The sequence below is a fragment of the Ammospiza caudacuta genome, chromosome 18 (genome assembly GCF_027887145.1).
Source record: "Ammospiza caudacuta isolate bAmmCau1 chromosome 18, bAmmCau1.pri, whole genome shotgun sequence".
Taxonomy (NCBI): domain Eukaryota; kingdom Metazoa; phylum Chordata; class Aves; order Passeriformes; family Passerellidae; genus Ammospiza; species Ammospiza caudacuta.
Genome location: NC_080610.1, coordinates 6376264 through 6446593, shown reverse-complemented (window position 1 = coordinate 6446593; position 70330 = coordinate 6376264). Strand labels below are relative to the sequence as shown.

Below are 70330 nucleotides of genomic sequence, written 5' to 3'. Positions count from 1 at the left end.
TGGGGAGCTCTGGAAGTGTGGGATGTGCTGCTGGCCCTGAGGACAGATGTGCAATGAGGACAGCATGCACTAGGGACTGCACAGACACCACTGATCCATCTGGGACCCTGCTGGCTGGGATGAGCAGCAGCTCCTGCACCCAGGGCTTCCCAAACTGTCTGAAATGTGGGAATTTGCATCCCACACCAAATTCTTTTGATGTTTTCTCACAGCTGTGTTGTGACACGTGCAGAGAACTGATATGTTCAGGTCTGAAGTGAAGCCATGGATGAAAATTTGGGGCAGGATTATCCTGGCTGGATCATCCTTAGGGTGAGGTCTTGGCCCCGCAGTTGTGGGGTTGTCCATGGGGAGATCTGTCCGTCCTGTCCTTCCTGTCCATCCTGTCCATCCCTGTGACCTCGGGCTCTGTTCTGGCTGAACTGAGGAGCCTCTCTGGCCACAGGAGGTGCCCACAGGCAGCTGGGGCAGCAGCTGAGCTCTGGGATCCAATTTCCACTGGGAGCTGGTGGCAGGAAAGCTTTGCCAGAGGGAGGGCTGTGGGCAGCACGGTGTTTGAGCATCCCCGCCTGTGCAGCAGTGACATCCAGGGCTGCTCCAGCAGCTGCAGCTTCACAGTCCTGCCTGGCCCCAGATCTGCTCTGGGTGGGCGTCCCCACTCTGAATTCCTCCTCAGACTGAGCTTGGCATTGATGGGAGCCTTGCTGCTCCCTTCTCATGCCAGGAGGAGCACCAGCAGATCCAACAGACCCAGCTCTCACTGGGCATTCCCAATCAGCCTCTCTCATCCTGTAACTGCAGAAAACACAGGAAAAAGATTTAATGCCAGCTCAGCTGGTAAAGCTGGAAAGCCAAGTGTTGTGGAGAGTGTGTTGGCATCTATTTTTTTTTAATAGGAGGATTTCATTTCTACGTATTTGGAACAACAGGTTAAAAGCACATGTCAGTGTTAAGTTAAATCTTGCACACAAGAATAAAAATAGCCCATGCTGGGCTTGGTGGAGAGAAGGGGAGCTTGTACCACTTGCATTAAAAATGACATTTAAGTGGAAGGTGAGCTTGAAACTTTGACAGGACCATGTCCGTCCCCTTTGGAGCCTGCTCCTGCAGAGCCAGGGTAGAACAGCTTTCCCTGCTGATGATCCTTCACTGATTTTTGTGTCCTTTTTGAGTGTGAGGAAAGTCCACTGAAAAGAAAAATAACTGGATTTTTTTTCTGAAATTCCCCTATCAAAATTAGCTCCTACAGACAAACAACTCTCTTTCTGGAGACCTCGTTTAGGAATAATTTATGTGATCCTCCTTCCTCCTTTCTGTGATGGAAAAGGGTATTAAAGGGTGTGCTCAGGTGCCATTCTGAGTCTGAAGATGACATGGGGTATTTGGGCTTTAATAAAGCATTTTTCAGCACCTGCTGAGCCTCATGGCCAGGTCTGGAGACGTTGTGTGGGATGTGAGTCCCAAGTGCCCAGGGTGGCACTGAGATCTGGCTTTTCGCACGGGACTGGGCCTTGCCCACTCTATGGAAATCAGACCCTAAAAATCCTGGAAAGGGAAAAGGCATGAAAAGAGAAAAACAAAGAAACAAAAAACCCCAAAATGACTGAAAACCCCTGTAAGCCCTTCCCCTTCTCCATGGTTTGGAGTGGATGCTTTGGGGGATCTGTTTTCACTCAGGCGCGGGGCCACCCTGCCATGGTGGGCTCCATCCCCACGGGCCCTGCTCCCCTCTGGGCTGAGGTGGCTCCAATCACAACCCCGGGGCTGGGCTGGGCTGGGCAGAGCCCTGGGCAGGCTCCAATAACCCTGGGTAAGGTTCACCCTGCCCTGGCCAGGGCCGGCCCCGCCGAGCTCCAGCCCCAGCAGTTGTAGGGGTCAAGCCAATGCTGACACTGGGGCCTTTGATTGTGTTTGATTCATGTCCCAACACCACTGGTAGGTCAGATGGGCTGTTAATCCAGATTCCCTTCCCCCTTCCACGGAGGGGAAAAAAAAAAGGAAAATGAGAAATAAGTTTAGTGGGCGACTAAATAAGCGACTTCCCAGCGCGCTACAAGGCTTGTGGTGCCAACTGGCTGCAAGCTCTGGGTGTGCAGAAATGCATTTCCTCCTCTTCAGTTGGGTTTTTTGGAGGTTTTTGTGGTTGTTTTTTGTTTGGTTGATTGGTTTGTTTTTGGTTTTTTCCTCTTCTTTTTTTTTTTTTTTTAGCAGCCTGCTGACTAAAATGTACTGGAAGGAAAAAAATCTCAGCTGATGTGTGGAGCAGAGTCTGGTGGTGAGGTGGCTGTAATAACCTGTTTCAGGGGGACCTGGGCTGCCTGGGAAGTTGGGGTGTAAATGTGGTCTCTCTCTGCTTTGCCGTTTGTATTTAATCCCGGGGATTCCACTTCCATCTCATTTTGGCAGCTGGAGGCTGGAGGAGGAAGCTTTGGAGCAGAACTCAGCATCACCCCCGTTTTCTGTCTGCACAGAGCTTTTGCCTCCTTGAATGTGCCTTTACATGTGATAGGGATGTTTTTTTTCCCAGCTGATAAAACGTATTTGTGTGATAACATGCATTTGATATCTCTAAAAGGCCGGATAATCAGATTGTGGGTGTGCTGAGCGGGACACAGAGGGTGGTCAGAGGCACAGCCACCCTGGCGAGGTGATGCCGTGTGGGAGAATCACTCTGTGATTCCTGAATGCGGGAATTCCGCGGCTCCCCCATCCCGTGCGGGTGGCTGGGAGCGAGCAGGAGCTGCCGATTGGATTTGGGAAGGGAAGATTTGGGGAGCAGCAGCATCCCGGGGGGTACCTGTGGCTCCACACCCCCGCAGGAGGCTGAAAATAGCGTCAGGCGGGCCCTGCGCTGGGGCAGGCTGCTGCGGCCAAATGACCAATTAGGGAATCTTTGTCAGATTCGGGAAAGCCGAGATAAGTCCCTTTTATCAGCCTATAAAAATACCACTTTCACTTATCTGGAGCTACCTACGCCGCCCAGCTGCGGGAGCCGGGAGGGGGAGCGGAGCCGCTCCGCAGACAGAGGAGGAGTTTCGGATGGGCTTGACAGCCAGGGGGGTTTGGAAAAACCTCTTCTGCCGCAGAACGAGCCCTCTCCCCTCGCCTCTCCTCCCCCCCGGAGCCCACCAGCTCTCCCAGCCGCGGTCTGCTGGGTGGGGAATCCAAAATTTCCCTTTTCCTCTTATTTTCACCCTTTTTTCCCGGTGTGATGCTGCTGGGGGGGCTCGGCCAGGTGGCAGAGGAGCCGAGGAGATTTAGGGGGAGTTCCGAGTGCGGAAGGGGCACCCAAGGGCACGGAGGAAGGCACGGGATGCTGGGTGGGTGGCAGCTGGATCCAGTCCCCCTTATGCACTCAAATTCCCGAATTTACATGGAAATGATCAAATCCGAGGCCCTGCTGGGGTGGGTGTTTTTTGGACACCCCAAAAATCTCTCCCTGCATCTGTGCCTGTGCATCTGAAGGCATCTCCGCCCGCATCCCCACACGCAAAGGGAGGATCAAGACGTGGAGAGAGTGCTAACATGAATTATTATTCACCTTTCCTCTTATTTTCACCCTTTTTTCCCGGTGTGATGCTGTTGGGAGGGCCCGGGCAGGTGGCAGAGGAGCCGAGGAGGTTTTGGGGCAATTCCGAGTGGGGAAGGGGCAGCCTCGGGATGCTGGGTGGGTGTGAGCTGGCTCCACTCCCCCTTGTGCACTGAAATTCCCGAATTTACATGGAAATCCTCAGATCCATCCTCCCCCCGAGGCCGTGCTGGGGCTGGGGTTTTTTTGGACACCCCAAAAATCTCTCCCTGCATCTGTGCCTGTGCATCTGAAGGCATCTCCGCCCGCATCCCCACACGCAAAGGGAGGATCAAGACGTGGAGAGAGTGCTAACATGAATTCCTACTGTGGGAAAACATGCTGCACTTTGATTATTTTTTCTGTGGTTTCCAGGCTGTTTGGGCTGTAGGAAAACGAGCAGATAGAGCGTGGAGGGGGAAAAGAAACCCATCAACTCGCAGCGCTGCTTTCTAGGTTTTTTTCAGAGGCTGTTGGGGAAGAGAAAAATGCGGGGGAAATATGGTTTTCGTTAAAAAAAATCTCCAAGCGGTTTTGCTGGGTTGGAAAGAGGGCAGAGAGGCAGCTGTTCCCCGCTCGCCCTTCATCCCCCCGGATTCGGGCCCGCAGCTCTCCCTCTGTTATTTTTGGTTTTTAGCAAATCTGGCTGGCACCGAGCGAGAGCCTTGGCTGGCGTGGGGTGAAATCGCCTCTCTTGGTGTTTGGGCAGGCGAAACTTTGCGCTGGGGTTTTTGTGGAGTCGTTTCTCTTTCGAGGAACGAACACGGGGATGGAGAGGGTGCCACGGGGCGTGGGGCGACCCTCGGGGGGCTCGGGGAAGGGGCCCGGTGCCTTTCGCACACATTTGCTGGGAGGGTTTCCAAATTCTTTTCCAAATATAGCCCTGGCTCCTGCGGGTGCCCTTCAGGCAGCCCGGGGGGACAAGCGCGACCCCGGCAGGGGACAGGGATGGGGTGACCCCATGGAAACACGCGTGGAAGCTGCAGGGCCCATCCTCACCGCTCTCCCTTTTCCCTGCACTCCGAACAAGCTTATTTTTGGGTTTTTTAGTCCTTTCTGCCCTGCTGTCACCTCCGGTCCTTCCCGAGGGTGGCACCGTCCCCCATGCCCTGTCCCGGGCCAGCAAGGAGAGACGAGGATTTATTTTCCTATTCTAACCAAAATCTGGGAATTCCCACCCCAAAACGCCCTGGCAGGAAGGGCTGAGTGGGCAGAACTTCGGGGTGTCCACAAGCGCCTTCAGCTTTGGGGGGACACCAAACCAGACCCCCATTTCCCTCAGAATTCCCGTCCTGGAGGGAAATCCAGGCTAGGGGAAGGAGGCAGAGCCTGGGGGGATCTAGAGTGAGGGGACCCCTCCCCGCAGGCCTGGGAGCCTTCAAAGATCATTTCCCCCGCGATAAATGGGATTTACACCCGCACCCCCCGTCCCACAGCCCCCGGTTCCATTATAAAAGGATCCGCTTTGGGATATTCCTCCCCCATCACGATTTTTATAGCGAGATCAAGGACAAACTTGTTGCGGGTCTTTGGGAATTTTTTTCTGTAGTTTTTAAATTTTTTTTAAATTTTTTTTTAATTTTTTTTTTCCAAGTTCTTTTCGGGGGAAAGCTCGGAGAAATTTGCGGTTCTCCCGCCGCAATTAAGAGGCAGAGGGAGCGCGATCTTGATTGCTCCTGCTCGTTGTGCTCGCTTCGGAGGTGGGGAAGGGGAGGGGGAGACGGGACGACGGGAGGGAATTGATTTTAGATTTCTCTTTTATGTCGGGTCTGGTTTCTGGTGATTAAATTTCTCTCTTCTGCGGACTGAACCTCGGGATAACTGATTAATAACATGCCACTTGGCGCCAACACGGGGTCTCGAGGCCTTTAATCGGCAAGATGCACAAGAGAACAGAGAGAAACACAGAGCAGGACAGAACTCCACCGACTATTCCAGCCTGCTGCTCTCTGCCTCGGCGGATTTTTTTTCTTCCCTCCCCCTCATCTTTTCAGTATTTCCTGCTAAACTCGTAAACTTTATTTGATTTACAGCTATTTCATGAACCTGCTTAAACTAACATGTGTTCCGTCTTGTCCGACTGAATCATAAAAACAATCTTGGATCCAAACGAGATTTTTTTTTTTTTTTTAAGGAAGAAACGAGTTATTAATGACAGAAAATAGACATTGTCTTGCACGGCGGCCCCCGGATTGGGAAGGCTGGTGGCTCCTGTGCCCGCAGCCTGTGGGGGGACACGGGCTCGGCTCCTTTTTTTTGGGAGATTTTTTTGTGCACAGATTCGAGCGCTCCTTTCCCCCTCTAAAGGATATTTCGTTGGAAATGAACGATTTTCAAGGCAAAATGAGCTGGTAAAAGCATCAACCCGCGGCCCCTGTGGTGGCAGCCTGGCAGACACACACGGGGCAGGTAAACACGCCTGGCTGCACCCCAAAAATCCCAGGCGGGAACCAAACGAGCTCCTGAAATTTTCTCCAGTGGGGTGAAAGCAGAATTTATTTTGTGCCCAAAACCACAGGACAGAGAAACACGTATCAACAGGAGCTGTTGATATCCGTGGAACAGGTATAAATCCATAGGGTTGTATAAATGGAAGCACACCCGGGCTTATGAAAAAATCAGATTTACCGCACCGAGTACCACCCAAATATTCAATCCCGATTGCCACCTCTGTTTGTGTGGAAAAGCTCTCCAGGGAAGATACCTGCTAGGCTCAGAATTAACTCCTTGTCACTTCGGGAAGCGGGATAGGGCATCCCACTGCTCCCAGATATCGCCGATAACCCGCGGGGCTCTGCCCCTCCAAAAGCGATTTCTCTTCTGCACTCGGGTACCTCAGGGCCCTGAAGTTGCAATTTGGGTTTAAATCCTCACCCAGCCCTGGAACAAGAGGGGAAATGCTCTTTTTTTTTTTCTTTTCTATTGCTCCTGTGATAATTTTTTGATATTTAACATTTTCTGAACACACACACACACAAAAGAAATCTCAAGAACTCTTTGGGTAATTGATGTACTCTGTATTTTTCCCGCGGAGATAATAATGGATTTTAGGATGTCCGTGATACCGGTCCAAGGCCGAGCCCACAGCCACCTCCCCCCCTCCCTGGGAGCGTCTCCCGCTCCCAAAATTCGCGGATAGCCGGGAATACAAAGGAAAATCTGGGAATCCCAGAGCGGCCGCGCTGCGCTGTCAGCCGGCGTTATTCAGGGCAGGGGGCGAGAAAAGGGGGGAGAAACGGAAAACGGGGAAGAAAAGAGGCGAGAGGGCTTGGAAAAGAGGAAAGAGAGAAAGAAAAATGAGTTGGAGAGAAAGGGAGGAAGAAATTGGGCCGGGATGAGGGAACTGGGGATGCCCTTGGGGTCCCCCCTGCCCAGGGCTCCTCTGCTCGGGAGGGCGAGGGAAGGGAAAACATCCCCAGGTGATGCTGTGAGGCTTTTTATCGGTGTCTGCTTCAAACCCTGCGGATCGGGCTCCTTTTGCCACCCCCTCAAGGTCACGGCAGGGGAGAGGCACAGGGAGCTGAGGATTTCCCCATTTTTGCCCTCATTTCGTTTCTTCCCAGGGAGAGAAGAGAGCGAAGGCCTTATCAGCTTTTATTTTCTCCTCGGGGCCGAGATAAGGCCCTGATTGACGCTCTGGTTGGAGCGGGGATCCCACGGGCACCCCTTGCCAAAAATTCACCCACGATAATGGGCGCAAAGAGAAATTCAGCCCAATTCCCTCTGTTCCTGGGCAACATTGGGGAAAAACTGGGGAGGGGGTGGTGGGGTCCTGTGTGCCCGGACTCCCCTCCCTGAGAGATTTTTCTCCCTTTTAGAGGAAACAGATCCCTCTTGCTCCAGTAGGGATGGATTTGGGGATCCAGGAGGAAAAGGGAATTTCACCCCACGCGTGGGAGGGCAGCGCCGTGCCCGCGCCTCGCCAAGCCAAGCCCTGCCTCTGCCCCGCTCCTTCTTTTTCATTTTCGTCACTGTTTTAAAGGCTGCAGCTCGCCTGGGAAATTAATGGGCTCAGGGAGGGGAAAAGTGTTTTAATTGCAAACTTTTTTTTTTTTTTTTTCTTTTTTTTTAAGGTAGCCAGAAGGGCGGGAAAAAAGAAACCCCAACAAACCAACAAAAAACAAATCCAAAACAGCCGAAACCACAAACTTTAAAAGAAAAACGCTATTCACCTGTAATTAAAAAAAAAATAATAAATTAAAAAATAAAAAAGCTCGAGCCAGGTATCTACCCCCGAAGGCTCGTCTAAAGCAATTCTCCAGCACTAAATGCAGGATTTTGTAATGGAAATAATGACACGACAGAACTGTATTGGCGGGACTTTCATACAAATGTTTTGTTGATAGCAACTCTCAGATCAATGCAGTCAGTCCCTGCCCCCATGGCTGAGGGGAAAGAAAATAGGAAACAATTGAGACAAAAAATCCAACACATATTAAAAAAATAAACCCAAATAAGTGAATGGACAAAAATGCTTCCAGAGAGGAGGATTATTTTAAACACTTGTTTGCTCCCAGGTGCGTATTTCGCCAAAGCGAAAAGCGGCCAACAAAAGGGAAATAAAAGCAAAGAGAGAACTGGTCCGAGAGGAGAAGCAAATTATCTAAAAATGGGAAGGAAAAATAATAATCCCTGCTAGGAGGAAGCTGATTTTCTCTGAAAATACAGCAAGGAGAAAAAAAAAATTAGCGTTGGGAAGCCACAAGTGCTGATGTCTCTGTGTTTTACCAGCCGGGCGTCCCTGGGCAGGGCGGCCGCCGAGGAGCCGCGAGAGAAACGCACAAACCTCCTCGGTTTGGTTCAGCCGACCCAAAAAGTGATTTTAAAGGGGTGTGGAGGGCGGGCGGGGGGAGAGCGAGTTCACGCTCGGCACTATTTCTTACTGCTGACACCTCGACCCCACTGCGAGCCGGCACCCCGGCCATCCATCCCCTTCCTGCGGCAAATCCCGCACCGAGAGAGCTGCGGGGACAGCCGGGACACCGTGCCTGGAGCTCCGGGGACAGCCGGGACACCGTGCCCGGGGCTGCGGGGACAGCCGGGACACCGTGCCCGGGGCTGCGGGGACAGCCGGGGACACCGTGCCCGGGGCTGCGGGGACACCGTGCCCGGGGCTGCGGGGACAGCCCGGACACGCTGCCTGGGGCTGCGGGGACACCGTGCCCGGGGCTGCGGGGACAGCCGGGGACACCGTGCCCGGGGCTGCGGGGACACCGTGCCCGGGGCTCCGGCCATGCGGGGCTCCAGAGCCGGGGCTCGCCGGGGCCGGGCAGTGCGGCCGGGGAGCTGAAAAACCGGGATCGAGCCCGGCAGGGCTGCACGGAACCCGGGGGGGAACAGCCACAAACCCATCATCCCCACCCAGGTAAGTGTTGCACGGTGTTTGGGGCCGTGGCTGCCGGAAAATGCGGGAGATTTGTATTTCTAGATAATATATAAATATATATTTCTATATATCTGGTGCAGAGGCGGTGCGTGCACGCCGATCCGCTCGCCCGCCTTTTGCTGGCGCGCAGATTTGCGCCCACTCCCACTGAGCTGTGAGGAGGGTGGGGGCACATTAAGGCTTGTGTGCACCCAAAAATCCCTCTTTAAACCCCGGGTAAAATGGAAATATCCATATAAAACCAAACAGCGGATGGGGCAGGGATGGCTCGAGCTGTTGGGCAAGTGTTTGTGAGGATCTCATCACCTGCACATCCACACAGGCGATTTTTGTGCTGTGCCTGGGGGTGTTTCCGTGCACAAACAGCCGCGTTTATCCACGAGGAACTCTTGGATCTCAGCACTCGTGCCGTCACACTGCACGCTTAGCCTAAAGATACCAAATAAATAATATATGGAATAATGGGATATAAAATCGCTTAAAGGCTTGAGCGAAGAGGCATCGTGTGCGGGGGCGTGTTTGCAAATGGGGTGTCCGCACTCATGTGTGCACATCTGAACCTAAATACTGTATTTGCCTTAAATACCTGTATTTCCCTTAAAAACCTGTATTTGCCTTAAATACCTGCATTTTCGGGTGGTTTTATCTGCATTCCTGCGTGTGCCCGTTCTGTGGCCCCTCATCCTCGCCGCTCTCATTCCCCGGCAGCAGCAGCAGCAGCAGGATCCGCTCTCGGAGCAGGGACAGCGATTCCCATCCCTCAGGGTTGGGGGGACCTCAGGGGACACCAGGAGGTGATGCCGGCTGCGGGGGAGAATATTTGAGTTCTCATTTTGCCTGGGGTCCTATCCTTGGGGCGCTCGGTGCCAGCTGGAGAACCATCCTCGGTGGGTTTTTCCCTTTTCTCAGGGTTCTTTTCCCTCCATCCCGGACGTTTGGCACGGCCAGATCCAACAAATGTGGCGCACCAGGGTTAAAGGGGCCTTTCCCTCCCTAACCCCCTTAATTTTAATTTTTTCCCTCCATCCTCGCTGGTGCTTTTCCAGCAGGCCTGGTTCATCCAGATCCCTCAAAGCTGGGCCCGGGGGGCTCAGGGCAGGGCTGGGGGTGCTGCCCCAGCCCCTCGGGCCGGGCAGGGCTGCGATGCCCGCTGGGAACTCACCTTGGCTCCCGCACGGCTCCTCGCTCTCCTTGGCTGCTGCTCTTTAATTCCTCGCTCCCTGTTTCTCCTCCTCTCTTTTTCTGTCGGAGGAAAAAACGCTTTAGTACCTTTTTCTCTATATACGTGTGTGTATTTTATTTCCTGTTATTTTTCCTTTTATTTTTTTTTCGTTTTATTTTTCCTTTCATTTTTTCCTTTTATTTTTTATTTTTTGTTTTTAAAATTTGAGTGAAATCTTCCTGCTACCACCGCGTGTGCATCCTAAAATTCCTCCAGATGAAGGGAGAGCTGGGACACGGGGCAGCGCCAGCGGCATCTCTGGCTGCACTTGGAGTGATCTGGAGGGTTTTGATTTTTTTTTTTTTTCCCCCTTGTCAATCTCATTTGGCAAATAATCGCCTGGACTTACTACTTTTTTTTTTTTTTTCCCTTTTTTTCCCTTATATTTTTTTATTTAATCAGAGCAAATAATTGGTTCCCGAAGCACACTTGAATCCGTGCAAATAACCAGGTTATCATTTGCTATATATAGCCCAGCGTGCTTGCTTCCAGAGGCGCCTGAGCGTTCATTGGACAAGTTTTCTGCTCACTCTCACTGAATTATTTGTTTAGAAAAAGAAATTCAGCTGAATAATGCCGATCCCGTTGGATTATTTAAGTTGTGGTGAAGAGGGAGTTTTGTTTCTGTTTTCCTCTTTTTCTGCTCGAGGATGAGGGGGTTTCCCTGACATTTCCAGAGGCTCAGTTCCTGCTCGGATATGCTATAAAACCCCTCACACTCGCATGTCTAAGTCTGCCTCGTGAATATTTATATACATAAACATACATCATATAGAGGTCGCACACACCCAGCCACGGTTATTCTGCATTTCACCGAATGGATTTCTTTTTGGGAAAAAAAAAAAAAAAAAAAAAAAGGCACAGGAATTTCCCTAATAGAGCTTTAAAAAGAGGAGAATAATACAAATTAACCTTCCATTACTGCTGCAGTCAACCATGACAGAATAGGCCAGTTGCGTGGTTGGTGACGTCTCCGTGTCCTATAGGAGCAAAGCTCGTGAGATAGCAGCTATCGCCTTGAACTCTCTTTATTTTATCGGAGTATGGCCGGTAATAAACAGTAATATTTAATTTGTCTGAGACCACAAACCGGCTTCGAGCTGGAAGGCTCCTCGCCTTGCCCTTCCAGTCCTGGGGGAGCCTGAATTTGCCGTTCTTTTTTTCCCCAGCCGCTTTCTTTTTATTTTTTATTTTCTTTTTTTTTTTCTTTCCCTCCTTGTCCACTCCTCCCCCCCCAACCTGCAGACGGAAATAAATTCGATTTATTTGCATCGTTTTCAACTTGTCTTCAAGGTGTTTGAGAGCTAGTTTGGCACTGGAGAGGTGAGTGCTTTTCTAGGCAGCGGCCGTGCTCGGGTTCGCCTCTTCCGAACTTCAGCATTTTCACTTCTCCCTTCCTTTCCGCCCAGGGGAGGGAAGCTATTTTTCTCTGCCAGAGACCTTTCTCCTCGTTGCTTTTGCTTGGTTTTTTTTTAAGGAAACCCCGCTGTCCTTTCGGGGATGCTGGCGGCACACGAGCGGTGCGGGCCGGCCGCGCTCCCCGCGTGTTTCCGCGGCTTTCCCGCACCTCCTGCCCGCCTTTCCCGCTGCCTTTCCCCGCTTTTCCCTCGGGTTTGCACCTCTCGGAGCAGAGCCCAGGCCAGGGAAAGGCTCCTCGGAGCCCTCGCTCGCCCCAGGCCGGGGCTCCCTCGCCGCTTTCCCCGCAGGGCAATGAGCGCCCGCTTTGCTGCCTGGTTTATTTGTGTTTGGAAGCGCTGCACGGCTCCTTTCCCCTCGAAAAAATAATGAAATATGGGACAAGCTTGGCTCTGTTTGTTTAAGTAGCATTCTCTGGCTTATTCTCTGCGGCTACAAGTGCAGTTATTTTATTATTCTTATTTGCGAGCGTTTACTGTTGGCTGTTTCTTCTCAAGTAGCTGCTGGGACTGGCGTGCACATGGGAAGGGTTTGGGAGATGCCAAACTTCACCCGCAGCCGCGCCCCCCTCCCCGAGAGCCGCTCAGAGCCCCCAGACCTTCCCCTTCCTCACCTCAAACTTTCAGAGGGCTCCGGTGTTATCGCGCCCTGCGAGGGTGGATTTGCTGAAAATTTCCTCGAAACGCCAAAAAAACAACAAACAACAAAAAGAGAAATTGTCTGAGAGGCAGAAAAGAGTGAGGGATTTTTTTTTTTTTGGATGGGACAGAGCGGCGAGCAGAGGGTGGGGGCAGCAGCAGGAGGAGGAGGAGGAGGAGGGTGGGCAGAGCAGATCTGAACCATGCCATTTATTCCGAGTCTTATCAAAAATCCGCCTCGCCAATCTGGTTCTCTTCAGCCTGCAGAATGCGACAGGGAGGCTGTTTACCCTGCGCTGACCTATTCAACTTTACCCTCCCAATAATACATTAAAAAAAAAAAAAAAAAAAAGAAAGAGAGAGAGCGAAGGAAGATGCAGATAAACCCGCAGCCCCTCTCCACGCTGACGGCTTGATTATTTGAGCTCCGGGGGGCTGCGGCCCTCGGCCGTGGCAGCGCGGCCAGGGGTGAGGAAGAGGATGGCAAAGGGCAGGGGAAGGAGCCTGGATGCGGCCACAAGCGGGGACAAGGGACACAGCCCCGCGTACACAGCCCGGGGCCATCGGTGCCGCCGCGCCGCTGTTTTTTGGGGATTGCACTCATTAGGAAAATCTATTTTAGGGGAACACCCCGCACCCCCAATAAAAGGCCTCTGTGAGCAGCAGCAAATTCCGAGCCGGGTTTAAATCCACACCTCCGGGCTGCCTGTGAGGGCGGGAGGGGGAACTGGGGGTGGTGCGAGGTTAGCGCAGCCAGCGGTTTATTTAGGGCTGGGGGGGCAGGATATTCCCAGCCGCTGAATTTTCTCTTTGGTTGGGAGAGATGGATGGAGGAGGGAGGGAGGGAAGAAGGGAGGGAGCGGGGAAGGAGGTAAAGGAGAGGGGGAGGGTTGCCGGGGAGTTTGATGATTGTCTTTGTGCCTTGTTCTTGTTTGCCGGCCAGAAAAATAGGCTGGAAAAGGAGGTTTGGGGGGGAGGGGGCGGGAGGGAGGGCTGTGGGAGAGGGAGTCTCTCCGGAGCAGGATCCCAGCTGGTTGGGCAGCGGGTCCCGGCACTTGGCGAGCGGAGCTGGACGAGCCCACGTCACCTCCGCGCTGCGCTCGGCTCCTCCGCGCCCGCGCCCGGCTCCGCGCACGGCGGCAGCGCCGCGAACCTGCCCGGAGGAGCGGGGCTCGCCCGCCGCCAGAAACTTTTTTCTTCTTTTTATCCGAGAGGGTGCTGCTTTCTTTTTCCGCTCTTTCGCCCTCTCGCGCTCTCTTTTTTTTTTTTTTTTTTTTTTTTTTTTTTTTTTTTGATTTTTTAAATGACTATTTTTAATTTTTAAATTATTTTTAGCTGGGCAGCAGCGAGAGTGGGCTGGGGGAGAACTGCATCAGATCAGGCTGAGAAAAGGGTGGGGGTGGGGGCATTATCTTGGTCTCAGGATCCTTTCTAGCGCGTCTGACAACCTGGAAGTGTTTGGAGAGAGCAGGAGAGAGAGAGAGAGAGAAGCAGGCTTGCATTGGATAGATTTTTTTCTTCCAGGCTGTGTTTTCACATGCTGATCCGCAAATATAAATAAATAAAAGGAAATATGCACACGAGAAGCCTGATCCCATTGTAATTTCCATTGCAAACGGGGGAAATAGAGCCACACATTATATATGTGGAGATGCATTGATTGCATGGAACTCAACGAGCAAGGTAACGGCTCTTGCATTGCCATGTCTGTCCGTCGGGCTCGGTCTGTCCGTCCGTGTGTGCGGGTGCGTGAGCGAGGCACAGCGAGAGCGGGGGCACCGCGAGGCCTCGGCAGCGGCGGGGAAAGCAGCGGGGGCTGCTCTGCCCAGCGCTCCTCGGGCTCGGGGAGTGCCAGGAACAAAAGCAGAGGGTGGTGATTTCATTTATTTCATTTTATTTTATAAAATTTCCCCCCTCCTTGTGCTTTTTTCCGCCCGCAAACCCCACTCGGCGCTACTTTAGCAAAGGGAGATGCATTTTTCATCCAGCCACCGCGGCCTGGTTCTGTCAAGCTCCATTTCTTCTCAGAAGCTCTTTTAAGGGGAAAAAAAAAATACGAAAAAAGAAATTAGAAGCCACGGATCGCCAAATGCTCTTACTTGTGGGGTTATTTTTTGTCGTCACACCTTCTGTTTTTAAAATTATGAATATTTTTATATCTGCTTAATTATGTCTGGGCGCGGAGAGCATCGAGGAGGCTTCGCTGGGCTGGGCTGCGCTGCCATGGCTGGGTCCCTCTTTGTTTTAATAAACACGCTTTAGGGTTTTTTATTATTATTTTCCCTCGCTCTACCCCCTAACCTCGCCAGCTCTGAGGGAACCATAGCTCCAAGCTGGAGGGAAATCGATTTAAAAATGCATAAGCGGCGCTTCCCAAAGCAAGGGGAAAAAAAACCAAACAAACAAGACACCACAACAGTCCAGGAGGAGAAAAAAAAAAAAAAAAAAAAAAAAAAAAGGAGGAGGAGGAGGGGAAGAGAAAAGCCTTAAATGGTCCCTGGAGCTGCGGCTCTGCTCCCACGGGCTGGGCCCGGGCCCGGCTCCCGCAGCGCCCCGCGCACTTTCCGCGCTCTCGCTTCGCCCTCGGCTCCGGGGCCGGGCAAAACCTTTGGGAAGAGAGGGAAGGAGGGAGGGACGGGCACGGGCCGTGCCTGCAGGAGCTGCAGCTCCAGGGGTGCGGACCTGCAGTCCCCTCGCTTTTTGGCCTTTAAATTATAAATCCGTCCGTGGGTGCGTTCCCCACCACTAGCGGGGAAGATAATTTTCTCCCCCCTCCCTTCCACTCCCAATTTTCCTTCGCTTTTAAAGGAGAATTGCCTTTTTCTCGCTCTCTCTGCTTGATTTTGAACAGCTTTCAAATATCGTTGCAGGGCGAAGAACTCATTTAAAAACATTCTCATGTATTTAAACCCAATATTGCCTCCATATGGTTGGCCTTTCAAAACTGAATCCCCTTCTTTGAAACATGCAAGAAATATTTTTTTAAAGCAGCTAAAACTCCCAACTCCTTAAAAACAATAAAAACCTAACAGATAATTCAATGGCTTTTATCTTTTTTGGTGGGGTTTTTTTTTGTGTTGCTATGAAACTTTTACCATTCCTGATAGAGCCTTTAAAACTAAGTCAAAATACAGCTTTAAAACTCACTGCGGTTACTCACATCAGATATAAACCTTGTAATTTTTAAGCTCGTTTTCTCTGCTGGTGCAGTTTTATCCTAAATGTTCTGGCTTAGTTGAGTCCAGCCCCGATTCCATCCCCCGTTCACCAGCCCGAGTTACCTCGCACAGCGTTTGTCCAATTGATTTATTTGCATTTTTATATTGTGATTTTCTCGTTTCTTGTAACTGCCGGGGCTAAGAGAAGAACAGGCTTTTAAAATTATTCCTGTTTCATGAGAGGTGCAAAAAGTTGAATTTTCCTTGGGAATTGGGTGCTAGAAGTGGCCTCGTGTGTCAGCGGTGTTCTCCTGCTCCAAACCGGAGCGGGGTGAACGCTTTCCCTTCCCTGGGAGCAAAGTTGGGACTTTCAACCCCCCGGGCCGCAGCGATTCGGGAGGAATTGGAGGTGGCCAAGCCTCTGGAGGTTGTGGGGTTCGAGGTGGGGGCTCCAGAGCCGTTTGTGCCACTCGCTGCTCGTTCCGCAGCCCCTCGGGTGCTGCCAGGCAGCCCTAAAAACGCGCTGTTTACCTTTTCCAAAAAGATGCATTCAATAATACCGCCTCCCCCTTCCCCTCCCTCCCCACACCCCCCCCGAGCCCCCCCCAAATCCTATCATCCCTTGCGGGCTGCGATAATAAATAAAAGTCTTTATTTCTCCCTCTCCCAAAGTTAAAGGGCCTTGTGAGTGTTAAAGTGAGTGTTGGGATGGTCGGGGCAGCCCCGGCCGGCGCTGCTCTCGCTCGGAGCCACCCCGCCCGATCAAAATCTATCCTTTATTAAACGTCAGCATTGACTTGTGCGTCTCTTATCTCTGCTCTCTCCCGACGTGTGCCTGCAGTGGGGGATTCGGCGAAGGAAGCTCGTAACATGGCGGATAGCGAGGAAGGCTTCGGGCTGCCCAGCACGCCGGCCGATGCGGAGGCCAAGGAGCTGCAGGCCGAGGGCAAGCAGGACACGCAGCTGGGCAACAGCAGCAAGTCACCCACCTCACCCCAGGCAGCCTTCACCCAGCAGGTAAGCGCCCATGCTGCTCCCCTTGCACCCCATCCCTGTTCTATTCGCTCATTGCCCCCTCTCCACCCCATCCCTGTTCCGTTCGGTCATTGCCCCTTTTCCACCCCGTCCCCGTTCCATTCGCTCATTGCCGCTTTTCCACCCCATCCCTGTATCATTCGCTGGTTTCCCCCTTTTCCACCCCATCACTGTTCTATTCGCTCTTTTCCCCCTTTTCCCCCATCCCTGTTCCATTCTCTCATTGCCCCTTTCCCCCCCATCCCTGTTCCATTCTCTCATTGCCCCTTTTCCCCCCATCCCTGTTCCATTCACTGTTTGCCCCCTTTTCCACCCCATTCCTGTTCCATTCGCTCATTGCCCCTTTTCCCCCCATCCCTGTTCCATTCCCCCTTTTCCCCGCCGTTTGCCTCCTTCCCAGCCGGGGGTTGGGGGAATTTAGGCCCCACGCGTGGGTAAAGCCTCGCCTGGCCGTGGGCTCACCCTCCTGCCGAGTTGTTTGAGGTCGTTCTCCAGCTCCAAAGCTGCGGGGATGCACCCGGGAGAATTTTGGGAGTGTGGAGAAGCAGGAGGGGAGCAGGACCCCAAAACACAGCGAGGGGAGCCCGGCCTGCAGCGGCACCCCTACACCCACCAGTGTCCGTGCCCGGGTGGGCAAATGCACGGGCGAGCACACACAGGGCGGAGATACCTTTATATTTATATATAAATGTGTATATTTTGTACATACCCACATCTGCGCCCCTCGGACTCCCTGGCGGGCACAGCGGGCACTCAGCGCAGGCTGAGCCACGCGTGGGCACCCCCAGAGCGACACTTGGGGGGTCCCTGGTGCCCTCCCTCAGCCCTGGCCCCCCTGGCGCTGTGGGGGCTCCGTGCTCCGAGCCAGCCCTCGGCTTCTCCCCGCAATGGGAGCTCTCGGTGCTGGGATGAGAGGGGAGAAATGCGGGGAAAGGAGATTTTCACCGCGGTCCCTGCTGTGGGGTTCCCCGGCAGCACCCCCGATGGACCCCGCTGCCCACGGGTGCACAGAAGGCTCGGCAGGGCCAGGGTGGGCACCGGGGGTGTTTGGAAAGAGATCCCCGAGGTCTGAGGGGCTTTTTTAGTGATGGGGATGGGGAGCAGTCCTTGGTTCGGCCGCGGGTGTCCCCTGTGCCTCCCAACCCGGCTGCAGGGATGTGCTGTCCCCATGATGGCATCGAGACAATCAGGGCCCGAGAGGAGCAGGGCGACAGCCACGCCGCTCTGGCCTGTAAATCACTCGTGGGACGGTGTCAGTCTCCTCCGCTTGGCTCTGGGAGCAGCCGGGCGAGGATTTCTCCGGGAGGATGCGGTGGGAGCCGGCTAAGGGGCGCTCTGCCCGCAGGACCCCGCTCCAGGCCTGCCCTGAGCGGCATCCCGGGGATCCGGCCTGCAAATCCCTCCGGCCCGCAAACCCTCCGTCTTTCAAACCCCTCCGGCCCGCAAACCCTCCGTCTTTCAAACCCCTCCGGCCTGCAAACCCTGCGGCCGGCTCTGGGCAGGGTTAGCCCGGGAGTGCCCCGAGCTCGGCCCGCAGAGCCCGGCCCTTCCCTGCCAGCTCCCGGCTGGGCCGTGCGGGGCCGTGCAGAGCCCGGCTGCCCTCGGGGCTGTCCCTGCTCCCCTCGGGGTTGTCCCCGCTTCTCTCGGGGCTGTGCCCGCTGCTCTCCGAGCTGTCTCCGCTGCCCTCAGGGCTGTCCCGGCTCCCCTCGGGTTTGTCCCCATGGCTCTCGGGGTTGTCCCTGCTCCACTCGGGGCTGTCCCTGCTCCCCTCGGGGCTGTCCCCGCTGCCCTCGGGCTGACGCTCTGTGCCTCCCCGCTCCGCAGGGCATGGAGGGCATCAAGGTGTTTTTGCACGAACGCGAGTTGTGGCTGAAGTTCCACGAGGTGGGCACGGAGATGATCATAACCAAGGCCGGCAGGTAAGAGCAGGGGGACTCCGCGGTGCCCTCGGTGTTTGCGGGGACGGGCAGGGGGACAACCCCGCCTGGAAGGGGACACCGGGCACCTCCCTGGCCCGGGGACAGTCACACCTCTGGTGTCCGCGTGTGTGTGTGTGCCACTGGCCGGCCGTGCAGAGCCCTCCCTGCCTGCAGAGAGGCGGCAGAAATTGTTTCTTCTGGCTTCTTTCTCAACCAGAACAGTTGGGTCATTAATTCCGACTTCAGGCCTTTGGAAACTTTCCAGGCGAACGCGAGTTGCAACCACTTGGCCAAAAACAAACTTTGTTTAGAGCAGCTCGCTGGGCCATTATTATTACTATTACTATTGGTGCAATTTGGCTCTTCTGCTTGCCCCCCCAAAGTTTCATGCCGTTTTACGGAGTTTTTTATTTATTTCTGCTCACTCTGGAGCGAATATTCCCATCTCAGCCACTTCACCCCTTTTAAAAGTCGAGGCGGTCTTAAGCTACTGTTTATAGAGACATAAAAAAGCTGTTTAGATGCAGAGATAGATGCGTCCGCAAATAAATATCATGTGGGTGTGTTTCTGTGCGGGTGTTTATCTGCGTGGGTGTGCGGCAAAATATGCAGCCTTGCAAATCCAACTTTATTGGGGTTTAATCGATTCCATGACCGGCCCTGTAAACCTGATCCGCAGATATTTATATGCGGACGAGGGTATTTTTGAGGGGATTTAACATTATCCTGGATATTAACGTGGTGGAGGGTTGTTAAATTGAAGAGTGGCCAGCGAGACGCAGTAAAAAAGTCTCTCCAGTCCTATCAACAAATTGGGGGCAGCCCGAGGGAGGATTTTTCGTTGTGATTTTCAATTAGAATTCTTGGAGGTAAAGGGAAAAAGGCTCCACGTGTAGGAATAGTTTCAGATTGTACGGACGCAATCAACAGGGCAGAATCAAACTTTCGTTTTGCTCTGTCAGCTGGTATTTGTTGTATTTGCCTGAAGAGGGAGGGGGAAAATAAATATCGAGCTGGTTGGATAAAGTTTTAGCGAATAGATCTCGCCTTCCCCTTGAACCTCGCTGCTGCGAAAATGGATTTGAGAGGGGTTTGTGGCCAAGGGGACATGGGATGGAGTCGGTGCTGGGATGTCCCGATAAAAACCCCGGTTCACAGGGACAAAAAAAAATAAAAAATTCCAACTCCGAAGGGAGACAGAAACCACCTTGCAGAAATTTCAAACAAAAATCTCTGTGGACAGAGATCTCATCTGGAGGGCAATAAAAGAGACATTTACAGGCAGGGCTCGAGGGGAGATGCGGGCTCGGTTTCCTTATTTACATCCTTGCCCGTGGTTCTCGTTCAAGTCCCTGCTCCCGCTGCTCAGGTGTTTTCCATGGAGTTACAGATTAATCTCCAGCTGGAATTTGGTTTCTCCTCCCTTAAAAAGTTTAAGTTCAACACTCGCTTCCTTCGTTGGGCGCTTTTCGCCCTCCCTACAACTTTTTAGAGCCGAATTAAAGCCCAGCCCAGGTGCCCCACAGCAGCGATACGATCCGAGCCTGGAGAAGAGCGAGGTATTTTTAGAGGTGTGGGACTTTTCTCTTTTTTTTGTTGTTTATGCGTGTTTTAAGTCCAGGGCTCCATTTTCATCTGCTTTATTTTTAAATATTTGGAAAGCTCGAACTAAAATAACAGCAGTGGTTTAAGTGCCTGCCTTGCAGTAATGGAAAATATTTCGAAAAGCCCCTGCCTTGTGTGTATCCGAGGGTTTCCAAGGATTTGTCAGGTGTGTTTGCTGCTGTCTCGGGGTGATCGCAGTGCTGTTCACGGATTTTCTCTTCCACCTGAGTGCGTGCAGGTTTTTTGCTCGTTATCTGTCCCTAGAACCTCGAGGTGTTCATATTAATGTATTTTAAAATATTTATATTTCTATATATGTAATATATGAGAACATATTTCTATAAACATATACATTTATAGAAAGATATATAAATATAATTTTTATAGGAGTATCTATATTGTAACTTTTATTTTAAAACTTTTTTTTGGCAAATTTCCTCTCCTGTTCCAGCGGTTTATGGAGGGAGGGAAGTAACTTGCTTCCAAAAGTTCTCACGCTCAGATTTGTTAAAAAAACCCCAGAGATTCAAAACTTTAGTGAAAGAAATAATTAGTAAAAATACGAATAGATTAACAGATACACGAGGAGGTGAATAAACAAACACGCCAGCCTCGAAATTCCGATTTTGGTTTGATAAATCACCCGGTTTGCCTGGATGGGACCCAGCACCACCCAAACCTGTCCCAAATGCCTTCCCAGGGGAAGATCCATCTGGGAACGGGGTTTAACCCTTTTGTTAAATGGTAAATGTTCCCTCCAATGTCTCCTCCTCGCACACACACGAAACCACCCTGGCAAACTTTGTTTTTTTACTTATATTTATTTATTTATTTCTTCAACAGGCGAATGTTCCCCAGCTACAAAGTGAAGGTCACTGGACTCAATCCAAAGACCAAGTACATCCTGCTGATGGATATTGTACCGGCGGATGACCACAGATACAAATTCGCGGATAACAAATGGTAGGCACGCCTGGGGGGACAGGGACGAGATCTCTGGGGCTGCCCGAGGTGGGAGAAATCCTTCAATCAGCGGCTCGTCCTCCTTTTTCCGTGCAAAATGTTGGGCTGCAGGATCCTCACTTGGGCATAGTAGGGTGTTACCACAGCCCCTGGGACAAAAATGCATCCAAAAAAAGGGGAAAACAGCAGGAATTCTGTCGCAGTTAACGAATCCTGTTTGACGATGAAATTATTTGCTATTGTGGAGCTGATGGTTTAATTATATGAAGGAAGGGAATATCGCCGGGCAGGAAAACCTTTAAGGATTGATTCTTTGCTCCTGGCCGTAATTAGGGAAAGGGGGAAGGATGGGGTTAAACGGGCGAGCGGCGAGAGCCATCTCCGACGGGAAAGGTGCCAAAGAGCTCAGTAATTCCCCGAGCCAGCCGTGCTGGAAATGCCTTTTCTCCTTCTCCCCGGCACGGGGTACCTGGGGGCGAGGGGACCGAGGGGCAGCAGCAACCCACGGGAGGAACCCCAGGAAGGGATGGATGGGGGAACAGGAACCCACGGGAGGGCATGGACGGGAGCAGGACCCCCAAAAGGGGATGGCCGGGAGTAGGAACCCCAAGAGGGGACTGAAGGGAGCAGGAGCCCCAGGAAGGGACAGATGGGGAGTAGGAGCCCCAAGAGAGGATGGCCGGGGAGCAGGAGCCCCAGGAAGGGAAACAGGGGGAGCAGGAACTCCAGAAAGGGAGAGAGGGGGAGCAGGAGCCCCCAGGAGGGGACGGATGGGGAGCAAGAGCCCCAAGAGGGGACAGATGGGGAGCAGGAGCCCACGGGAGGGGATGGATGGGAATAGGAACCCCAAGAGGGGACGGACGGGGAGCAGGAGCCCCAAAAGGGGATGCAGAGGAGCAGGAGCCCACGGGAGGGGATGGATGGGAATAGGAACCACAAGAAGGGACGGACGGGGAGCAGGAGCCCCAGGAGAGGATGGCCGGGAGCCGGAGCCCTAGGAAGGGACAGACGCCCCAAGAGGGGATGGATGGGGGAGCAGGAACGCCAGGAAGGGACGGACGGGCAGCAGGAGCCCTAAGAGGGGACGGACGGGGAGCAGGAGCCCACGGGAGGGGATGGATGGGAATAGGAACCCCAAGAGGGGACGGACGGGGAGCAGGAGCCCCAGGAGGGGATGGCCGCGAACAGGAGCCCCAAAAGGGGACTGAAGGGAGCAGGAGCCCACGGGAGGGGACAGACGGGAGTAGGAGCCCCAGGAAAGGATGGCCGGGGAGCAGGAGCCCACGGGAGGGGACAGACGGGAACAGGAAGGTACTGAAGGGGGCAGGAGCCCACGGGCCGTCCCCAGGAGGCCGCAGCCCAGCCCCGTGTCCCCCGCAGGTCGGTGACAGGCAAGGCAGAGCCGGCCATGCCCGGCAGGCTGTACGTGCACCCCGACTCCCCCGCCACCGGAGCGCACTGGATGAGGCAGCTGGTTTCCTTCCAGAAGCTCAAACTCACCAACAACCACCTGGATCCCTTCGGACATGTAAGTGCCGGGGCTGGGACAAGGGCACCGTGCTGTCCCGTGCCAGTGTCACCCACCCTCAAACCCAGGCTGCTGGGGGGTTATTCACCCCTGGGAGAGCGGGGTGAACCCCCCTGAGGACCCCCCCAGAAATAAACCTCAAATTTCGTGGGAATTGATGGCAGACCCCCGGGGCCTGGAGTTGGCGAGTGGGTGAAACTCTCCCGGCTTCACTGAGAATTTGGTCACTCGGATTTTAATCGCATGGGGAGTCCCCAATCGTTAAAATCCGCCCGGGAATTTGCCTAACAGGTAAAATCAATCAGGCATAATTAGCGGAGGAAATAGGACCTAAAACGATGTGGATCCTCGATCAGGAAGTAAAAAAAAAAAAAAAAAAAAAAAAAAAAGAAAGGAAAAAGGAAAAGTAACAATAATTAAGGACAGTTAGAGAAATTGAAGTCCCGCTAGAACTTCTTGGGCATTAAAAAAGTCTTTGTGAGACTCGTGGGGCCGTGAAAATTTGTGTGAATTCTGCAGCCAGGAACAGCCCTCCTTCGAAGGTCTCCAAAGATGCGAGTTCCTCTGAGCAAATATATATGAATAAAATATATATATATATGTGTATATATATATAAAATATATAATTGAACGAATATGTGACTCCAGACCCCGCCAGCCCTTTCCAAGAGCAGATTTTTCTCCAGTCTCGTTTCAACACTTCAGTTTCATTTTTTCCAAGCTGTTTTTTTTTTTTTCTTCTTCTTCGCTTTTTAATGATAAATTTTGTGCTATTAAATCCTCGCCCACGTGGTCGCCAAGAAGTGAGAGGGCTTTAGGGGAGAGAGGAGCCAGCAGAGTCCCGAGCCCACCCCAAAGCTGAGCATCATTTACAAGCGCTACTTTGCACCTCCATTTGCGGGGCTTGATTTCCTTGTTCTTTTTATAATTCGAATTTTTCTTTTTATAATTCAAATTTCATTTTCATTCTAATGGAGCTGCTGCAGAAGGGGTTTGCAGGGGCTGCTGCCCAGGGATCAGGAATTTTCCTGCGGGAACAGGGAGGGAAGCAGCGCAGCCAGGGGAACCCATCCCAGCCCCGGGGTGCTTTTGGGGATCCGGGGGGGGATCCGGCCCCGGGGGGAAGGGGCCAGGCATCCCCGCTGGGAACAGGCGGCTCTGGGGAAAAAGTCCCTCCAAACAAACCCAAGACGCTGAAGGGACAATAAGGGACTTCAGAGGAGGAGCTGCGCCAGGAGCCTCTCAATTAGAGTCGCTGTAATGAAATTAAAAACCATTAGATCGTTCACCGTTGATGTCTACGACTTTCCTGGATGTCAAAGCAATTTGCTTAAACCCCCGGGACGGGGGAGGCGGCGGCGGGACGCGCTGCGTCTCGCTGTCGCCAGGGTCCGGCAGTCATTATCGGGCCCGAGCGGCCCCCCGCCGGCCCCCATCCTCCCCCGGGATTAACCCGGTACCGAGCAGGGCCCGCTCTTTATCTGGAACTCCCCGCAGCCCCTCCCGGCCCCGCCACCGTCCTGTGCGGGAGAGATGGCCCTAAATCCCCAAATCCCCCCAGCTCTCCTCCTTCGCCCTTTCTGCGCTCTTTACCCTCCCTGAGATGGGATGGGGGTGCTGAGATGCCCGCATTGCCCCCAGTGCGTGTTGGGGGAGCAGCTTTGGTCCCTCAGGGGTTTGTGTGGGGGCAGCAGGTGAGGAAGCACCTTTGACAGCACCTCCCGGCCCTACTGGGCTCCCGGGCGTGCCTACCATTTATTACTCGCGAATTTTCTCCTCGAGAAAATCTCCCGAGTTTCTGGGGAGATCCGTGCCCCTACCCAGCACCTCCATCTGCCCTTCGAAGGGGCTCCTGAAAAGGGCCAACATTTTGGGGAAGGGGCTCCTGAAAAGAGCAAACATTCTGGGGAAGGGGCTGTGGGTTCCTGTTGGTGTGTGTCCTTCTCCTCCTGCCCTGCGCCGTGCTGTGCCCCCTCCATTCCCACGGGATGTCCTCTCCTTCTCCCCCTGCCCAGATCATCCTGAACTCCATGCACAAGTACCAGCCCCGGCTCCACATCGTGAAAGCGGACGAGAACAACGGCTTCGGCTCCAAGAACACCGCCTTCTGCACCCACGTCTTCCCGGAGACCGCCTTCATCGCCGTCACCTCCTACCAAAACCACAAGGTGAGGGGCTGGGCCGGCCCCCGCCCCGCAAACCGCATCCCGCTCTTCCCTCTTCCCGAGACACTCAGCCCCTCTTCCCTCCCTGCTTCTTCTTTCACCCCTTCTTTTTCATTCTCCTTTTTCTTTTCTTCCTTCCTTCTCTTTTTTCTTTCCTTTCCTCTCCTTTCCCCCTCCTTTCCCCTCTCCTTTCCCCTTCTCCACTTCCTTTCCCCCTTCCTTTTCTTCTCCTTGTCCCCTTGTCCTTTCTTTTCCTACTCTCTCCTCCCTGTCCTTTTCCTTTCCTTCTTTCTTTCTTTTCCCCTTTCTTTCCTCTCCTTGTCTCCTTGTCCTTTCTCCTTTTCCTGTCCTTCTTTTTCCTCTCCTTATCCCCTTCTTTTCCCTCTCCTTTCCCCTTCTCCACTTCCTTTCCCCCTTCCTTTTCTTCTCCTTGTCCCCTTGTCCTTTCTTTTCCTACTCTCTCCTCCCTGTCCTTTTCCTTTCCTTCTTTCTTTCTTTCTCTTCCCCTTTCTTTCCTCTCCTTGTCTCCTTGTCCTTTCTCCTTTTCCTGTCCTCCTTTTTCCTCTCCTTTTCTCCTTGTCTTTTCTCCTTTTCCTTTCCTTCTTTTTCCTCTCCTTGTCCCCTTCTTTTTCCTCTCCTTGTCCCCTTGTCCTTTCTCCTTTTCCTTTCCTTCCTTCTTCTTTCCCTTTCTCTCCTTGTCCCCTTCTTTTTCCTCTCCTTGTCCCCTTGTCTTTTCTCCTTTTCCTTTCCTTCTTTTTCCTCTCTTTCTCCCCTTGTCCTTTCTCCTTTTCCTTTCCTTCCTCCTTTCTCTTCCCCTTTCTTTCCTCTCCTTGTCTCCTTCTTCTGCCCCCCATGCCTTTCCTCCTTTTCCTTTCCTTTCTTGTTTCTTTCCCTTTCTTTCCTTGTCCCCTTTTTTTCCCTCTCCTCTCCTTGTCCTTTCCTCTCCCTCTCCCATTTTCCTCCTCCCTTCCTCTTTCCCCTCTCCCATCCCATCCCATCCCCTCTGTTATTCCTGGCCGCGCAAAGCATCCAAAGCCAGGCTCGGGGCGAGCCGGGGAGGGGGGAATGAGCTCACCAGGATGCTTTGCTCACACGGAGACATCCAACCGAGGAAGTTTGGTTTATCTTCCCCCCTCGCCGTGGGTCAAAGGCTCCTAATCTGGAGGAGGGAGCCGGGCGCTGATAACCCGGCTGCCCACGGGGGCTGCGGGCTCGGCAGCCGGGAGGCCCGGCCAGGAAAGGGAGGCTCAGCCCCGGGATCAGCAAACAAAGCACGAGAATAACGGGATGGGTTCGTCTTGTGCTGGCTTGGGTGGAATAAGGGTTTTCTTGGTGCTGTCGCTGCCCCTCTGTGAGGAGCCCGCTGCTTCCCCACCCAGCAGGGAGGAGGAGGAGGAAGAAGGCTGAGTGAAGGCAGGGTGGTTCTCCACAGATGAATCTTTCACCAACTGTCCCTTGCCACAGCCCCATGAAAACTCAATTTCTCTCAGCAAAACAGCAAATTCCTCTCCCAATCACATGAAAAGCATTTACTACAAACTTGTATTACAGGCAGGTAGAATGGCTCTTTTGTACCCCATAGAATAATTGTTTCTCAAACAGAGAAAAGTCATTTAGCACCCCAAAGAAATCCTGGATGCTTTCCTGGAAATGCAGGTTCCTAAAGCTGTGTGAAATGATTGCATTTCCTCCATTCATCAGCTGACCAGCAAGCTGGGCTGGAGAAGAAAGTGTGTTCCACCATAACCAGGGAGAAAGGAAAATACTTCCCTGCCCTTTAAAATAAGAGCTGCTGGCACGGCTGGGACAAGCAAACCCAATCCAAATTGAGTCTTTGCCAAATTATGCCTTAAATTATAACTCCACTGTGGATGCTATAAAATCAAGTTTAACTTCTGCTTGATGGATTTGCAGAAAGAATATAATATTAATAGAAGTGGGAGTTAATAAAACAGGACACACTGCCTGCTTTAAAGGCATTTCCCGAGCAGAAAACAGACGTGAATGGAGCTCCTCTCCTTTGAAGAAAAACGGGGCTGGTTTATAGGAAAAGAAATGATCATGCAAATAAAACTAAAGCAAAGCAGGAACATGTAAGTACAGTAGTTTGGGAAAACTGCCATACTAGGAGGAGCAGGAATATTTGATTGTAAATCAGCAACATCTGTTTGATAAGAAATGGCATCTGTGTATCTGACACAGGCAGGAATCCCCACAGACACACCAGGACACATTTTACACACCCCTGACACGTTTTACAGGCTCTGACATCCCTCTGCCCCCTGACACACACATTCCTCCCTGTGCTGCATGGAATCGGGGGGTGAACAGGGGAAGAGGGGCTGGAGCCCCAAGATAAAATCCCAATTGGGAAAGATAGAGCCATAAAAATAAACCAGGGGATGATCTTCCCTAAATGGCATCTCCCTGCAGGGAAGGGAATAAAAGCTGGAGCTCACCCCAGTGCAGACAGGGAATGATATTGGGGGTGATGCAAATGCCAAGGAGAAACATCTCCCAGCTGAGGTGGGTGAATTGGGGTTTCTTCCCCCAGCTGAAACCTGAGCTCAGCTTTCACAGCTGAGAGGTTGCTTGGAAAACCAGATTTTGCTCTTGTAACACAGGCTGCATTCCTCCTGCCATAAAGGATGGCAGTCCCCAACGTGTGGGGCATCTCCAGCTCTTGCTGATTTTTTTCCCACTTTTCTCTCTCACCTGTAGCTCATCCCTCATGCAATCTTTCCCATCCATCCCACCCAGGCTCTGACATATTTTAAACACCCATGTATTTTACACACACACATTCATCCCTCCATGGGGTTTAGGTTTCAAGAGCTCTGTTAGAGCTGAATTCTATTACAGAATGAATTGTGTGACTCACCCCAAAATGCATGTGAGTCCATGCTTACACAGCTTATAGAAATACCTGCCTGCTTCCAGATAGGTCAATTTATTTCAAGAACACAGCTGCAATCCCAATGTAGGGCTTGTGCTTATTTCCCCTGATATTTTAGACAGCCTGCAAAGATATTTAAGCACCCTGGGATCTCCCTCTCCTCAGCCCTACTCCCCAAAAAGAGGCTTAAGCTATGAAGAGAGTTTTGGTGAAGTTTTCAGGGTGGTTGTCAGCAGCTCCATTGGTCACCTCCCCCCTCTCTGCTACCCTTGAAAACACCCCAGAAATACTGAGGTGTTAAAAAAGGTCACATGCACATTTCATTTCCTTGCCATTTACACAATGGCTGCTTGCAATCAGGTTGATTCCCAAATATTAACTTTCCCTGCAGTTAAGCACCATTTTGCTGTAGCTTAAATCATTGTGTTACTGGCTCATATTTATTAGGTATGAGCTCTCTGCTTAGGACCAGGAAATGAACCTAATAGACAGAAATAATTAAGGTTCTCCCCTCACGAGGGTTCTTTCAAAAGCAAGAATTCACAACAATTATTCTCATTAATTTTTACAACCTACTTTCCCCCTTAGCTGGGCTTGGGCTTTATATTGGTTCCCCCCCTCAGGATATCCGGTTTTATGCTGATTTTTTTTTCCCCACCCTAAGTTATTTAACATTCTTGGTAGCCAAAATTCTTTTAAGGAAATGTTAGCCCTGGGTGGGATGTTCCAGGCCCCCAGAAATGCTGGGAGGAGCAGGGCAGGGCATGGCCAAAGACTGGATTCACTGCCAGGTATCTGGTGGGATTTCTGAATACAGAGGTTCATCCTTCCCTTAAAAAGGGGAGGAAAAAGGAGAAGGGAGGAAAGAAAAAGACCCAGTGCTAAAATCATGCTGGTGAGTCAGCTGGTGCCCCGCTCTGGGGTTCTGGAGAGCTGGTGTCCCCTCTGAGCATGTGGCTTCTTGTCACTGTCCTTGAGGGCTGGAGGTGAGCAGGTCCTTGGGTGTGCATGTTTCCTCCTGAGAGCTCCATTTTCCCTCTCTCAGGTTGCAGGTGCCACCTCCACCCCTTCTGCAGAGGCCACCAGTGTGGTGGCCAGGCTGGCATCTCATGGGGCTCCCCCGTGCAGCCCCCAGGCTCTCCCTGCCCTGCCTGGGGTCACTGTCCCTGTGCTTCTCCATCTGGCTGGCAAGAGGGGACAGCTCCTCTCCTTACCCAGGGCAGACTCCTCTCCAAAGAGGGGTCCCCCAAGTGCTGGGAGAGACAGAGCTCCCTGGGGCTAAGCAAGGTGACACCAAGGAGCTCCTCTTCATCACCAGCCCTGGTGGCTTCTGTGCAGCCCTGGGGCACCTGAGGATGGCAGGGAGCTGCTGCTCTCCCTGACCCTCTGTGGGGCTCTTCATGATCCTTACTGCTGTTCCAGGCCTTGGTGGGACAGTGCTTCCTTCCAGGGGTCTCATGTCCTTCACAACTCTGGGTGAACCAGTCTTGTCTCCTTCTGTCCCAGTCTTGTCTCCTTTTGTCCCCAGCCTTGTCCCCTTCTGTCCCCAGTCTTGTCCATGCTCCCTGCCAGCCCTGGGATGGGGTGCTCAGCCAGCCCTGAGCCCCTGGACTCTTTTGGTCCTCAAAGTAGCCCCTCTCTTCAAGCTTGGCCAAGACTCCCTCTGGATCTGGCATCCATCCTGCCTGCAGACTCCTCTCCTTCCTGCAGAACTCTGTGCCAGGTCTCTGTTCCTGTCCTTGTATCCCAGTTCAGGCAGCAGGCTCCTCAGTGAGCTCCTCTGTCTCACCCCAGCACCTCCCAGCAGCCTCCCAGTCCCTCCCATTTTCTTCACTGCTTTGGGTTCAGCATCTTCTCCCCTCTGCCAGCAACTCCCCCCTCCCTTCTCCTGGGGCTGAGTCCCAGCTCCCCATCCAGCTCCTCTGCCTGGCCCAGGTGTCCCTGGGCTCAGCAGCCACCTTGGCTCCATCTGTTTCTCTCCTTGGTTCCCACCTGGGCCATGTGAGAGCCTGGCAGAGAAATCTCTGTGCTCTGCAGCTCCTGTGGCTGCCAGCACTGCCAGCTCCAGGTCCCTCTGTGCCACCCTGAGCAGGACCATGGCCACCTGCAGGCCAGGGAGAACTGGATCCCATGGAGAGGGGAGCTCCATGAGTGCTCTGCACCTCTCAAGGGTAAGCACCTGCACCTCTTCATCACTAAATGGGGATTTTTTTCCCCCCTCCAATCAGTTTTAAGTTCTCCAAGTAGACCTGAGTGAGAACTCCGAAATTCAGGATCCATATTCCTTGCAGAGCATTCTTTTTCCAAAATGCCCAACCTTTCTTAGTTTCAGAAGAGCCCAAAAAGATCAGGGTGAAGTGTCTTCCCTTAGCTTAAGTGCTTAAAAAAAAAGAAGTTAATAGCAAAATATGTAAATAAAATTGAGTCCAGAGCATCTGGTGTGGAGCACATCACCCCTAACAAAGTTCTAACTTTGTTACAACTTCTAAACTGAGAAACAATTGAGAAAAATCTCATCATGGCAAGTTTTTGATAAAAAGTAATACAAAATGGTAGTTTTGATTTTGGCCATATTCATGAGCCCTTAGGCACAAATCCCATATAAATACATGCCTGTGGAAAAGGAAAAAGAAGTAAAGCAGAGAGACCTAACTCCGTGCAAAGCTAAATTTTGCCATGCTGGAGCTGAGGATGCTGGTGGGAAGGTCTCAGCAGAAGAGCTTTGTGGCCAATTAGCCCAGAGAAAGGAGTGCAGGGGAGCAGCCCAGGGATTCCTTTGGGATTCCCAATTCCACTGGGAACTGTCACTTCCCATTAAAGTGAGGATGAGCCCATAGGTCAGACAAGCCCTGGAAAGTGGAAATCTGGGAGGCTTCACCCTGCAAAGCTCTGCTCTCTGCAAGGGTCTGTGGCAGCTTCAGAACCAGGGAAACTTTGCTGTCAGTAACAAATACCCAAACAAAGCCCTTCAGTTTTATTGAACCTGTGCTGTACAATTCAGCCCTGGGCACTCTGTCTTAATGACCTCTCAGGACGTTGTATTTTGTTTTATTTTTCATGAGGTAATTGTCATTTGACTTTCTGACAGCTTTTCTCCCCCCCTGCCCCCCCACCCCGTGAGTTATAGTCAATTAAACTCAGTTTTGCTGTGGCAAAGCTGATCCAGAAGAAGGTTATTTCCACCCCTGAGTTTGCTTTTCCACTTCTGGAATAGTTTGGAAGTCAGGTAAAAGAGTGGCCAAATGAAATATCTTCCACAGGTTGTTTGCTCAAGCGGGGATTCACCAACTTTTTCTCTGTTTTCTAGTTTGTTGTGTACAGTTTTGTTAAATCTGGCTTGGGCTCTCCTGGCTTTGTGGTGGTGGATGCCATGAGTTGTCACCTAGGGAAACTTTGTTCTGGGAGCTCCAATCCATCTGAATGACACCAAAGGTCTGAGACTGAATTCTAAATCTTTAGTCCCTGGTTTTTAGATGCCTTCAATCCAGCAGATCCTTAATTTTAAGGAGGCTGAAGTTGGCAGTGATTCTCTTGGGGCTTTTGGCCACCAGCATCAACACCTTTGCTTGTAAGTGTGTTCCTGGTGTGGGTTAGGGGATTTTTAAATCACCAGATTTGCAATATTGAGGTTCCATTTTGATATTTTCGCTGCTATTTTGTGGGTCATTAAAACCTTGAAGAATCAAATGGGGCATTCAACTGAGGGGTTTAAATGAGGGGCTGGAGCACTGCTGGCTCCTCCTGCAGTGACCAGAGTGCACTGGGGACCTGTGAAGGCACTGCCACCCACCCCAGAGCCCTCTGGCAGTCCCCATGTCCCTCCCTTGATTCCAGCAGGGAGCTGAGGCTCCCAGTGCAGGCGCCTTGGTTAAAATGCCTTCGGTCAGGTTGGGATGAATCCGGCCCTTTGTGCCTTTGTGTGCGGGTGCCAATCCTGTAAATCCTCACTCACTGAAGGACTTCACTTATGTGAGGAAATATTGCCATTGGGGTCGGCAAGGCAGGACAACTCCTACATTTACAGGGCTTCAAGAACATTCAAAATGTTGAATAATGCCTATTATTCATTTTAGAAGAGTCACCACCTTCAAACCGATAGGCAGCTGCTTTGCAAAATACACAGCTGGTTGTGTAATAATTCAGGGCTTTTAATTACAAAATACACCTCTGTTTTATTGCTAGAGAATGGCTCAACTGGCAAATTGACCCCAAAAGATTGTTTGTTTACCCTTCTCTTTGAAATCTGAAATGAGGGACAAAAAAAAAAAAAGTGCCAAAAGTGCCCAGGGCTTGTTTATGTGCTGAAGTATGGTCCTGATTTAATGGGAATGCCTGGGGAGATAAGTGTAAGTGTGGTGGGGGGCTCTGGGAGAAGTTTGGGGCTGAATGAGGCAAAAAATGGCAAATAAACAAGTGGCTCTTGGAAAAAAATATGCAAAAAGACAAGAAAAGAGCAAAATAATCTGGTTGTGCATACACCTGGCGAGGTTTGCTATTGACACTGGGCGAGCCAGATTTTCCTCTCTGGATTTTGGCAGGGAGGTGGGCCTGGTTGTTTGTGCTTGACTCTGTGAGCATGAACCTCTCTCTGTTCTCCCTGCCTTGATCCTGAGCCCTTTCCTTCCCCTTGGCCAGCTCTCAATGGGAAGGAAGGATGGGGTTTCCATAAAACATGGTCAGAGCATGAAGCTCCTCCAGTGCAAAATGAGGTTGTCTTTCTTCCTGGGCAAGGGTCTCTCCTGATTCCTTGCTGAGAGCTCAGACTGCCAGGCAGGGATGGAGAAAAGAGGGGGAAAAAAGGAAATTTCCCCTCTTCTGCCCTAATTTTGGGGCTTTGCAGCAATATCACACCTGGTCCAGGCTCAGCCCTCTTCTGCCAAGGCACCAAAGCATTTGCATGAGATTTGGCATGGCAGAGGGAGTTTTTACAAAATCCACAGGGCAGCTGAGGGTGTTGCTGGTCCACAATGAATATTGGCTTAAATGACGAGCCCTGCTCACCAAAACCCTCAGGAAAAGTAGTGCAGGAGGGATTGAACCTCTTGGAGCAGCACAGTCCTTGGGTAAGGGCATGGTCTGTCGAGAAGCTGCTTTAAATGTTAAATTTAGATGTTTTAAGAGGGCCAAAGTTGAGTTTGAAGGGACTAATCTGGCTAAAATTTAGACTCTCACTTAGTGAGCAAACTGGAAGTGATGGGGAGACAAAAGATCCTCCAGGGTTTCATGGTCGCAGGTGAAGTTGCCCTCAAAGTAATTTAGGTAATGAGTCCATGAATTGCTGTCAGCTGTGGGGCAGGATGGCAGATGCAGAGCATCTGGAGCACATTCAGCTGGTCTGAAACACCCAAAGGGTGAGATTCCCTGGGCTGGGAGAGAGGGTGTGGGGGTCTGAGAGGGGAGGTTTTGGTCTTGTCTGTGCATTGATGAGAAAATACTTGTTGGGATTTGTTCAGACCTAACTTCCATCCCTGGTCCTTGGAGCAGTGAAGCCCCTTCTGTCCCAACAACAAAATGAAACTCTCAGAAAGCAGATTTTCTCCAGAGAAAAATGTGTGTGAGCAGTCTCACATGTTAGTTATGGGACAAGGCTGGGAGAAGCGAGAGGCTGTTGACAGGAGATATTTTTGCTGTGGAGCATTCCAGGGAAAGGCCCATCTGGAGTGATCAGTGCCTGAGCTGAGGGATGACTGGAGTTCCTGCAAGCTGTATTTTCCATCCCATTCCACCTGGGTTTAATAACCTCTGTCCCCTCTGTCCCTGGCCATGACCCTGCTGCGTTTCCTCCCTTTCAGATCACCCAGCTGAAGATTGAGAACAACCCCTTCGCCAAAGGCTTCCGTGGCAGCGATGACATGGAGCTCCACAGAATGTCCAGGATGCAGAGGTAACGTGTGCCACCCTCATGGGGACCCTCACCAGAGCCACCTGGGCCTTGCTTGGCATGTCCCTGAGCCAGGACATGGTGCCTTGGCATCTGCATGGGTGCTCTACGTCAGGTTGTTGAAATATTCCCAGGACATGGGGCCAAAATCCTGGACCTTCTGCTCCCACCGTAATTGCTGGGTGGCAGAGGCAGGAGCTCACTTGTGGGATGCTGTCTTGGCCACGGGGACCTTGCATTTCTTTCAGACTTGTCCCCATCCAGAACACCCTTTAGTTTTGTACTAAACTCTCCTCTCTGAGGCTGCACGTGGACTTAGACCCATTAAAAACTTGGAGAAGCTCTGGCCACCAGTGTTCCTTTCTCCCAGGTGACAGTGCTTTAAAGACAAAACTCCCAGCCTTGTTTTGGGAGTAGGGTTTTTAAGCCTGCTCCAGCTGCCTCTGGAGGTGGTGCTGGAGAGTCCTGTGCTCTGTTGTTGCTGGCTTTGGAGGGGCTTTGGCAGGAGGGGAGTGTTTGCCTGTTCAATTCTGGATGTGCAGAGCAGCAGCAGAGGTGTGGTGGTTTCAGGTTGAAGAAGGGAAGGTTAGAAAATGTTGGGATCTCCAGGGCCAGGTGGCTGAGGAGGCCTTTCAGAATCTTGGGTTTGGCTGCAAGTACTTAAGCTGAAAAGCAAGCCTAAATCTTGTTTGAAAATCCTGTTTAATGTCCTTTTCTAAATGTCAGGCCCTGCTGGTAATTAACTTTGCGCTTTTCCCTTCACTTGGAACTTTCTCCATGTGTCAAGCTGCTTCCTGGTGCAAATGTTTTGCAGGAATGGTGCCATACCCACGATCCTAGCTAAGACAGATGGAGATTCTCAACAGAGCATTTTCCAGGAGGGGAGGAGCCACTCAGATCCTTTATCCTCTGGCTCCTGCTGGAGGGACCTGCTTTGGGACCTTGTGATGGGAGGGTTTTTCCCACTGCCCACCCAGGAGCCAGCTGTAGGTGGTCACTTCTACTTGTTGTAGTTGATGATGTGAGTGTGGCTCTCCATAGCCAGGAAAATTGTGCTGTCAGGCACCAAATAATTCCTGCAATCCTGCAAACACACCTGGAACCCACCCAAACTGGGCAAATGTCCTCCTGTGTACAAACATGTTCAGACTCAGCCCCAGAAAAGCCAAGATAGATGTATAAAAAAGGTATAGGCAGCACTTAATCTGCTCCATCCAAATAATCTCTGTGGGCTCCTGAATGTGCCCTGTGTTCCCTGCCTGCCCTTTCCAACAGATCCTGGCAGGATCTGTCAATATTTATTTATTTATGGTGGCACTACCCCTTGAAATAGCTCCCCCCACCCCGTGCCAGTCTCCCAGCTTCTACTGCAACTTGAGTGATGATGTGTTCTCCCCCCTGCCAATATTCTTTTTGCTGCCAAACCACCCTTTCATTACAGCCACTGGAAAGATTTGAAGGTTTGGATTCAAGGTTTTTTTTTTTTCTTTTTGGAGCAGGAGGGAGGAGGTGGAACAGGGAGGACTCTTAGGAAGGGCTCAGTGCCATGTGAAGAGCATGGCATCAAGCCACACTGAGCCCGTGCTAAAAATTGATTGGCATTTTTATGCAGGGGCTGCGGTCGCTGATGCAGGGAACAGAAACCCTTGGAATATATAAATACACCCACTCAGAGCTGGAAGGGTTAAAATCCTTGCCTTTACTGGATAATTTCTGATGTTCATTTTAATAACTTAGCAGAGGAATGGCTGTGTGCCTTTACAAAGGTGGCATTTTTTTTAAGGGAGGGCAGGATAAGATGATTATAGTAAAATAAAGACCCATTCAAGGTTGCAAATATGTGCCCACCTTTGTGGGTTTTTTATGTAGATATATGAATATATTCAAAATTATATATGAAAATACATAAAATTAGTTATATATATAAATAAATTGTAGCTATAAAAAATAGGTTGTGTCTATGAGATAAAGAACCATTCAGGATTGAGAATGTTGCAGAACTATGCCCTGCCTTTTGTGGATTTATATAGATTTAACATATAAATATATATTAAAATGTAATTAAATTTATATTTTATATATTTTAATATATAAATGTATGTTTATGATGTTGTTTCCCAATGATGGACCAGTCTATCCTGGTTTTAGGGAATGATGTCCATTTATGCCCTTGGAGAATATGGTGGGATGCATTTTTAGTGCTATTCCTTCATTATGAAAAAGTATCTGGAAAACCCCCACATTTTTTAACAGTTCAGAGCCTTTTGTACCAGAAACTGCTGACCTGACATTCATTCACCATGGCTTTGAGTCCATCCCTCTCCCTGGCTTTTTCCTTTCCAGGGCCTCCCATGTTGGTTTTTTCCTCTTATTTCCCAGAAAGATGATGATAAGTCTGTCCAGGTAGAACTTCATTCAGGAGTGGTGTGAATACTTTCAGGAGAGGATTTCACTAAAAAAGAGGAGCCACAAGCTCCAGAGAGATCCAAATTCCAGTGAATGTTCATTTTCCTCCCGCTGCCTTTCTTTCCTGGAGCACAAGAGGTGCCTTCAGCAGCCTCTTTGGTAGATTGGACCCTCTGGGAAGAGGAGGTTCTTCAAAGCTTTCAATTTTCTGAGCATGAAGTTGAGTTTTTTATTTTCTTGATTAGGGGAAAAAACCCAAAACATTTCAAAGGAAGGAAAATGCATAGAGGGATGTGAGTTTTACTGCATGTGTGGGTCTGGAGCACTGTGAGGGAGCAATTCTGGTCAACCCTGTAGCCAATTCTTGCTGCTCATCTGCAGCTCCCATTGTCTGTAGTGGTTCTTATGGGGGCTGAGGAGCTTCTGGTAGTCTGGTTATTTTGTAATTTAATTAATTTTGTAAATTAATGCAGTTCAACCCTTGAAGCTTCTGTTGGGAAGGCTTTTGAGGGGGGTGATGATGCCATGAAATGGTGGCTCTTGGCTCCTTGGATGGGTACTCTGAGCCCTTGAAAAGTGACAAAAAAATCCAGAATGCTGCACAGGACAGGGAAGAGTGACAGCACAGTCTGATGTCATGGCTGTGTTTTCTCTGTCAGGGATCACGAGCCAGTTTGCTGCCTCTGGCATTGATCCACAACAATCTTCTTGGCTCCAAAGGAATTATTCCAGAGATTCCCATGTGTCATTGAGAGCAGAAACAGGGCCAGGCACTGAGGACACAAAATCAGCTCCATGAGTCAGAGCCAGTGTGACAGAGATGACAGTGCATTTTGGGGTGCCAGCAGAAGAAATGGATGAGCTCTGCTGTTCCCTGGCATTCCAACATCCTGTTGGACTGGTGGGCATCAGGCTGAGTCAAGCATACCAGTTTTGGTCTGCTGGAAACCACCTCATTCTTCTTGTGTCCTCTCACTGCATCTTTAATCCACTTCCATTTCCCAGGTTCTGTCACTGAAATCTCCCAGGGGTCACCCTCTGTCAGTGTGAGATTTGGCATTATAACATCTGCTGGGGAGGGGAAGATTTCCTCCAGCACACATCCCCCAGGAAATATTCCTGATCCTGGTTGAAATGTGTTCTGCAGAATTTAACAGAATTCAGATGAAATCCAAAGGGAAGCTGGGCAGACCCCACTTATTCACAGCTTTTTTGAAGTGAGAAAGCCACTCAAGAAACACAGGGTAGCTGCAGTTTCTGCCACTGATCTTCCTCTGGGGATCTGAGCAGCAGGGTTTGATCAGCAGCAGCTCAGCCCAGCATGAAGGGATGAGGGGCTGCCTCTGGCCCACGTCCATTCTCCAGCTCCTCTTGTGTTCCTCTTACTCCAGCATCTTTTATGGAGAAATGTATCTTTTTATTTCTGCTAATGAGAGCTCTTGGTCTCCACCTGGTTCTTTCCACTGCTGGTTCTTGGGTTGGTTGCAGAGATGGCTTTGGGCTGCACTGCTCAGAGGAGTTGCTAACAGGCCACAGGATCACCATGGAATGATTTGGATTGGAGGGACCTTAAAGACCATCTCATCCCACCCCTGCCATGGCAGGGACACCTTCACCATCCCATGTGGCTCCAAGCCCTGTCCAGCCTGGCCTTGGACACTTTCAGGTGCACCCACAGCTTCTCTGGGCACCCTGTGCCAGGGCCTCACCACCCTCAGAGGGGTGGATTTTTTTCAAATATCCCATCTAAACCTATTTTCTCATTGTGAAGCCATTTCCCCTTTTCCTGTCACTCCAGGCCCTTGTAAACAGTCTCTCTCCAGCTCTCTTGTAGGTCACCCTGGAACCTTCTCTTTTGCAGAGACAATTTCCAATCTCAGCTCTCCCAGCAGAGCTGCTCCATCCCTCTGACCACCCTGGTGCCTCCTGGATTTGCTCCAGCAGCTCCAGGTCCTCCCCGTGCTGGGCCCAGGGCTGGGGCAGCTCTGCAGGTGGGGTCTCACCTGAGCTGGGCACAGGAGCAGAGCCCTCCCTTGCCCTGCTGTCCATGATGCTGGGGAGGCAACCCAGGACATGGGAGGTTTTTTGGGTGCTGGGGTGTGTCCAGCTCTCCCCCACCAGCATTCCCAATCCCTTCTCCCCAGGGCTGCTCCATCATTTCATCCCCAGCCTGGACTGATCCTGGGGTTGCCCCAGCACAGCACCGGCACTGGGCCTTGTTCAGCTGCCTGAGATTCCCATCCCAACCCAACCCAGGGATCTTGGAGCCCCTCAGGTCCTGGCAGGAAGGTCAGGACATCTGCTGTGTTAGAGGAGAATGGGGCACTGAATAGATTCCCATGTTCCTCAGTGGATATTTTGGTTTGTGCTGCTGCACACCCAGGTGTTACTCTCTGTTAAACATGACAAAAAGGGGTCATGTTTAATCAGAGGCTGAGACTGCAGGAAGTCCTCACTAATTCCTCTCCTACCATTTCCTTTCCTGCTCTAGCTTATCACCTTCCAGACAGCCTCTTGAGACTGGTTCAATTTTATTTCAATATTCTGAAAATCAGCTGAAATGAATGTACACTAACAACTGGGTTTGGGTTTTGATTTTTATCCCTGGGAGATGATCTGTTTATTCCAGACACTTTTCCCCACTTCTTCCTTTTGTCTGTTATGGCTGACTTCCACTCCTTCCCTCCTCTTGAGCCTCAGCAGGAAGGACAACAAATTGGTGGCCTGGGAGCTATAAACCCAAAGCCATTGAGTTGTGTTTGCACATCTGGAATTGGGGGTTGATTCTGTGCTGGGTAGAGGGGACAGCACTGATGGGGTGACAAATATTTGTCCTTTTGTTGGGACTGCCCAAGGAGGAAATCTCCTGGAAATTTGGAAAGAATGGAGAAGAATCCCTGTGTTCATCCTTGGGTCAGGTTTTGGACTAAAATTTGATATTGTGAACAAGATGTAGACAGTTCAGGGATTTCCAAGGCTGCTGTAAAAACATGGAAAGGAAATCCTTTCCCATGTCATGGTTCACCTTGACCTCCAACAGATCCTTGGGATCTGATATTTAATAAGTCTTTTGAAGCCTTGTTGCCATGAGCTACAGCAGCTCTGGAAAGCCTTGAGGTATCCAATGTTTTGTTGCAGAAATATCAGGACCATTTTCTAGAATAACTTGTTTAGGGCCAGGAGGGGTTGGATACTTCAATGCAGGAGCTTCCTGATTCTAAACTGTGGACTTTTGAAGAGGTTTTTAACAAGGTTTTTGTCTGGCAGCTTCATTTGCTATGCCTTAGCTGGTACATCAGGAAACTTCAGGTCTGTACATGAAAATATATGGAAAATTATTATTCTTTTAGAGTGTAGTAATAAGCAAGAAAGTGAACTGGATGTTGCTCTGTGCAGGTCTGTTGTTAGTAATTTGTAGTGGCCAACAAGTTTTCTGGTTCTGATATTGCAAAATCATCTTGTATTTGCTCCTTTGAATTCTTTGCTGGCCTTGAGTTTGTGGCAGGAGTGATTTTACAGAACTCTTGAGTCTGTCGTGGTGAGAGCATCACTTGGCCAGGGAAAGGGGAAATTGTCATGAGAGAAAATGAGAGTGAGTTTCTAATTGCACCTGGCAGAGGTGGAATTTGAGATTTGGGATTTCAGGAGGGATTCACTTGTCAGGCCTGATCTGTGGGGTGGGAGTTCTCTGAGGAATTTGAAGTGGAATGTGGGTGCTGCTGGGAAGTTCTGCAGAGCTGCTGTCCAGCCCTGTGGATTTGGGGAACCTCTGGCCAGGTAGGAGGCAAAACAGAGCCCAGACTTTGATTTTGATCAAAAATACTTTGATTTTTGTTAAAACTTGGGAAAAGAAATCATGGATGATGTCAAAGCCTATTTACCAATACACTTCAGTACCTATACGCTTGGACATCATCCATGATTTCTTTTCCCAAGTTTTAACAAAAACCAAAATATTACACAGCACTTTTTCTGCTTCTTCCTGTCCTCTTCTGCTATTTTAATATAGTAACTAAATATTAATTATTAGCCTCCAACAGACTTTAAATAGACCAGGGATGGGTTTTTTTCCTTGGAAATTCTTTTCCCAATCAATTAAAAAAAATTCTTTTAGTTTTGCAATTTTTAATGCAAAAATGAAAATAGCCTATTAACAGCCCATGTAAAACTAATATTTTGGCCCAGAAGCATCAACAACCTCATCCTTGCTATGTGAACAATTTCCTACATTGCTTAAGTCAAGATTTAATACATTTTTCCCCTCTTCTTACTTCACTACAGGGTTTTTTTGGACAGCACAATTTCTGGATATGACAGAAACCTTTCATTCCATTAAACTATAGCTCAGGATGATAATCACTACTTTAGGAATAGTGACTTTAAGGAAAAAAAAATTGATGCATTTCAGTTTGCCCTTCAGTCTTTAAAAATTATAGGTGTGCACTCTACATGCTGAGTGGGCTCAGGAAAAAATAGAAATATTAAATATTTTGAGATGATTGCTGCTTTAGAAGATACTAAGGATTTATTTCAGCTCAGCTCCTGTAAGGAAGGATATGTAGAATTATAGAGATAGCAGACTTTGTGAATTGAAAAGAAAGAGAATATTTTGGATATTTGTGAGACTATTTGGATATTTAGTGAGAAAACACTTCCCTTCTCCTCCAGTAGCTGATTTTTTGGCAAAAATAGCACCCAACATGTTTTGACTGAAATGGAAATATTTCAGTCTGGAGAGAAGTTATTGCGATACCTCCCGGGAATTGCTGTTTGCAAACTTGGTGACTCCAACCTGTTCTATCTCCTGAGTGACTCCCAGCTCCTGCTGTATCCCCCAGAACACCACAGTCCTCTCTTCTGGCCATGGAGATCCTCCTGTTCCCTGGGAAATTCTGGAAGGAATCTGGAACCCAACACCTCTGTGCTCCGGCACTTGGGGTTCAAGTATTGCTGGTGCAGACAAACAGCTCCTGCTTGGCCTGAAAGGAGCTGAGCTTCCTCTTGGCCACCAGGAGGAATTCCTTCACTGGAAGGGTGGTCAGGCCTTGGAATGGGATGCCCATGGAGGTGGTGGAGTCTCCATCCCCGGAGGTGCCCAAGGAATGACTGGATGTGGCACCCAGTGCTCTGGTTTAGTTGGCAATGTGTTGATCAGAGGTTGGACTCGACCTTGGAGGTCTCTTCTGACCTTCATGATTCTAAGGAAATAGTTTTTGATCAAGAAATGAAAGCCCTAATCAGGTTGTTCATTTTTTCCTGCTCTCAGTTCTCCATTGGTTTGGGTGAGAAGTATCTGGGGTGGGGATGGCTCGCCAGTGTTTGTGTGGGGCTTGGCACAGTGAGTGCGTGATCTTTATGGGGTCCCACTGAGAATTTATGGTCAGAAACCCCCATGGAGATCACATTCCACAGAGACCTTTGAAAAGGGTCATGGAATCACTGAGGAAAACACCTCTAGGATTGCATCCAGATTTACCCACTTTGGCCAAAGCTATCAGTGAAAGATGTTCCTAAGTGTCACATGGCCTAGTATCATGCCATGAGATGTCCCTTTCTCCTCCACTGGAGCTCTTAGGTTCCTACTGGGAAACAAACCAAAGCTCTGTCATTTTTTGGGAATTGGATGTTGGTTGTGTGAGGCTAAGAGAGATGAACCCAGCCAATCCATGCAGCCTCTCCTCAGGAAGGAGAGCCAAGGGCATGTCCAGGAGTCACCTCCTTGCAGGTGCTCTCCTTGGAAGGGAAACAAGGTGGGGATGCGGCTTAGGGGTGTTCTGTTGGTACAATTTTCATTGAGGATCACGGTGTGAAGGTGGAACAGGCAACTCAAAACTATCACCAGGGAGGGCTGGGAGATCCCTTAGAACCCAGAAGATCTGAGGGTCATCCCTGAAATTTGGTGGCCACAGGTCTTGACCTTCCCCAGAAGCCACCAAAGCTGTGCTCCAGCTAAATCTCCTGGTGGAGTTAAATGCTGTGTGTCCACAGGCAGGTCCTCTGAATGCCACCACAAACCCTGGCATTCACTGCTGCCCTGACTATCCAAGGGATAAATCTCTGCTTCCTCCCAGTCCATCTGTCTTTGTTCCTTGTGCACAGCCTGGATTTTAGTTCTGAGCAAATGCTGCTTCCAGGAGATGAAACCCCACCTTTGGAGCAGGCTGTCCTTGGCAAGCCCCCAGTTCCTGGGCTTGGGAAAGCTTTAATGGCCCAACCAGAGCCACATTTCTTTGGGTTTGAGCTCCTGGGTGAATTTCCCTTCCATTCCAGCTCAGTTGCTGATGTTTCTGGCAGCCAGCACAGCAGTGGTTTGGATGAAAGCTCCCTGCTGGCCTAGGTTTATATGATTGCTATTGTTAAATTTTGTAAATAAGTTGTGAGTTCTACGGTGATAGATCCTCCCTGAGGGGTGTCACTGCAGGTTCAGGGCTCTTCCTCTGCATGGAAGTGCCAGGTGAGCCTGTGGATGGCATTTAAGGAGCTGTCCTTGCTCCAGCACAATGATTTTGGACAAGTGAGGGGGGTACCTCAAAGCCAGCTTGGTCCAATGGTTACAGACTCAGAGGAGAAAACTTGTGTTGGAATCAGCACTTTGTGGCTGCTCTGAGCCTGGTGACGCTTTGGGGTGCTGTACTACCTGATCTTTATGCATTTTAGCAAGCCTTTGGGTTCAGGAGGAGACTTTTACCTCACCTGAAGTGTCTGAGACCCCCTGTTCAGCTTCAGCTCTCCCTGCAGAGCAGTAATCATCTTTGGGGTTGTCACATTGCCAATGTGTTTGAAGGAACATCTCCAAAAAACACCAGAGGGTCTTTAGGAGAGGGAATTTCCAACCTGTGTTGGCAAAGAATCCTGACTTCAAACCAGATCTGGGGGCAAGAGAACAATTCAGGCTTTCCCTCTCATCTTGACTCTGCTGAGGCTCTGGTGTGCATCAAATCTCAGTGATTTATTTATTTCTCTTTTCTGAGCTTGGTCTGTGGTGCAGGGATCCCCACCCAGGGCAAGCAGGCTGACAGACTCCAGGCAAAAGGAATGGGGACAACTACTATAAGGGGAAAAAAAGTAGACCAAAATATTTAATTAATTTCCAAGTAATCTTGGCAGAAATGCTGGTTTTATTTACATGCATGTGCATATTGCGAATACATTACAAACAGTATGTAGCTTATAAATGCTACAATATGTAAATAGAAACCATGTTTATTTTGCTGAAACTGAATTTATATATTTTATGTGTGTGTATAAAATAGTGGTGGTTGAAAAGGCATGAATTTAAGGGGACTGAAAGGAAGGGGAATAACAAGTTCTGCATGGATAAAGTGTGACGGGGCTGCAGCCTCCAGGGAGGGATATATGCATTTCCCTGAAAGCCAAAACAAACTCCATGACACTAATGTGCTGCCTTTATTTATTAATAAATAGATCAGAGGATTAATTGATTGCTTTGCTGACTTGTTTCTCTTCTGTTTCTTTGCTTGCAGTAAAGAGTACCCGGTTGTTCCCAGGAGCACAGTGAGACAAAAAGTGTCCTCAAACCACAGCCCCTTCAGCGGTGAGACCAGGGTCCTTTCTGCCTCCTCCAACCTGGGCTCCCAGTACCAGTGTGAGAACGGGGTGTCCAGCACCTCCCAGGACCTGCTGCCTCCTGCCAACCCCTACCCCATCTCCCAGGAGCATGGCCAGATCTACCACTGCACCAAGAGAAAAGGTCAGAGCTTGCCTGCTCTCTGCTTTGTGTTTTCCCCCTCCCAACATGACTGTCAGCATTGTTTCCTGATGTTTCCCCTTGGACAGCTCCAAGGATAACTGCCTTTGTGGGTAGAAAAACATCAAAATGAAAGAAAGAGAGTATTTTAGATATTCAGTGAGAAAATACTTTCCTTTGTCTCCCTCCTCCAATGGTTGATTTTTGGGCAAAAATAGCATGCAACAAATGATGCTGGAGGATGAGCAAGGCATGAGGGTTGTGGGCTGGGAAACTCTAAAATCCCATTTCTGCTGGGTTGGGAATGAGCTGTTTGGAGGGCTGGCAGTGCCTTTCACCCACCATGAATCCACATTTGGAAAGATAGCTGGTGCTGGAGATAAAGATGACTTATCTGCAGCCCCTCAGACAGGCTTAATCTCCAAGTGGAGATACCTTGACAGTTTGTATTTTGGCCAGTTTTCAACTCAGGGCTGTCTCTCAGTTGGGAGACAGTTTTCTGTCTGCAGAAATGCTCAGGCTGATGAAGGGTGCCTGGGATTGAAACCCATGATATCCATGGTCCTTTAGGAACTTTAGGGATCAAACTGTGAGGGCTTTCCAGTGACTGCTCAGCTTGTTCTGCCGTGAAGAGCCCCCTGATAGTGCTGGGATTGTTCTGGGCAGGCATGAAGGGTCTGTGGTCTCTGCCCTCCTCTCCCAGAGCAGTGGGAATGCTTCAATGCAGCACCACTTGAGATAGGAAAAGCTTTAGATCAGTTTTACTTGGAAACAAATAGGGGATTTCCAGGGCTGGATGAAACAAGGGGTGGGCAGGAGCTGGTTTCTGCCAACCCTGTTGCTCTTCTTGGGATTTCCTCTATGGAGAAGCTACCAGAAGGCAGCAAGCACCAGGGCAGCAGGAATTTCTCCCCACAGCAGAGCCCTTCCCACTTCCCTGCACAACCCTATCAGTCAGACACATGTCATTATTTTTAGCAACATAACCCCTGGAGCACTGGGATGTGCAGACACACAGTCTAAGGTAGGGAGGGCTGGGAAGTGCTGGCAGAGGAGGCAGGAGGGCAGTGGAAATCTCTCCCATGTCCTTGGTGAATCCCCCAGATATTGTAACAGCACGTGGGTTGTGTACAGGTATGCAAAGTAAAAAAAAAAAAAATCCCTGAGAAATCAGAATGTTTTCCTGAGGTAAACATTGGAAAGCAGGTGGCATTTGCTGTCCCCTCCAGGTGCCTGTGCTCACATAGAATGTGCCAGAGCAGGGATTGGAAATGGGCATGCTGGCTGTAAGGCAGGGAATAAGGACATGCCCAAAGTGTCCCCCAGGTCAGAGGGGGGATGTGTGGCCTGTTTAACCCCTGCACTGCTGTGGGGTGAGGTGCTGGGCTGCTGCAAAGTCCCACTGCTGGTGCTGGAAGGTGATCCTTGCAATCCCTCCTCAGCGCTGGGAGCTGCAGCTCCTGGGAGCCCTTTCTCAGCTCCTCCATCCTGGGAGCTGAGCTCTCACCTCTGCTCTTCCCCCTTTTCCAAAACTAACCAAAACAAGCTGGCCCAAATGACAACCATCCCTCGGGACAATCCCTGGCTGCTGCGTGTCCCTGCCCCATGGGGCAATTCATCATTCGCCTCCACGTCGGAACGTGATAAGGAACCAGCAGAGGTTTCCTTCCAGTTTTGGGATTCCCGCTAAGTGCTGTCTCCATGGGTGGTTTCCCTCAATCCCCCAATTATCTCACTTCCTCTTATTGTCACAAAAGGCACAGCTATCTGCCCTGGAATAAAGCTCCCCGGCCCTCTTGGCCTGTGCGGCCCAGCGCGGGGACAGGCCCAGGGAGGCCTCGTCTCCCCTCCTTATCTCTGCCATGCCCTGAGTGGCACAAGCAGTTAAGGGCCTTTTATCAGAGCCGCCAAAGGCTTTAATCAAAGAGGAGCAACGTCCTGCCCAACACCAGAGGCTTCTTCCTCGAGGCTGGGTGTCCCAGCAGCCTGAGCCTCCACTCTCCTCACTGAGCCTTCTCCTCTCCCCTCCCCGTGCCTTTGGTAAATGGAAAACAGCCACCAGGGCTTAGAGGAAAGAAACACAAAGTTAATGGGAACCAGAGAGACAGCCTGGGCTGCCAAGCAGCTCTTTGCGAAGTGAAATTAATTAAAAGGAAAAAAAAATTCACTAGAGATGAGCAATTCGAGCGTGATCCAAGGTTTCATGTCACTGAGTGTGGAGCTTCCTTCCAGCACCAGCAAGGATCTTTGTTGGACATGGGAACATAATCCTATGTATGATATTCCTCTTTTTTTTTTTTTTGCTGTTCCAGCCTCTCATTTCTGAGTTTTTCTTCATGGTTCTCCTGCTTTCCTATGTTTGTGCTTAACAATTATCAAGACTCACCACCTCAGAAAACTCAAAAGCAAAAGTTTGTCTGCTCCTACTGCCCCTGTGTCCATTTTCTGGACTGGAAATCTTATTGATTGTGTTGGACTATCCACTCCCCAAGCACTGACTCCTCCTGAGGCAGTTTAGGATTTATCTCAAGCGGATTATTTCCTTTCCCAAGGCTGTGGTTACGGATAAGTGCTCTCAGGGGCAGAGGGCACTTCAGCTGGCTTTGAGACCAGCTGCTGTCTGCATCTTCTGGGGTGAATTCCAAGCCAGTCTCCTTCCAGCTTTGACATCTCCTGAACTTTCTCTGCCTCCTCTTCAATCAGAGCCAAGCCTTGGGGTAGGCTTACTCAGGGACAGGTCTGTGTTCACCCAACTCAAAGGAACCTTGTTCAACTTCTGCTTTCCTGGTGACCTAAGGCAAGGATAAGTCTCTGTGGCTGGCAGTGTTGTTCTTAACTGTCAAGGCAAGATGGATTCACTGTGGAGATCTGATATGGAATTGCATTAGGGGAGAGCAGCAGGGTTGCCAGGGGGTGTTATCTCTGAAGGCTCCCCTGCTTCAGGGAGGTGATGCTCTCCTGGCTGAGGAAGGAAGGAAGGACACATCCCAGAGCTCCTAATCTGGTGATTCCTGGTGTGCAGGTGGGAGGGCAGGGTCACAGCATTGGGAATGACCCCGGTGCACTGCAGTGGGGTTGCTGTTCCAGGAATGGGGAATGGCAAGGATCATCCTGCCTTGTATCCCAGCCCCACTCTGGGATTGCTGATGGCATGTGACAAAGCCACTGGTCTTGGGAGGATGGACTATCTCCAACCCTGTATCTCATCAAGGAGTGGCTGCAGCTCTTGATGTGGATTTTTAGGCTGACACAAAGAGCAGTTGGAGCTTTGTCTTTTTTCTGGTTGTTCTCCACCTCTCCCTCTCCCATTGTTGTGCTTGGAGAAGCCCAAAAGGCCTCACCAGCAGGCAGCTTGCCTTGTGTCTTTCATTTAGCCCCACATCCCAGTTAGGATACTGGGCCTTGTTTTCTCTTGTATTATCCTCTCTCTCAGATATCTTGTGGACTAAATAGTCATCCCTCTAAACCTCTGCTCCCTCCCAGCCTTACACAATCCCAACCACTTGGCAGATTTCTGGGATGCTTGTGATGCTGAACAGGAGGCAACTGGAACAGCCTCTCCCTGGGGAGGTTATAAAAGTTGTCAAGTTGGCACTCTGAGGGAGAAGAGGGACGTGGCAGAATCCACTGGCTCCAACCGGTGAGGACCGTGTCCTTCAGCCCCCTAACTTGGACATCACCCTGGGGAAGGATTTGTTTTTCATCTCCTTCCTGCTCTGATGAGGTCACTGCTGGTACAGCAATGTCTTTCCACCTTCTCCTCAGGAACAGGCACGGTCAGTGTGCACAGACCTCTTTGTTGACTGAACCAACTTCTCCCACATCCCACCCAGCTCTGTTTTTTCCCTCAAGGAATCTGTAGGACAAAACTCAGGCATGGGATGTCTCCTTGGAGGACACACTGCTCACCCTGCTGATGTTTGGAGATGTGATGAGCTGGCCAAGGCTGCAGATGGAGAGATGCAGTGGAGCCCAGGGCAGGGTGCCCGTGGGACACTGAGGGTGAGGAAGGGACTCCCTGCATGGGGAGATGTTCAGGGAGCTGGGGTGCACCCAACTCTTGCTCAGCAGCCACACTCTTGTGGCACTGTAGTTTGATATCCCTAATGAGGAAAGCCTGAGGGAGCTGGGCCAGTCTTGGCTAAGAGGAGACCCCCATCAATGTCTGCAGGGAGGTGCCAAGGGATGGACCAGGCTCTGCTCCATGGTGTCCAGCAGCAGACAACAGGCAGGAACTGATGCTTGGGATGTTCTACCTGAACATGAGAAAGGACATCTTTCCAGCCAGGATGCCCCAGGAGGGTGTGAAGTCTCCTCTCTGGAGATATTCCAGAATTTTCTGGACACAATCCTGTGCCATGTGCTCTGGGATGACCCTGCTGGAGCAGGGAGGTTGGACCAGATAAGCCACTGTGGTCCCTTCCAGCCTGACCCATCCTCTGATCCCCCTCTCCTGTCAGAGGTGCCTGCTGTGCCTCTGTAGGGAGTGCTGGCAGCTTGCTGCCTGTGGAAAAGATTACAGCTTTTGGGGACTGGATTGTCCCTGTCCCACAGCCCTGTTGTGTTCAACACAACACAGCCATATCACAAACGGTGAGATACAGCTGGAATGGCTGGCATGTCTTGGGTTCCATGTCCTCGGATTTAGGACTTATTTTCCCTTTAGAGATGTTCACTTTGATTGGATCTGCCTTGTCCTTTTCTTCTTGGACAACCTTTGTCATTCTTGCAGCCTGGTATTGGCTCTTCAGGCTGGTGCCAGATCCATGCTGGAATCCAGACTGGATAAAACAACAGAGTTAGTGATAATCACCCATTGTGTGTCCCTCACAAAGTCAGGATGAACCTCCTGTAACGCCCTGGAAGTGCGGGTGAGCTCTGAAATCCAAAGGAGTCATGTCCCATTCTTCATTGTCTTCCACCCTGGGGAGATGAGTGTCATCTGTGGGGAAGGAGCTCTCCTGATTTACACCAGAGGGGTAGAGGGAGGCTTAGCACACCCTGAAGTCCAGAGGCTTTCCATGTTTGTGTTTCATTCTACGTGGCCCGAATCTCGGAACTGGGAAAATTCCATTTAAAAAGCCATTTGCGTGGTATTTACAGCCCAGCTGGAAGTAGTAAATACCGGAAATCTTGGAAGCGCTCATGCTCTCGCTCGAGCTCCTTCATTAGATAGATCATCAAATTCCTTGTGAGGGAGCCAGTTTCCAGCCCATTCTTCAGGTTCCGTTTTCCTTGGATTCACTTCAGAGCAGCTTCTCCCTGGCTCTGGCAGCTCCCCCTGCTTGGCAGCACCTCCTCCTTTCTGAGGTTTGTGCAGCACTGAGGGGCTGCTCCCTAGAGCTGATCACCACCCTTGGCTTCCAAGAATAGCAGCAACAGGGGGACATGGTCAGGATATCTCCCAGGATAGCCAACAGCTCCTCTGAGGGCTCAGTGACACCTGGAAAAGGACAAGGAGCTGCTGTCAGGGAACCAACATAGGAATCAAACCCTGAGCAAGCAGTTACATATCCCAGTGTCCTGGTTATGTTGATAGGAGGGAAGAGGATCTTCAGGGACAGGATTGTCCTTTGAGCTGCACTGTCCAGTGTCCAGAGCCCATGAGGATGAATTGAAACTGCAGCATGAGAGACCTTTGGTCTTGTGCCCCTTTTGTCATTGCAGATGTCCCCTTTCCACCCTAAAGCTGCTCCTCACACCCTGGGGATGCCCTCCAGCTGCTCTGTGCTGGCTCTGATCTCCTCTGAGGTGGGACAAGACCAGAGAGCCTGAACTGCTGTAAATCCCTCAGGCAGCACCAGCTGAGGCTCTCTGCTCTGCACCATCCCACCTCAGGATGCACAGGGACCATTCTCTTCCCTCTCTAGCACTTTGAGGCTCCATAAATGGGAAAATCACTGGGAAGAGGGGAAGGAGGACAGGCAGAAGCTGTTAGGGCAGCCTGGAATCCTTTGGTCAGCCTAGGTCCTGTTTGGAGATGGGAACAAGGTCCTTACACACCTTAAAATCCCTTTCCACATAAAACATGAGGGAACCTGGCTCTAGAGGGACCAGTAGAGTGAACCTGAGAGCTTACAGAAGGATAAAGGGCACTTATGGGGTGAAATCCTGGTTGGCTTTGTTGTTTCCTCTTCACCTGTGATGGATTCTGGAAGTGTTTCTGTGACACTGCGGCTCTGCCCAGCTGGGCTGTGGCAGGCAGTGAAATGTCTGGGCTAAATGGAAAAATCAGCAAGCTCAGGTTGTAAGTCAGGCAGTTTTACACCATGGAAAAACAGAGTTTGACTGGTTTGTGTTGTATATTTAAAAAAATCAAAATAAAATAAACAGTCAAACCCCAAGCCAATGATTTCTGGTACCAGCAGAGTGATGCGGTTTAATGCTGAAAACTTTATTAGCAGAACAATGCTGCATTTTACAAGACATTGTTTTTCCACCCCAGTGTTCTTATTACTCAGCAGTGGGTCAGGAATCCAAACTTTTTACACTGTCCATAAAAGCTCCAGCTCAGGCTGCTCTTCCAGATGTACCTCCTGTCATGGAGCTGAGATCAGGACAGAGGTTAGACCTGTGCCTCCAGATTTTGGCTTTCAGGGCACCCCATCCTTTCCCCTGCTCCTACAAAAACTGGACCTGAGCTGGAGTGAGGAGGCTGACACATTCCTGCATCTCCCTGCTCATTGTTCCAGCTGGTTTCAAAAATACGATGGAATTGCTCTTTTATCTCATCCTGCTTCCCACCCCAATGTACAGGGAAGGCAGAGGAGAAACTTGATTATCAGGGCTCTGCCTTGCTGAGGTGAAGGAGCCAGGCTTTGATGTTGTCAGGAAGAAATAAATGGGACTGTGGCTTTCCAGCTGAATTGATGCTATTACAGAGCCAAGGGCCACTGTGGGGATGTCCCTGTGGTGTCCCTCAGGACCTGCTCTTTGTGGGATTGTTGGACCAGGATGAGCAGCAGCAGCTGTTCCAGCTGCACTTGGAAAACCCCTGGGTGGGAGCAAGGGGTTATTTTACATGCAGAGAGGGTGCAGCCTCCAGGAGAGCCCTCGTGGCTGTTCAGGGCAATAAGGGTTACGTGCATGTGTGTGTTTAGATGAAACAAAAGATGCCTGCACTGCCCACCTGCCCCTCCTGAAGGTGTGACATGAGCACTCCCCTCAGAGCAGACTGGCAGCAACACCTCTGTGCCCCTTGTGGGGCACATGCTTTCAGTCCTCCTTTCTGTACAACTGTTTGGGGTTTGTTTCCCCATCATATTTTGAGGGTGGAAAAAATTACAGCTGAAAACACATCGGTGGAGAAAAATTGTAAAGGATAACTTGTTCCAAATTTCTTTCAAATCTGACCCCTGTTCAAAGGGTGCAGCCAGGACAGCTCTAACCAAGTGGGATGTTTTCCTGCCTGCACCAGAAATCTTGTTTTTGAAGCAGCAGCAGCAGTTAATCCATGTCAGAACAGCTCCCCTTCCCTTGCCACACTGTCCTTAAAATCTCTTGGTGAAGTGCTCATCCCTGGGAATTTGGCCATCCATTCCAGCAGAGCTGGATTTCATTTGATGACCCTGTGAATGAATAAATAAGTACACATTCATTTATTCATTTGGCCTCACCCTGGAGATTTCACCTAAATTGTTTATCTCCTTCCCTCTGCTGGCCTGGGATGCTGCAGGAAACAAAGGGCTCTGCAAGATGTGCCTTGCTGTTTCTAGCTGTGAAATTTACTTTTCTCCTTTGTTCCCCTTGGCTCCAGCACACGGCCCTGTGTGGATTTATGTGCCCACAGCCCTGTGAGGATTTATGTGCCCAGCTGCCTTGGCACAGCTGAAGCCTGGGGCTGTCAGACTCCAAATCTGATTGTCCCAACCGTGCCATCGCTGGTGCTCTCTTGGGAGGATTTTTATTGTAATCTCCTTTTTTGTCTCTTTTTATCATTTATATTTTATCATGCAAATATTTTGTTGTAAAGGATTTGAGTTGACAGCACCAGCTCTGAGCCTCCTGGGGGAGAGGGGGGATCCTGGTAGGTGCAGAGGTCACAGGCAGATGTTGTTCCTCAGGTAGAAGTGGCAGCAGGAAGGAGATGGGGAGCATGTGGGAGGATCACCAAGTGAGATAAACCTCAGGTCCCTCCAGCGTCTTGATTTTCCTCCCAGAGCTCCTGGATAATCCGTTCTCTACTCTAGCAGGGCCAAGTGTAAGGCTTGGTTTCCACAGGATAGATGAGTTCCAGGGAAGCGATGGGGATTTACACCAAGGGAAGTGTCAGCTTGTCCTGCAGAGAAGAATGTACAGCCTCGGCCGCGTTATCATTGGTGACTACCAGGACTTTTCTCTCCCAACAGATGAGGAATGTTCCACCACTGAGCATCCCTACAAGAAGCCCTACATGGAAACCTCTCCAGCAGACGAGGACCCTTTCTACAGGTCCAGTTACCCTCAGCAGCAGGGACTGAACACGTCGTACCGGACTGAGTCGGCGCAGCGCCAGGCCTGCATGTACGCCAGCTCTGCGCCGCCCACGGAGCCCGTGCCCAGCCTGGAGGACATCAGCTGTAACACGTGGCCCAGCGTGCCCTCGTACAGCAGTTGCACAGTGTCTGCCATGCAGCCCATGGACAGGTTACCCTACCAGCATTTCTCTGCCCACTTCACCTCGGGGCCGCTCATGCCCCGCCTGGGCAGCGTGGCCAACCACACGTCGCCCCAAATCGCAGACACCCACAGCATGTTCCAGCACCAAAGCTCTCACCAGCCCATCGTGAGGCAGTGTGGACCTCAAACGGGCATCCAGTCCCCTCCCAGCAGCCTCCAGCCGGCGGAATTCCTGTATTCCCACGGCGTGCCTCGAACCCTGTCGCCCCACCAGTACCACTCGGTGCACGGCGTGGGGATGGTGCCAGAGTGGAGCGAGAACAGCTAACCAGGGGGGCAGGGAGTGCCAGAGCCACGGGAAAATCCCAGCAAAAGGGAGAAGGAAAAGGAAAAGAATCCCCCTGTTGATAACAAAGCGTTTTGCAAGACTCCTTGAAGTGAATGTTCACCGCTAGCACTCGAGAGGGACGGACACTGACTGAAACCACGGCCTCGCTGTGACTTGCCCTGACCCCCCTTTTGTTTTCTTTTGTTTCAAAAGAAAAGCCAACAGCCCAGCACACTTCTGTCCCTCCACGGTCCCACCCAGTTTGTGTTGCTGCCACCACCCTCGTCCCCCCTCGCCCTTCTGCTCTTTTTGTTCTCCAAGCGACACCAAACTCCTGCTGCCTTTCTCACCATGGTCAGAATGCTTGAACGAGAACAATTAGGATGTTACTTTTTTTTTTTTTTGTGGTGTTGATGTTGACAATGTTATATAATAAATAATAATATATATTTTTTCTTTCAATTTTCTCAGAAAAAAAAAAAAAAAGACACCGGCCCTTTTTAACGAGGGTGAATTTTGGAGTGGTGTTTCTTTTTTTTTTTGGGCTAGTGTTATCTTTACTTTTCAGAAAGAGGTACTGAGAAACCCCAAATAAATACATCCAGTACCTACCTCACCCAGGCATTGTACCAAGAGTGAAATTACTCCCACAGGGAGCTGTGTTTCCTTACAAATTCCCCAAAATTCTCTCCAGGAACCATTCCATAAACCATCCCCTCATCTCCTTTCCCACTTGTAATCCTCTCGCTCTTCTTCCCTTCCCATCTCCTGGTCTTTCCTGGTCCCTCAGCCATCTCTGACAGAAGCATGGGGTTATTTCCAAGCTTGCAAACATCCCCAGCTTGAGTCCTGCTGGATTTTTAGCAGCATGTGGAAAGCCAGGCTCTGAGCCAGCTGCCACAGGGGGAGAGTGGGGAGAGGATGCAGACACTGAGAGGAAAAAGTTTGCTCACCCAAATAATGATGATGCTTGTTTGCAATCCCAGGCTTTCATTTTCTCCTGTGTTCCTTTGCTTCCTCTCCAGAAAAAAAAAAAAAGGAAAAAAAAAAAAAGGGATATCAGTATATCAGTCTGGGTGTGTGAAGTGAGATATTAAATAAATGTGTTTAAAAGGGGCAGAAAGTGATCATGAGAGGCTGGGAGTGGTGGAGGCAAAAAGAGAAGGAAAAGCAAAATTGTGCGAGGAAAAATGTCTACTGCAGAATATTTCAGGTGTAAAATTTCCTGGTCCTATTTATTTATACATGGGAGTTCCAATAACTCCAAGGATGTCACAAAAGCAGCTGATTCCAAGAGGTTCAAATTTTTATTGAAATGGAAGTTTGCTTTCTTTTCTTCTTTTTTTTTTTTCCTCTCCAAGCTGTGCACACTCTATATAATTTACATATATTTTTAATTAAAAGTAATTCTAATTAACTAAAGAGGTATACCTGCGTGTGAGCCTCTGGGAATGTGGGTGGGAATGTGTGGGAATTCTGATCTGGGAGGGAATACAGACAAGCACCCAAATCCTTGGAGCGAAGGAGAAAAAAATAATCCCAACCTAGCTGTGCCGTCCCATTTTTGTGTGTCAATTTATGGCTAATAAATACCACACCCTCTCAATGGCAAGGGAGTCCCCACCTATTTTAAATGTATTTTTGGGTTTGGAGTGGTTTTACCTCTTTTTTTTTTTTTTGTCTTTGTTTTTGTTTATACTTGATGCCTATAATTGAATTTTTATTGATTTCTGCTGTAGTAGAGGAGGTGAAGGGGGGAAGGTAGGGATGGACTGAGCTTGAGTTGCGTTTGAGCTGTGGCCTTGCCTGCTCCACAGCTGCCTGGGTCCCCCAGGGCCCTGCTCTCCCGGGTCACTTTTCCATCAAGGCAGATTTCAAAGTGACCTTGGTGGGTGCTGGGGTGGCATTGGGAGCCCCCAGCGAGGTGGAACTTCCACCCTGTTCCCAGGGCAGTGAGGCTGGTGGGAAGTGTTTGGCCCAGGGGAGGTGAGGAGTTGTGCCCCAGCCTTGGTGAAGGAGGAGAGATGCTTTGGGAACTGGAAACCAGGTGGGAAAATCAGCTCCAGAGCAATGAAGAGATTGTAGCTGGGAAGCCCAACAGAAAGGCTGGCTCTGTGCAGCTGCTGACCCAGGATCACCACAGGAAGAGCATGGAAGGAAAGCAGCCAAGGAGGTGTCCCCAGCCTGCCAGGATCACCTCAGGAAGAGCATGGAAGGAGCCCAGGAGGTGTTCCCATCCTGGGCCAGGATCACTGCAGGAAGAGCATGGAAGGAAAGGGGCTGTGGAGGTGTCCCCAGGCTGGGCCAGGATCACTGCAGGAAGAGCATGGCCAGGTGCTGGGAAGAAGCTGAGGAGGTGTCCCCAGCCTGGGCTGGGATCAGCTCAGGAAGAGCATGGAAGGAAAGGAGCCCAGGAGGTGTCCCCAGCTTGGGCCAGGATCACCTCAGGAAGAGCATGGAAGGAGCCAAGGAGGTGTTCTCCTCCTGGGCCAGGATCCCCTCAGGATAAGGGGAAGGAGAGCCCAGGATGTGTTCCCAGCCTGGCCAAGATCACCTCAGGAAGAGCATGGCCAGGTGCTAGGAAGAAGCTGAGGAGGTGTCCCCAATCTGTGGTGGGATCACCTCAGGAAGAGCATGGAAGGAAATGAGCCCAGGAGGTGTCCCCAGCTTAGGCCAGGATCACCACAGGAAGAGCTGAGGTGTCCCCATCCTGGGGCAGGGTCACCTCAGGAAGAGCATGGCCATGTCCTGGGAAGGAGCTGAGGGTGTGTCCCCAGCCTGTCCCACATGGCAGGGACACCGAGGGACACCTGCAAAGGCACAGAAAGGCAGCAGGATTGTTCAGGACACAGAAAGATGGTGTTGGCTGAAGAGGTGTTTAACAGATGGTTTATTGCAAAATCAGGCTCCTGGAAGGGTGAGACTCTAAGGCTGTTACACCCAAAGCCATCACTTTAGAAGCCATACATTAGAGGGCTTGCATCAGAAGTCATTATAACTCTAATTACAATGACTTTTATAAAGTTCTTATCCAATCAGCACTTTCCACAAAGCTTGCTAACATCTTCATTGCCAATTGCTAATTGCTAAGTTTTATATGACTTACCCCAATGCATCTTTTTCTATGCAATCATATAACTCTACAGAAACTTATTGCTGTATCTTCTACTTTTTATCAACTCTGTAACAAGTCCTGTTGCCAAACTTCAATTGTATTCTATTATCTTGCTTAGTATATTTATTCACTTATATGAGGCCCATATTTACTTGCTTAAAACATATTTCTGCTTAAACTACAAATCTTTATTCTTGTTTTCATGTCTGTTTCACTAGTCTGTGCTAAACCTTCAAGCCTTCTCCAAGGGCTTAGGTCAAGCACTGCATTCATCTCTATCTCTGAGCCTGCATTCTCAAGGCCTTGGGGGCTCTCTGTGCTTGCATTTCCCACCCAGGATCAGTAGGGCCACCCCACAGATATTCCCACCTTGCTGTCCCAGGGATGTGGGGTCTTCTGCACCTCTCCCAGCACTGCCTCCAATAAAACTTTTATTTTTTGGATATCTGCTTTTACTGCCTCATGCTAGCAAAACATTTAGTGATTGTTGGGTCAGACACAGCCAAAATGTGAAGCTTCTGCTGTGGGCAGGAGGAGATGCAGGCACCACATGTGGGGCAGGGCTGGGACTTCAATCCTTGCAAAGCTTTTTGTCTGCATGGATCCACCCCCAGGGAATCACCCAAACGTTGCATTAAATCACACAGAACATGCAGTGCTCCAAGATTGATGAGTAAATTGCATTTCGAGTAAAGGAACACAACAATTACACTCTATTTAGCTGTCATCTAGGTTGTCCTTTCCCAGCTTGGCTGTCCCACTGCTGACCATGTAATCATCTAATCCCCACCAAGTGATTCCCATGTCATTACAGGGGCTGTGGTTACCCTGAAAGTAAAGAGGACTCCCCAGAAATGCCTGCCAGGCATCTCAAAGAGGATTAAGGAAAACTAAACTCCCATGGAAAATTACTTCTTAAGCATTGGGAGGAAAGCCTCAAGCTTCCAACTCCACTCCTTTCCTCAGAGTGCCTCAGGTTTGGGGTTTGGCTCTTTGGGGTTTTGCTGAGATTCTGTGATGGGTTTTGGGGTTGGAAAACCAGGCAGATCCCCGAGGATCCAGCCTTGTGGAGCCTCATTGGTATGAGGAGCAGGGAGGCCATCAGTGGCAGAATCATCACTTGTCACATGTCGCTACAGGACACCAAATAACACGATGTGGACACGCAGTTCTCACAAGGTAAAAAAAGAATTTTTAATTTCTGACTCCAACATTTATAGATTCCAAAAGTGACAGTGGATTGGAGGGTGGCAGTGTAACCTCTCCAATGACACTGGACAAACCAACAGTCCATCAAATTTCTCCTCCTCCATAAAATAATGCAAAACAATAAGTTATTTACAGAAAGTGTGTGAGAAAGTTTGTTACAAGAATGTAAACATCAGAAGGCCTAGAAAGACTTAAAAAATCGGGGCGGCAGTCACAGCAGTAAAATCTGGGATCAAGGCAAAGAAAAGGTGGTGGGAGGATCCAATACAGCCTTTTCCTCTTCTTTTGAAGGAGTTTGTCAACATGGCATTTCCATATGGCAATTCCATTTCCATGGGTAGGGCTGGGAGCAGTCAGGATGAAAAGGGAAAAGTGATCCCAGCCTGGATGTGGATGTGCCTGCTCTACCTTGAGCTTCTGCTTTTCCTCAGGTGGTCCAAAACAACACCAGGAGCTGTCAAAAAGAAGGTTGTCCTCTCCCTCTGATTGTGATTTTATGTTCTAAAGATCCTGATTTGATTTCTTTGGTTTCTTTTCTTATGGATTTATATATATATATTCTTTTATATAGCCAAGAATAATAATGCTGAAGATAACAATAAACAGCAAAATTGGGGGAAAGTTACATTTGTCAGTGGAGGAATTGGACCAAAGAGCTTGCAAAATTCACCCCATTCAGAGCTAAACTGGCAATTCTTCCCTGTGAGGGTGGTGAGGCCCTGGCACAGGGTGCCAGTGAAGCCCCTTGGTCCCTGGCAGTGTCCAAGGCCAGCTGGGGACAGTGGAAGGTGTCCCTGCCATGGCAGGGGTGGCACTGGATGGGCTTTAAGGCCCCTTCCAACACAAACCATCCCATGATTCTTTAATAAGAGCCTTGAAACATGAGGAGGACCATCCCCAAACAATCCTCTGGTGTTTTCCATAAACCCCACTGAGGGTGCTGGGCTGGGCTGGGGCTGGGCTGCTGCTGCCCCAGGCCTGGGGACAGGGATGATGGAACCAGGAGAGCTTCACCCCGGGGTGAGGAGGGAGCTGGGCTCCAAAGAGAGCTCCAGAGCTGCTGAGGTGGGGAGAGAAGCAGTGGAGACCCCTCCTCCCCATGAGCAGGGAGCCTGGTGAGGAAAGGAGCCTTGGGACACCACCAGGCTGAAGGCAAACTGGCCTTTAGGGATGAAGCAGAATAAACAAGGGCAGGCTGAGCAATTCCTCAGAGCACAGAACCCAGCTCATGCTGAGAACACCTCTGAAAGGCTGAGCAGCAATTCCAGCCTGTGGTCACAATGCTGTTTTTCCAGCTGCCTCCCTGGGCTCAAACACTCCCTGCCGGGTACCTGGGGAGGATTTTGATGCCTTGAGAGGCACAGAGAGCTCTTTGTCGCCCCTATCAATCACTCCACATTTCAGGTTTTCCCAGCCACAGTGCTGGGTGGGTTTTGAGATGACTTTTCCCCCCAAACCCTTGCTGATGAAGCTTTTCCTACAGGCAGGGATGCTTGGAAGGGGCAAAGTCACCCCTCTGCTGCTCAGGCTGCTCCCACAGCAGAGCCAACCTCCCAAAAAATTGCTGTTGTGCCTCGAGGGCTGAGGGAAAAAAATATCCCAAAGCCTCAGGATTCTTGTCCATAAATCCAGCCCACAATATCATAGATTTTACAGTGCTGCCAACTCTGACAATTTTATGATGAGTCTCATGTGATTTGCAAAAGTGTGGTTTCATTTTTTATCTTAAAATTTCCAGCTCCTGGACACCAGTGAATAGATGAGGTTCTCAAAGGATTCTGAGTCTTTCCCCCACTGTGCTGTTTTTGATTTTTTTGTTTGATTTTAGAACATACTGTAAAGAGAAAAAGTGAGGCAGAGAAACCATGACTTGGGAGGTGGAGCTGGAACTCATCATGGGCCAAAAAATATTTCATTTTGGGGCCTTTTAAATTTGTTTGTTTGCTTTTAAAAATTATTTTTCTCTGTTAAAGTCATCATCATCATCATAAACATTATTATTATTATTATTATTATTATTATTAGTAGTAGTAGTAGTAGTAGTAGTAGTAGTAGTAGTAGTAGTAGTATTTGCTGCCTCTGGGAATATCAGAGCTGCTTAGTTTTTGGCATAAAATATTGGTGCTGGCCACCCCAGCATCCCAAGCTGTGCTCAGCTGTAAAGAGTATTCAGAAGGAATAAAACATGGGGAAGTCAGGAACCAAAAAGGGTCAACTCATTCTTAGCTGTGTTATAATAGAGCTAGCATATATTTAATTATCATTTAATAATTATTTAATTATCTATTATATTATTTATTCATTATTTATCATTATTTAATAATAATAAAATATAGTCAATATATTTAGTATAATGTATAGTTTATTATAGTATAATTATATTACAGTGTATTATAATAACAAATAAATATTATTTATTATAATATAATTCATTATATTACAATTATTTATAGTTATAATAAAGCTACTATATATTTAATTATATTATTATTAATTATACATTAATATTATTTATTCATTATTTATTATTATTCAATAATAATCAAATATAGTCAATATATTTAATATAATATGCAATTTAATAATTATTAATATTTATAATATTTAATATAATAATTTGATATAATATATAATATATAATATAAATAATAAGAAAAAAATCTCAAGTATTTCCCCTCTTTCTTCCAGGCACGGGGCTCAGTCTGTGCCTTTACTTGAAGGTTTTTACCCATAGGGAAGGGAGCTCTGGGTCTGAGCAGGATTATCACCATCCCAGGGCATTCCTGAACCTGATATGGGATTATTTTTAAAGTTGTTTTGTTTGGATCTTTGTTTAATTGGCACAACTGTTAATAAAGCACAGGAAAGAGATCTCCTTTCTTACCTGGTTGTGGCTTTTTAAACAGGTTTTAGGGTTTTTTAACAGCTTGATCAGTTATTGATGGATGGGAGCAGAACCCCCTTGGATCACTAGCTGAATCCTGCTCCTGCTTTTTCCAGGGGGACAGAATTCCAGGAGAATTTCAGGACAGGTACTGCCTGAGAGCTGCAGCAGGCTGGGATGGGACAGTAAATAAATGGAACCTAAATTAGGGCTTCACCTGGAGAGTTTGGGAGCCAGGAAAAGTTGGACAGGCACTATTTAAAGAATGAATTGGCTGGAGAAACTCTCCAAACTCAATGGCATTTCACTGAGGACCCTCAACACTCAGCCTGAAATTCTTCTGGGTTTTTTGTTGAAGGTGCTTGAATTTAGCTTGTGAAGGTCCCAAAACACAGCTGCAACGGCCCATTTCTTGAGGAAATTTAGCTGCTCCTAACCCCCTGCACCAACTACTCCTTAACCAGAAGGTTTTATCCATCAGTCTTGTCCACAGCAGGGCTGCTACTAGGAATTCCACCAGGAATATTCTTTTAGACAGATGGGCCCATGCAGAGTTAGGTCAGAGAAAAAAGTCATGTGGTTTTTTTTTTTAATCTATTTTTTTGCTTAATCCATCCTGATGTTGTTCAGTGTAGCAGAAATGTATTAATTGAATGCTGTGCTCAATGTGGGGATCTGTTCTCCTTCAGGACAGAAGAGTGCCATAACAGGGGAATAAGTGATTTGTACATTAGGGATAACAGAAAGCACAGCCATTGTCCAGACCTGGCTTGTGCAACTCACTTGGGATTCCATCAAGGACATGATCCTTGCCTGGAGGAGAGGGATTAAATGGTAGGATAAAAGGAACAGAATGGCAAAGGCAGGAAAAACCCCCCCAGACTCCAGCAAGAGACAAGCAAACGCTGCTCTCTCCTCACACTTTGGAGTGACCCTGGCAGGAGATGCTCCCTTGATTCCCAACCTTTCCAAAGCACTCGTGGCAAGGAGCAGCTCTGTGGTGCCACGACCCTGAGCTGTCCCCTGCTCCCCTGGCTCGTGCTGGTGCTGAAGGGGCTCTTTCTCAGTGTCACTGATGGCCCTGACCTTTATGTTCAGTCGGTGCTGGAGCTCACCGAGCTCCCCCTCACCAGGGAGGGATCAGCCTGGGAGAGCTGGCACTGCTCCCTCCCCATCCACCTCCTCATGGCATGGAAAAATCCCCAAGCTACCTGCCTGCCTCCCTTGAAGCCAAGGGGATGAGGGGGAAATGGCAGAAAATCCCTTACATTGCTGTGATTTTTGGAGACATGAAAGCTTCTCTTTCAGAGCAAATACTTTTTTTTTTTTTTTTTTTCCCAACCCCCCCTTTCTCCTTCTCATGGCATTAGGGCTCAAGAAATTCCTTGGAAAATAATTTGTCAAGGCCCTGCCTGATCAAAGACATATATAAAAGGACCCTTTTTTTTCAAGGGGAAAAACTCCCCCTCCGAGCTCAGAATGAATTGGCAATTCATTTACCAACTGTCAGATAAAGTAGCTCAATCCCTATCACGTCTTTAGCTGGAGCTGTGGCCAGAAGGAAGCAATTCCCGGCCCACTGTGCATCCATGTTTGGGGTATGTTAGTGATTAGAGTATTCCTGCCTGGGGGATGCAGAAAGATATGACTCAGATTCACAAAAGAGCCATAAATCTCCCCCCTTTTATTCAAAATGTGTGTTTTATAGCCATTTCCTGGCCAATTTCTGCCTCGGATAAATATGTAACATATCTGTGTGTGTAGAGTTTTTAGGGCTGAGTGTTGGGCTTCCTCTCAAGAGCCAACTGTCTGCTCAGAGCAGCAGAGAGCCACACTCCAACTTTTCCTTTCATTCCCAGAAAATTCCCTCAAGTTGAGCCTCAATTGCCTGTCCCAGTGGCACCTGCTCCTGTTCTCCTTGAGCTGTTGTCCCTGGAAAAGGACTGGGTGAGAGACAGGATCTGGAAAACCCCAAAAAGGTCATCCAGGCCCCAAGAGAGGATCAACCAGGTTGGAAGGACATTTAGGGCTGGAGGAAAAGGCAGGAGGAGATGGACAGCATGGCAGAAAAATTCAAGGCAGGGATATTCCCCCAGCAGAAATGCCCAATATTGTGGTGTTTTTGGGGTGCCCCGTGGCAGGAAGGAAATTAATCTGACTCCATGTTCTTAGAAGGCTAATTTATTATTTTATGATATTATATTATATTATATTAAAGAACACTATACTAAAACTATACTAAAGAATAGTTTAGTTTAAAGAATTGAGAAAGGATACTTACAAAAGGCTTAACAAGATACTAATTAAAAACCTGTGACTCTCTCCAGAGTCCCAACACAGCTGGACCATGATTGGTCATTAAGTTAAAATAATTCACGTTGGATAAACAATCTCTAATTACATTCTAAAGCAGCAAAACACAGGAGAAGCAAATGAGATAATATTGTTTTCCTTTTTCTCTGAGGCTTCACAGCTTCCCAGGAGAAGAATCCTGGGCAAGGGGATTTTTCAGAAAATGTGACAGAGGCACAATATCTTTAACTGTGTCATCTTTTGGCACTGATGGGCTGCAATCCTTCACTGAAATCAGCTGAAGTAGCTGAGAAATGCTCTCCAAGACCCATTTGCTCTTCATGTTGAGCCAGAGGATGAGTTCCAGGAAGAAGGAAGAACAACAGGATCAACTCCCGGAGAGTAACAGCACTCAGCTTTCCCTCGGTGTCCTGCTCTTCCAAGTCACGCAGAAAGCTGATTCTCCTCACTAAAACAACAGGAAAGCCCATCCTCTTTGCAGGAAAGCAGTAAATTTGGGGGTCTGGCATTGCTGGTACTTTATTTTTAGCTCTTCCTTCTAATCCTTTAAGCCTGTAGTTCCTTTCTGTTTCCTTTTCCCCTAAACCAGGAGCTGCAATCGCTTGGCCCTGGTTCAAAGTCTCAAAGCCAAGGGCAAAGCTCCCAGATCCCAGAGCAGTCTGTGAGGGGCCTAAGGTTTATCTCCTGCAGGGTTTGATCTCAAAGCTGCTGGAGCTGGTGGGAATCTCACCCCCAACCCTCAGGAGCTTTGTTTTACCGTGCCCTCAAACATACCCAGCCTATCTGCCAGTACCCTGGGTGCACATGGTGTTTAAAAATAACATGTGGCTGCAAGAAACAGCCTCAAAATGCTTCCTAAACTTTGGCCCGAGGCTCCATCTGATCTCAGATACCCAGTGTGATGCCTTGAGTGGAAGATAAAGCAAGAAAAATGTGGGTTAATGGCAGGGGATGATGGGAATTTCTCCTAAAGGCAGGTGGCAGAGGAAAATACAACTTATTAGAGTGAGATTTGTGTTATAGCTGTGCTTTGGACGCTCCTCAGGAGGGAGGCACTGCCAGGCTGCTCCTTTTCTGCTCTTTGCTGCTTTTCAGTGATTTCTGGGGGCTTCACATTGCAGGTTTATTTCCTTCCAGGAGCCATTCACACCAGGTGAACAATCCCATGGCTCCCATTGCCAGGAGACATCGATTCCTTTGAATTCCCTCCCTCTGCATCAGGCACTGCTGCTCCTGGGGTCATTTATCAGCAGGGGACAGAACTTCTGGAGATCCCCCAAAACACTGGGTTTAGCAATTCTCCACTTGAGGTGACACTTTGATTTCAAACAAGGAGCCAGCAGACCTGAACCCTTCCACACGAGTGTCTCTCAGCTCTGCCCGCAGCTTTCGGCTGAATTTCTTTTTTTCTCTTTGCGGTATCTCCATTTCAGGCCCCCTCATGTAAACATTTCCAAGCACATGCTGGTTTTAACAATGATTCATCCTATTAAAGTCCAAGTGGCTCCTCACAGGATGCTTTCCAGAACTAGGCAATAGATATAAAAAGGGCAGGGACCACGACTTCCCTGGGCTATCTCAAGTGCCTGATACTTCAGACACAACAGGCTCAGCTGCAGAGGAGCTGGGCTCTCTATTAAAGCTTCTCAGAAATGGGATTTATAGGGGTCTTTTTTCCTCTAGGAAATCCTCTTTGTTCAAACATCCTAAACAGGCTCAGATTGTTGGGGTTTCAGGCAGCTCATGTGGGAGAAGGGGAGTGGGATGTGACTTTGTGCACAGCAGCATTTGTCAGCCAGAAAACAAAACAGTCAAGCTGAGAAATGCCAATTTTTCAGCTTTTGACCCAAAGATTCGGTGTTCAATAGATACAACGCACAAAAAGGGCTTTTCCCCCCTGATTTGTGCCACTTTTTGTGTTTTACACTGCTGGGGAGGGCCTGGCTGGTCCCAGCTCAGCACAGGAACTTGGGAAGCTCCTGGCTCTGCCTGGGCACCACGTGCAGCCCTGGAGAAGGTCCCTGGCTGTCCCCAAACACTTCAAATGTCACTGGGCACTGGCCCCTGTGCCCTGGGGGCTCTGTGACCCTGGCTGGGACAGCTCAGGTGCTGGCACAGGGATGTCCCAGAGCTCTGAGGGTTCTCCAGCAGCCTCTGCAGACAAGGAAAAGCTGGGGAGGATGGACAAGGAGCATCCCTGGATCATATCTTGACTTGTTTTTGTGGAAGACTGTCACAGACATCTTTTATGAAAAATCCTTTCCTTAGGATTTTTCCTCCTGAGAAGCTAAGAGGCCTCAGGAACAAAATGTAAACAATGATTATCTGCTGCTGTGGAATGCAACAGGTGCATCTGGGATTGGTCTCATGCAGTTGTTTCTAATTAATGGCCAGTCACAGTCAGCTGGCTCAGACTCTGTCCGATGCACAAGCCTTTGTTATCATTCCTTCTTTTTCTATTCTTAGCCAGCCTTCTGATGAAATCCTTTCTTCTGTTCTTTTAGTATAGTTTTAATGTAATATATATAATAAAATAATAAATCAAGCCTTCTGAAACATGGAGTCAGATCCTCGTCTCTTCCCTCAACCTGAGACCCCTGTGAACACCATCACAGAAGACTCTCAAGGCTCTCTCAAGAATGGGGTTTTTTGGTATCACCTTGTGTGTTTAGGCAGAGAAGCTCAGGGAATTTTGGGGGATGTCTCTGGGAGCTTTTCCAAGCATCCACGACCTTCACTGCCCGTCCCCTCTGCTGGCTGGACCTCAGCCAGCCCTGCATGGCTTTGTCAGGCTGCTGCTAAGCCTGAGCTCTGACCTAAAATAGAAATTAAAAATGCTTTCATTGATTTTTTTTTATGATTTTTTTCAAGCTGAAATGGAGCAGGCATGTTACAAACAGTGTGTTTTTCATGAGACACTTAAAAGCCAAAATAAAAAAAAAAATTGTCCAGCAATGAAGCTATGACAAAATTAATCTTTCTCATTACAAGATGATTCAATGCAGAGAAGTGTTTTGCTTCTTTAATGATTTATCAACTGTCTTCAAATAGACCAGGTAATTTAGGGTAAAAAATTATCATTCTGTTGAAAAATCACTTTTTCTTCCTAGAGAATAAAAACTATTTTAAGAAGAAAAGCTTTCTCTGGGTACCAGGGAAGTGCTCCTGGAGATGTTGTGGAGACAGGGAAAAATGTGAAGTGAGCTGACTTTATATATCTATATAAAGTATTTTAAGCTGTCTATAAAATGTTTTTTTTTTTAAATCTGCTTGATTGGGGGCCAACCGAATAGAGGTAGAAATACCAACATGATATTTTTGAGGGGAGTTTCTAACTCATCAGGCATTTGTAGAAGGTATCTATGTACCCTTGAGACTTCTGCAAAAAGCAAATTGATAGCAGGACATTACCAGGGAGAAAAGAGAAAATCCAAAAGCCCTGAGCATGCTTTAGAGAAAAAAAAGAAATAGAATTTCCAGTAAAAGCCTCAAGATGCTGGTGGTGAGGTTGAGTGAGGGGACACCTGGGGAAGATTGATTAAGAGACAGCCAATGTGTGCCTGTGATTTATGAGGAGTGGGCCTGGCTTTAGTAGGAGTTTTTGGGAGATATTGCTGCTATGGTGCAGGACAGAAAGCTCCTGGATGCAATCGAGTTCCCAGACTGTCAAACATCACTTGATAAGGTTCCATGAGGGAGATTATTCACTCAGAGAGGGGGAAACAGAGTGAGAGGTCAAAGAAGCTGTGGGGCAGAAACCTGCTTGGAGAATTCTCCCCGTGCATCCAACTCAATGCAAACATGTGTGGAAAAATATAAATACAGATCTGTCTGTCTCCATCTGTCTGTCCATCTCATTGTTTACCTTAACCAGTCACTCCTTCTCCTCCTTCCTGGCAGCAGGGAGCAATTCCCTGTCCTTGAATCCTGCCTGAGAGATTATTTTAGGGATTCACTCCCAGGAGGCCCCTTTGAGTTTTGGGTTATTTTTTTTGCTCCCCTGTGTGTTGGATGGTGGAGCTGGGATCAGGGGGTGCTGTTGGGAGCTGCAGAGATCCATCCCTGCTCTTTTAACTGCTTTCACTGTGGCCAAGGCACTGAATTCTCCTTTTTAAGATGTGATGAATAACCAGACCGTGCCTGAAGGATGCTTAAATGAGCACACAGTGTTTTCCAGCTGGATAAAGACAGGCAGCAGATAAGAGAGGTTGATAACTTTGGCTTTTGGGAGTGATCAATGGCCTCAAGATACGCCTTATAAATGCTAGCAAAATTAAGGATTTTGAGCATCCCTGGAGCTTGCAGTGTTTGAGAGTCTGGAATGTGCAGCCCTACATGCACTGCCTTTCAAATGGCTCAGTGGAGATTTCTGAAATGTAATCTCTGCCTTTATTTGTTTCCATGCCATTTGGAATTCTCTGGGCAATCAGAAGGGCTGGGCTGTGTTCCCTGTCCTTTGATAACGTTGCATCTCTTGGAATTTCACTTTTGGAGGTGGAGGTTTGAGAGATGTGTCCAGAAGGGAGTGAGGCAGAGGCCAGCAGCTTTAGGGACTCTGCTCTTACTCCACACCAGATACCTGCTGCTTCCTTCTGCTCTGCTCCCTGAGCCTAAACAATGAGAGCTCTTTAATTCCTGATCAATAATCTCTCTTTTTGGCACAAAAATGGGCACTTCTGAAGTCATCCGGTGAGACATCAGAATGGTTTTTAGGTCATATTGAAAAGCCAGGCTGGTAGGACAAAAGAGAAAGGAGGAAGGCCTAAAACTGCCTCATAAATCCCAGAAACCTTCAGATGCCTTCAGTTCTAAAGCTACAATGGGATAAAAACCACAGCTAGCAGAAGAATGTGGGACAGTGCTTCCCTGGAGCAAGGAATCAGCTGGAACTCAGGCCAGATACAGATATGGCATCACCTTGGCATGCCAAAAAAAGCCTGAGCTTGGTTTGGTGTGGTGAGGGAGAATCTCACTGCCCTGTGAACTGGGATAAGTCCAATTCCAAAGTGCTCCCTTTGATGGGGGTACCTAAACCCCTAAATTGAGGTTTTTCCATTTAGGAAGAGACTCCACATCGTCAATGGCCCGTACTCATATTGGGAAGGTCCAAAGGCAATGGGACCATTAGAAAAAAAAGGGAATTCCAGACAAAACTCTTCCTTGGCAGCACAGTCAGATGGTGCAGGCAGTTGCCAAGAAGGCCACAAAGGTCTCATGTGCTTCTAAGATGCAGTTAGACATTTTTATATTATTCCTGCATGTGGGAATCTCACAGGGAAAGGAGAGGAATGCCATGCACTCAGTGGGAACAGGGATGTGTTTTGGGGCTCACAGCTCTGTTTGAGAACTGTCACCTGTCATCTGTGTCCTGAACTTCCTTATTCCAACCTGAAATGGCCTTTTCCAGCAGATTCCCACTCTGGCTTCACTCTTGTGAAGTTGCCTTGCCTCAGGTCCTGGGAAGAGCAGGCCCAGATGGAGCAGAGGCCACAAAGCTTTTCAGGAACAGGCAACAGGGAACAGGGAACAGGGATGTGTTTTGGGGCTCACAGCTCTGTTTGAGAACTGTCACCTGTGATCTGTGTCCTGATCTGTGTCCTGATCTTCATTCCAACCTGAAAAGGCCTTTTCCAGCAAATTCTCCCTCTGGCTTGGCTCTTGGGCAGCTGCCTTACCTCAGTTCCTAGGCAGAGCAGGCCCAAGTGGAGTGGGAACAGGGAACAAGGATGTGTTTTGGGGCTCACAGCTCTGTTTGAGAACTGTCACCTGCAATCTGTGTCCTGAACTTCTTTATTCCAACCTGAAATGGCCTTTTCCAGCAGATTCCCACTCTGGCTTCACTCTTGTGAAGTTGCCTTGCCTCAGGTCCTGGGCAGAGCAGCCCAGATGGAGCAGAGTCCATAAAGCTTTCCTGGGGAATGTCCCTGGGAGCTGCATCCTGTTCTTGCACCCGGCTCCTGCATTTTCTTACAAGCACCATAACCATCAACCTGCAGGAAAAGATTCTGAGCCCTCAGAATACACCTGGGAGCCTTCACCCTGTGTGTCCCAGGATCTGCAGTGTTCTCCCAGGGCAGGAGGGGATGGCTGCAGTGTGACCCCATCCCCACCAATGCTTTCCTTGAAAATTAACTCTATCTGAAATTTATCTGAGTTAATTTTAACCCAAAAAACCCAGGGAGAGAGCTTTGCCCCGAGAGAGATCTGGGGTTTTTGCACTCAGGGCTCTGGGAGTCCTTGGCATCTAATTTAAGCAATTTAAAATTTCTGCCTCAAATTTAAGCTGCTCATCCAGGCTTTTTTAAAAATAAACATGTGTCCTTCAGCTCCTGGTGGCTCCACAGGTCAGCAGAAAACACAGAGGGAGCATGTGGTGCTTGTAGGGATGCCCCAGCAGTGCAAAACAATGCTCTGGCTCTGGGTGAGGACAGGGAGCTGGCACAGACTCAGATTTCTGCTCAGAGCCTCTCGTAGGCCGAGACAGAAAGATAAACAGCAATGGGAAACAGTGGCTGGAGCAACACAAATGCAGCTTCTCCTCTGCTATTTGCTCTTGGGGGTGGTTGCATTCCTTCAAAGCAGAGAACAAGTCAACAACAAGACAATAATAATCACAGCAACAATAAAAAACGTGTCCCCTCGGCCTGTTTTCCTAAATGCTGCTCTGGCAGGGGCTGAGGGCTGCCTGCCCCTGGTGCTGGGAAGTGATAAGGACACACAACCCCTGCACTTGAAAGTGCACTCGAAATAGAAAGAGAGATAGAACTCTGCAAGAGGAGCCCAGGCTTCCCCAGGCCTGGCTGGGGGCTCCAGCAGCCCCCTGGAGCAAAGGGAGAGCAAATTCTCTGTTGTTTGTGATGGACCCAGGGGCAATGTGCTCCTCAAGGCTGGAGCAGCTCTGCTGTCACCAAACTCGCTGGGGCTGAGCCCTCAGGGTGAACAGCACAGGGACCTGGCACAGCCAGGCTTTGGAGCAGTTTGGGCCAGAGCTCCCTTTCATTCGAGGTGGAAGGAAGTTCTGGAGTCACCATTGTCAGAAAAATGGTGGATATTATACAGAGTGTACAGGAGGAATTGTTCCCTGGGAGGGTGGCAGGCCCTGGCACAGAAGCTGTCATTGCCCCTGGATCCCTGGCAGTGCCCAAGACCAGGTTGGACAGGGCTTGGAGCACCCTGGGATAGTGGAAGGTGTCCCTGCCATGTCAGGAGGTGGGATGAGATGGGTTTTAAAGTCCTTACCAACCCAAATAATCCTATGGATTCTTTAGCAGGAAGTTCCCTGATCATCCAGGTGCAATGATAAACACAAACTCCTCTTTCTGTTGGGAGAGCAGGAGCTTTGGGTGGCTTCTGGGTCATCACATGTGGCCCCTCTCGGGTTCTGTTACTTTTTCTTACTGATCATTTCAGATGACAAACCCCTTCCAAAACAGCACCTAGAGAGACTGGTGAGCTGGATGGAGCAGGGAGCTTCTCCAGCAGATTTCCAGACTCTTGGCTTTCCCTGCTCTTGGTGAGGTACTCAGGAGAGGGAAGGAGCCTCTGTGAAGCCAAAACCTTTGTCCACAGACCAGCAAAACCCCATAATAATGAACATCAAACGTTTGTTCTGACCTCAGGGGAACATCCAGACCTTGGCGATGAGATAGGATGAGATCATGGTGTCTGTCTGCAACAAATTTCAAACCATCTCTGCTGCTGGGCATGTGCTGAGCATCAAATTTAGCTCAATGTTCTGAGACACGTCTTCCCCAGAACAGCTCCTGTGCTGGGTGGAGCTCATTCCCCCTGGGCTTTTTAATTTTCCAGCAGTGAATTGAGGGCTGCACCTGCTCAGCTGTTTTCCAGAGGTGAATCCAGCAGCTCAGTAGCTACATGAGGATATCTAATTCCTTTTTCCACCCTGCTCCTGCCCTCCAAAGCAAACAGCAGCAGGCAACACAAGCACTGCTTTCCATGAATTGTTCTGCTCTGTTTTCGAAGAAGAGACCTGGGAAAATCTGTGGAAACTTTCTCGCTGGCCCAAGCGAGTGAAGAGAAAGAAAAACATTGCTCCAGACCTCCAGAGTCAAAACTGAAATGGTTTTGGTTTTTCTTGCATTCAAAGATGAACAGGAAAGGCAATTCATGAGGGAAAAGGGAATGGCTGCTGTTAAAACCACAAAAAAGCTTTCGAGGAGCTGGCTGCAATCCTGCTGTGCTTGGATGAGCTGCTGCTTCACAACCTGGATGTCACCAAGAGCCAGGCACTGTCACAGACATCTTTTATGAAAAATCCTTTCTTTAGGATTTTTCCTTTTGAGAAGCTGAGAGGCTTCAAGAACAAAATGTAAACATTGATTATCTGGTACTGTGGAATGCAACAAGTAGATTTTTGATTAGCCTATGT

General features: G+C 49.4%; 1 protein-coding gene across 1 annotated transcript; it reads left to right on the top strand.

Annotated features, from left to right (window-relative positions):
* Window positions 1–16229: 16229 nt before the first annotated feature.
* TBX5 (T-box transcription factor 5) lies at window positions 16230–52437 on the top strand. The gene is made up of 8 exons (XM_058816845.1): window positions 16230–16405; window positions 18248–18342; window positions 20791–20910; window positions 22291–22438; window positions 24454–24606; window positions 33292–33383; window positions 43271–43497; window positions 51843–52437. The coding sequence occupies exons 1-8, from the start codon at window positions 16259–16261 to the stop codon at window positions 52418–52420; spliced, it is 1560 nt and encodes a 519-aa protein (XP_058672828.1). The 5' UTR covers window positions 16230–16258; the 3' UTR covers window positions 52421–52437.
* Window positions 52438–70330: the final 17893 nt, after the last annotated feature.

Coding starts and splice junctions, on each gene's coding strand:
- TBX5 (XM_058816845.1), top strand. CDS start 16,259: ATGGCGGATAGCGAGGAAGGCTTCGGGCTGCCCAGCACGCCGGCCGAT. Junction 20,911..22,290: donor AAATTCGCGGATAACAAATG/GTAGGCACGCCT, acceptor TGTCCCCCGCAG/GTCGGTGACAGGCAAGGCAG. Junction 24,607..33,291: donor CCTCCTACCAAAACCACAAG/GTGAGGGGCTGG, acceptor CCTCCCTTTCAG/ATCACCCAGCTGAAGATTGA.